General features: G+C 36.3%; 1 non-coding gene and 3 pseudogenes across 1 annotated transcript; 3 read left to right on the forward strand and 1 right to left on the reverse strand.

Moving 5' to 3' along the window:
* Positions 1-5,701: 5,701 nt before the first annotated feature.
* On the forward strand, positions 5,702-5,857 carry LOC120215684 (annotated as a pseudogene).
* Positions 5,858-6,084: 227 nt separating this feature from the next.
* Positions 6,085-9,348, forward strand: LOC120215682. The gene has a single exon (XR_005524987.1). It is a non-coding gene; the product is annotated as a 28S ribosomal RNA (ribosomal RNA).
* Positions 9,349-11,532: 2,184 nt separating this feature from the next.
* On the reverse strand, positions 11,533-15,262 carry LOC120215660 (annotated as a pseudogene).
* Positions 13,451-13,605, forward strand: LOC120215680 (annotated as a pseudogene).
* Positions 15,263-72,089: the final 56,827 nt, after the last annotated feature.

The following is a 72,089-nucleotide window of genomic DNA, read 5'->3' on the forward strand; positions in this document are numbered from 1 at the left end:
CTCAAGTCTGAAGATCATACATATAGTCATCAACATGAGCAATGTTATGACCGTTACATAATAATCTAAGAATATGGTCATGATAGGTCAATCCAATACATTGTTCTCTAACAATATAATCATGTATGAATTTTGACATCTGTATGTCAATGACAAATCCTTCTCATGAATCATAACATGTTAGCCTTAAGTGTATTATTATTGTCCATGCTCATAACAATACTTGACTATGGATCTTTTAATAATGTTATTATATGGACTTTATAATCTTTCAGCTTATGTTAAACACATACATATAACAGAAAATAATAGTGGCACTACCTTTATTCAATAAAATCGGTAAATAAATATATTATTACAATCATCATATGATTAGTCTTTTTGCATACTCTAACAGTCGTGTGGTATCCGGTGCGCTCCCGGAAACCCTTGAAAATCCAAAGGACCGAGTGTTGTCTGCGCCCGGTCGTATTCATATCCGCATTAGGTCTCCAAGGTGAACAGCCTCCGATCGATGGAATAATGTGGCCAAGGGAAGTCAGCAAAATTAATCCATAACCTCGGGAAAAGGATTGGCTCTAAGGGATGAGCAGGGGGTCTTAGTCTTGAACCCGTCAGTTTTCGGTGTACTTTTCAAGCTACTCCCACGGTGAAAGCGGATCACCACTTGTCGGCCGGGGGACGGACTGGGAACGGCTCCTTCGAGGGCCTTCATCGAGCGATGAATAGTCGACTCATAACTGGTATAGACAAGGGGAATCCAACTGTTTAATTAAAACAAAGCATTACGATGCTCCCTGTGATGCTCATGCAATGTGATTTCTACCCAGTGCTCTTAATAACAAAGTGAAGAAATTCAGCCAAACATGGGTAAACGGCGGGAGTAACTATGACACTCTTAAGGTATCCAAATGCCTTGTCATCTAATTAGTGACTCACATTAATGGATTAATGAAATTCCCACTGTCCATGTCTACTATCCAGTGAAACCACAACCAAGGGAACGAACTTGACAAAATCAGCGGGGAAAGAAGACCATGTTGAACTTGACTCTAGTCTGACTTTGTGAAATAACTTGAGAGGTGTATGATAAGTGGGAGCTCTCGGGCGAAATTGAAATACCACTAATTTTAAATATTACTTTACTTATTCCATGAATCGAAATCGGGCCAAGACCCCTCTTTTTGGACACAAGGTAGACTTCTATCGGTCGATCCAGGCGAAAAACATTGTCAGGTGGGGAGTTTGGCTTGGGTGACACAGGTGTCCTAAGATGAGCTCAACGAGAATATAAATCTCGTGTGGAACAAAAGGGTAAAAGCTCGTCTGATTCTGATTTCCAGTAAGAATACAATCCGTGAAAGCATGGCCTATCGATCCATTAGAACATAAATCGTTATATTATAACTGAACGTCTCTAAGTCAGAATTCGGCTAGAAGCGATGCATGCTCCCATCGCCCGATTTTCAACCTGCAGTAGGGCCCCCGGTCCCCAAGGGCATATGTCATGGGTGCAGCACGCGTGTCATACAAGTCGTGCGTGCCTCCATGGAACATAATTTTCACCGAGAGGCGGGTATAATCCTTTACAAACGACAAATATGTGACGGGGTATTGTAAGTGGAAAAGTGGTCTTTTCAGCCCTTTGTCACTTCGATTCAACCCTTTGTTACTTCGATTCGTCCTTCCCCCATCATTCGTATCCTCATTAAAAAGTTGTGAAAATCCAGGAGTTTGACGAGAGGGAACGGGGACCCTCCATCGTTCTTAAGGCATGAGGGTTCTAATCCAATACCATATCTACTTTATTCTTCTGCGATCTATAAGTTCCATGACATAGGAAAATTTAATCACAATACTTAAAGAAAACCCCATCGACAGTTCTATGTATGTTTGTGAGGTAGGCTCGCACAACATCGGGTAGTAAGCACACCCTTTGGTGCAGAGAGTTTATCACGATCAGGCCCCCATATGCATGAGGCTCGGTCACTATCGAAATCCCAAGCAGGTGGGCTCGGTAACAATCGCCAGGAGCAGGCTGCTGTTTCACCACTATCTGGTATCCCAGACGGGTGTCTCAATCACCATGGACAACCTAGACGGGTGCCTCGGAAACCATCTACAACCCCAGGCAATTGGTGTGGGATTTTCACAAAGAACTAAGTATTGGTACGGAAGACTTGGTCACCATCGACGGGTGCCTCGATAACCCCACGCCATTGGTGTGGGAGTACCGCACATGACCGAGCGTTGCTTGGGAGCCACGTTCATCATCGATAACCCCCAACGGGTGCCTCAACAACCATCAGCAACCCCAGACCATTGGCGTGAGATTATCGCATAGAATCTAGCATTGGGTATGGGATCCTCAGTGATAATCAACAACCACCTATTAGTGCCTCAACAACGATCGGTAACCACATGCCATTGGCGTGGGTATGCCATTCAGAACTGAACGCTCATACGGGAGCCTTGCACAACGTCGGGTAGGCTGCACGGCCCCCAGGTGCGTGGGGAAGGAAGTTTCTGCATTTCAGACCTACAATGTTTACTAGTAGAATTTTGCCTAAGTTTTTTTAGCTCTTTAGGGGGGATGGTACTTGAGGCCCCGACTGGGTCCCTTGGAGTTGCGACCACAACATGGCTCGACGCTACTCACAACCCAATACAGACCACTAGAGCCCCCACCACCGACAAGGTTCCCGGTAGTGCTTCGACGACGCTCCGGTGAGACACAATCAGAGCTCTGATATAGTCCAAACAATAGAAAATGCCCATCTCTTCCCCCATGGAAATGGAGAATTTGAAAAGCACTAGTGTCCCGAGAGTTTAAAGTGATGGATGGCCTTGATGAATAGTGAAAAATAATAGATATTAGTTACAGTCTCCAACTGAGATAAGGCTTCGACGATGAAAAATAACCCTCCCCTCCCCTATAGAAATGGGGAATTCTGAAGGCACTAATGCCGCGACCGAGGCTTCGATAGATGGCCAGGAAATAGGTCATTGGGTGGCCAGAATAAGGACGATGGAGGAAGTGTCATTGTTTCAAATATTTCAGTGTCTACTGGTAGTATTTTGCCTAATTTTTTTAATCTCTTTAGGAGGAAGTTTCCTCGTTTCCTCTGCCTCTAGGCTAAGTCATTTGTCATGTGTGTTGTGGACCAGAGGGTATGGATGCTACTACTCTTACGCAATGGACATGTGAGTGGTGATATGGTTATTTGCGTCGGTAGGCTCCGTTCTACATGCATCGAACTATCGAGCCACACTCCTCTTCGATATCTCCTCTTCCAGTCTTCAACCCAAGGGGTACGATTGGGATCCTGTGTTGTGTACCTAAATCAATGGAATTTTAGATGTTTTACCGTCCATTTTCCATCAGGTGACATTGTGCCTACGTGGTGGACTTAAGTCGTACCCAGTGTCCGTGTGTGCGTTTTGTGAATACTCGGCCACGTCGGTGCATGGTGCTTGATCGTTCTTTTAGATGCGAAACATTTTGTGAGCGCAGGGTCCCTCGGTCACATTGTTCGATGCCTACGCATTTTTGTCCCTCGATATGAATGATATTTGTGTCCTGTTATGGCATTGTCCTCCGCCAAGGCATTGGATTGAGGACCATACGGTACCCGTCGTCACAAAGGAATGCTTCTTGGTTGATCCTACCAGTAGACATATGCTTGTCTCAAATATTAAGCCATGCATGTGTAAGTATGAACTAATTCAGACTGTGAAACTGCGAATGGCTCATTAAATCAGTTATAATTTGTTTGATGGTATTTTCTACTCAAATAACTATAATTCTAGAGCTAATACATGCAACAAGCCCTGATTTTTGAAAGGGATGCATTTATTAGATAAATGGTCGAGCGGGTTTTGCCTTTTGCTATGATGATTCATGATAACTCGACGGATCGCTTGACCTTTCTGCCGGTGACGCATCATTCAAATTTCTACCCTATCAACTTTCGATGGTATGATAGTTCCATACTATGGTGGTGGTGGGTGACAGAGAATTAGGGTTCGATTCCGGAGAGGAAGCCTGAGAAATAACTACCATATCCAAGGAAGGTAGCAGGAGCGCAAATTACCCAATCCTGACACGGGGAGATAGTGACAATAAATAATAATACTAGGCTCTACTAGGATCAATTTGAGGGAAAGTTTGGTGCCAACAATTGTAATAATTCCATCTCTAAAAGTATATATTTAATTTATTGCAGTTAAAAAGCTCGTAGTTGTGACCTAGGGGTGGCTCGATCGGTCCGCCTCACGGTGAGCAACGGTCTGCTCATCCCTACTGTCGGCGATGCACTCTTGGCCTTAATTGGTCGGGTCGTTCCTTTGACGCAGTTACTTTGAAGAAATTAGAGTTCTCAAAGTAGGCCTACACTTGTATACATTAACATGGGATAATATCATAGGATTTCGATCCTATTGTGTTGGCCTTCGGGATCAGAGTAATGATTTACGGGGACAGTCAGGGGCTTTATTATTTCATAGTCAGAGGTGAAATTCTTTGATTTATGAAAGAAGGACAACTGCGAAAGCATTTTCCAATGATGTTTTCGTTAATCAAGAACAAAAGTTGGGGGCTAGAAGACGATCAAATATCGTCCTAGTCTTAACCATAAAAGATGCCGATAGGGATCACTGGATGTTTATTTTAGAACTCCGTCGATACCTTATGAGAAATCAAAGTCTTTGGGTTATAGAGGGAGTATGGTCGCAAGTATGAAACTTAAAGGAATTGACGGAAGGGAACCACCAAGAGTTGAGCCTGCAGCTTTATTTAACTTAACACGGGGAAGCTTATCAGGTCCAGATAATGTAAGGATTGACACACTAAGAGCTCTTTATTGATTCTATGGGTGGTAGTGCATAGTCGTTCTTAGTTTATGGAGTAATTTGTTTGGTTACTTCCATTAATGAACTAGACCACATCCTACTAACTACCTACACGGAGGTGATCCTTCATGGCTAGCTTTTTAGAGGGACTATGGCCGCTTAGGCCAAGGAAGTTTGAGGCAGTAACAGGTCTGTGATACCCTTAGATGTTCTGGGCCGCACGCACCCTATACTAATATATTCAACAAGTCTATAGCCTTGGTTGACAGGCCCACGTAATCTTTGAAATTTTATCATGTTGGGGATAGATCATTGCAATTGTTGGTCTTCAACGAGGAATTTATAGTAATCACGAGTTATCAACTCGCGTTGACTACGTCCCAGCCCTTTGTACGCATCGCCCTTCGCTCTACCGATTGAATGATCCTAGGAAGTGTGTGCATTGCGGCGACGTGGGTGGTTCGCTACCCACGACATTGCGAGAAGTCCATTGAACCTTAATATTTATAGGAGGAACAAGTCGTAACAAGGTTTCCATAGATGAACATGCAGAAGGATAATTGTCGAAGCCTAGCAAAATAACCCGTGAACACATTATCGAACAGCAAGTGGAGGGGGTCTTGTTGCGTCATTGCCCCTCGACCTCCCATGTCTTGGAGTACTGGGATCGCTTGCTCCGGCACGCACTTTGGGCTGTTGAACGGTATGACCCGGTGTCTCCTAGGCAAAACGAACAACCCCAGGCCTAAATCGCGCCAAGGAATTGGAATAAAAAGGTGATCATGTCTTGTCCTTGCCCCTTTGCTGTGTGCGTGCATTATATATACGATTGCTTTGTCGTGAAAAAAATGTTTCTCGGTAACGAATATCTCGGCTCTCGCATCGATGAAGAATGTAGCGAAATATGATACTTGGTGTGAATTGAATAAATCCCATGAACCATCGAGTCTTTGAATGCAAGTTACGTTCAAACCGTTAGGATGAGGACACATCTACCTGGGTGTCACGTATCGTTGCCCCCATCCTAACTTGAACCATAGGGTTCAGTCGAGGTGTGGGCATAAATTGGACTCCTGTGCGTAGACACCTCATAGTTGGCCTAAAATTGAGTACACGGCGTCATGGTGTCATGACGATCGGTGGTAATGCCTTGAGTAACCTCATTTTGTCATGCACGCTCATTAATTTGGACTCTCTGATCCTCTTGGTATCGTATTTGTGATGCTTGCATTATGACCCCAGGTCAGGCGGGATTACCCGCTGAATTTAAGCATATCAATAAGAAGAGGAAAACAAACTTACTAGGATTCTGTCAGTAACAGCGAGCAAACCGGGAAGAACCCAACTCTATAATCGGTCGCCCTCGGTGTCTGAATTATAGTCTGGAGAAGCATCCTTAGTGATAGAATGTGAAAGCCCCATCACGCCCGGACCCTGTCGCACCACGAGTCACTGTCTACGAGTCATTTTGTTTGGGAATGATGCCTTACTCAGGCGGTAAATTCGTCTAAGGCTAAATACGGGTGAGAGACCGATAACGAACAAGTACCGCGAGGAAAACATGAAAAGGACTTTGAAAAGAGAGTCAAAGAGTGCTTGAAATTATCAAAAGAGTGCTTGAAATTATAGTAGAGAAGCGGAAAAAAGCCGATGATGCACCCCGATCGGATGTAGAATGACGACAACCAGTCCGGAGATCAGCTCGAGACGTGGATTGACGTGGATCGTAGTGGCGGCATAAGAACGGGCCATTTATACGCTACAGAGAAGTCGTTACCTCGATTATGGAACCTAACACTCACCGTCTTGGCTCGTTTCGGCATAAGCCTACTCAGGGCTTCGCCTGCGAGCTCCCCATCCGACCCTTCTTGCAACACAAACCAAGGAGTCTAACATGTGTACGATTCAATAGGCAAAAACCCTGTAAGGCTCAAGGAAGCTAATTAGCAGAATCCGTCACGGGTGCACTGCCGACTGAAGTTGATATTCTCAGAAGGGCCGAGTGAGAACATGCCTATCGGGACCCGAAAGATGGTAAAATATGACTGAGTATGGCGAAGCCAGTGGAAACTGGTGAAGGCCCGCAACGATTCTGACGTGCAAATCATTCGTCTGACTTGGGTATAGGGGTGAAAGACTAATCAAACCATCTAGTAGCTAGTTCCCTCCAAAGTTTCCCTCAGGATAGTTATAGCCCTTTACGAGTTCTATCAGGTAAAGCCAATGATTAGAGGCAATGGGGGCCCAATGCCCTCGATCTATTCTCAAACTTTAAATAGATTGGATGGTACGACTGCTTCATTGAGCCATTTCATGGAATCGAGAGCTCCAAGTAGACCATTTTTGTAAGCAGAACTGGCGATACTAGATGAACCGAAAGCAAGGTTATTGAGCCCAACTACACGCTAACCTATAACCCCCAAAGGGTATTGGTCAATTAAGATAGCAGGAAGGTGGTCATGGAAGTTGAAATCCACTAAGGAGTGTGTAAAAACTCACCTACCGAATCAAGTAGCCCCAAAAATGGATAGCGCTTAAGCACGGGACTTATATCTGATCGTTGGGGTAAAGGGAAGGCCTTGATGAGTATGAGGGTGCAGCGGTCGCTGTAAAACCTGGTACGTGAGCCCTAGCAGAGCATCTGTCAGTACAGATCTCGGTGGTAGTACCAAATATTCAAATGAAAACTTTGAAGGCCAAAAAAGGGAAAGGTTCCATATGAACGACACTTGCACATGGGTTAGTCGATCCTAAGAGATGGGGGAAACACGTCCGATAGCACGTTCCGTGTGAGCTTCGAAAGAGGATCGAGTTAAAGTTCCTAAATCGGGACACGACGGCTGACAGTAACATTAAAGAGTCTGAAGATGTCGGAGGGGGCCTCGGGAAGAGTTATCTTTTCTGTTTAACTGCCTGTCCACCCTAGAAATGGCTCAATCGGAGGTAGGCTCCAGCGGTCGAAAGGCCGAGTATCATCCGCGCTCGATCATACTCATAACCGCATCAGGTCTCCACGGTGAACAACCTCTTGTCGATGGAACAATGTAGGCAAGGGAAGTCAGCAAAATGGATCCACATCCTGGGAAGAGGATTGGTTCTAAGGGTTGGGCACGGGGGTCCCAGTCCCGAACTCGTTGGCTGCCGGTGCATTGCTGAAACTATTCCCGCAGCGAAAGCGGGTCATCGCGTGCTGATCAGGGGACGGACTGGGAACGGCTCCTTCGGTGTTCTTCCTCGGGAAACGAATAGTCAACTCAGAATTGGTACGGACTAGGCTAATATAATTATTTAATTAAAACAAAGCATTGTGATGGTCTCTGCGGATGCTCACGCAATGTGATTCTGCCCAGTGCTATGAATGTCAAAGTGAAAAAATTCAACCAAGCGCAGGTAAAAGGCGGGAGTAACTATGACTCTCTTAAGGTAACCAAATGCCTTGTCATCTAATTAGTGGAATTCATTAAAGGATTAACGAGATTCCCACTGTCCCTGCCTATTATCCAGTGAAACCACATCCAAGGGAACGAGTTTGGCAGAATCAGCGGGGAAAGAAGACCCTGTTGAGCTTGACTTTAGTCTGACTTTGTGAAATGACTTGAGAGGTGTAGGATAAGTGGGAGCTCTAGGGATAAATTGAAATAACACTACTATTAATGTTATCTTACTTATTCAGTGAATTGGAAGTAAGGAACGACCCCTCTTTTTGGACCCAAGGCTGACTTTTGTTGGTCGATCTGGGCGAAGACATTATCAGGTGGGGAGTTTGGCTGGGGTGACACATCTGTTAAAAGATAATGCTGTTGTCCTAAGATAATCTCAAAGAGAACACAAATCTCATGTGGAAAAGGGTAAAAGCTCGTTTTATTCTGATTTCCAGTATAAATATGAACCATGAAAGCGTGACCTATTGATCCTTTGACCTTCAAAATTTGAAGCTAGAGGTGTCAGAAAAGTTAGCACATGGATAACTGGCTTGTGGTAGCCAAGCATTCATAGGGACATTGCTTTTTGATCCTTCGATGTCCGCTCTTCCTATCATTGTGAAGCACAATTACCAAGTGTTGGGTTTAGACCATCGTGAGACATGTTAGTTTTACCCTACTGATGGTCGTCATAATAGTAATTCAACATAGTATGAGAGGAACCATTGATTCGCACAATTGGTCATCGCCCTTGGTTGAAAAGCCAATGGTGCGAAGCTACCGTGCGATGGATTATGACAGAACGCTTCTAAGTCAGAATCTGAGCTAGAAGTGACTCATGTGCCCGTCGCCCGATTACCGACCCGTAGTAGGGGCGTTGACCCCCAAGGGCTCATGTCGTGGGTGCTGCACGCGTATCAGACAAGTCGCGGTGCCTCCCTGGAATGTAATTTCTACCAAGCGGCAGGTAGAATCCTTTACAGATGACTTAAATACGCGATGGGGTATTGTCAGTGGCAGAGTAGCCTTACTACCATGATCCACTGAGATTCGACTCTTTGTCGCTTCGATTTGTCCCTTCCCCCATCGTTCATATCCTCATTAAAAAGCCATGGAAATCCAGGGGTTCGACAAGAGGGAACGAGGACCCTCCATCATTTCTAAGGCACGAGGGTTCTAATCCAAAACCACATCTACTTTAATCTTCTTCCATCTATAAGTTCAATGAGTTAGGAAAATTTTGTCATGGTACTTGAAAAAACCCCATCGACGGTTCTAAGCATGTTTGTGTGGTAGGCTCGCACAACATCGGGTAAGAAGCACGTCCATGGGTCCTGGAGACTCGCACAACATCAGGCAATAAGCATGCCCTTTGGTGGGGAAGAGTCGATCACCATCACGCCCCAATCTGTGTGAGTCTCGGTCACCATCGACAATCTCAGGTGGGTGGCCCCCGTTACCATTGACAGGAGGAGGTTATTGTTTCGCCACCATCTGGTATCCCAGACGGGTGTCTTGGTCACCCATGGAAACCCCAGACGAGTATCTCAGAAACCATTGGCAACCCTAGACCATTGGTTTGGGAGTTCTGCACAGAACTGAGTGTTAGTGTGGGAGCCTCGATCACCATTGGCAACCCCATGATATTGGTGTGGGAGTGTCGCACATAATTGATCATTGGGTGAGAGATTATGGTTACCATCAGGAACCCCCAACGGATGCCTCGGTAACCATCGACAGTCATAGGCTATTAGTACGAGAGTTCCGCATAGAATTGAGCATTGGGTACGGGAGCCTCGGACATAATCGATAACCCCCGATGGGTGCCTCGGTAATCATTGTAACCCTATGCTATTGGTGCAAGAGTGTTGCACAGAATCGAGCGCTGGGTACGGGAGCCTCGCACAGCGTTGGCCAGGCCGTACGGCCCCCAGGTGTGGGAAAGGAAGTGTCCGCATTTCAGACATTATAATGTCTACTAGTAGCATTTGCCTAAGTTTTTTTAGCTCTTTTAGGGGGATGATTCTTGAGGCCCCGACAGGGTCTCTTGGGATTACGACCACAACATGACCCAACGTAACCTATTACCCCATACCGGCCATCGGTGCCCTTCACCACCGAAAAGGTTCCTGATGGTGCTACCGATGCTCTAGTGAGACACAATCGGAGCTCCGATAAGGCCCAAACAATGGAAAACGCCCCACCCCTCCCCCGTGGAAATGGATAATTCGAAAAGCACTACTGTCCCATGAGTTTAAATTTATGCATGGCCTCGATGAATAATAGTAAAAAATAGACATTAGTTGTGGTCTTCAATCAAGATAAGACTCCAATTATGGAAATTGACTTCCTCCCCCATGGAAATAGGGAATTCTGAAAGCGCTAATGCCGATTGGGACATCGATGATTGCCTCGATGAAGAGTAAAACCAACGAACAATACTTGTAGGTACGCACTTGGATTCAGGAGCCATGCACGTCATGGTCAGGAAACAAGCCATTGGGTGGCCACAAGAAGGGTGATGGAGGAAGTGTCCTTGTTTCAGACATTTCAATGTCTATTGGTAGTATTTTGCCTAATTTTTTAGCTCTTTAGAGGGTAATGTCCTGGTACCCCATCCCACCCCCGCACCCCATGGGGGCGAGGCAGTGCCTAGCACTAGCACATGTTTGCCCCCATCACTGGTGGGGCTATTCGAACATGGTTGCCGGAAGGACATGATCGTGTGAATGGTCGGTGCGTATCAACTCAAAGTGGTGTGGCACCTACATGCGCATTAGTCATTGTCCTTCCATGTCCGGCCAAACTCGATAACCGCTCATCACTTTTGTTTAGTTTGCGTGCTCTATTGGATATGTGTTACTTGCCGAGACATTTGTAACCCATTACCAAGTCTTTTAATGGCAACGACCTATTGGGGGAGAGAGATAATACATTCAGGGGTACGTATCAGACTAGATTGAAGCCCCAAGCGGGTTATGCTGCAAGCCCACCCCTCATCAAAGCAATAGGCCAGCCTTTCCCTCCACTCAAACTTAAAGAACTCCTTCAAAAAAACCCTTCTCTACTCCCAGGAAAAAGGACAACCCTTTCCCTTTAACTTAAAAAAGGCCATACCAAAAAAAAAAAGCTCCGCAAAAAGCCGTAAACTATTTGAACCAAAACATCTTATTACTATTGGTTGCCTACGAGATTGGAAATTGCTAGGTATACTTGCCTCTGTTAGTTTTCGTGCCAAGTGGTTTTGGTGTGCCCTAGTTCATTGTTTCCTCCGCTCCTCAGCCAAGTCATTGGTCGTGTGTATTGTGGATCGATGGTCATGGATGCTACTACTCTTACGTAATGGGCATATGTGTGGTGATATGGTTATGTGTGTCGACAGTATCCGTGCTACATAATTCAAATTTCTGTCGTATAAACTTTCGATGGTAGGATAGTGACCTACTATGGTGGTGAAAGGTGAGGGAGAATTAGGGTTCGATTCCAGACAGAGAGCCTGAAAATGGCTACCACATCCAAGGAAGGAAGCAGGCTGGCAAATTACCCAATCTTGAGACGAGGAGGTAGTGATAATAAATAACAATATCGGGCTCTACGAGTCTGATAATTGGAATCAGTACAATCTAAATCCCTTAACGAGGATCCATTGGAGGGCATGTCTGGTGCCAGTAGCCGCGGTAATTCCAGCTTCAATAGCGTATATTTAAGTTGTTGCAGTTAAAAAGCTCGTTGTTGGACGTAGGGTGGGTCGGTCGGTATGCCTCACGATGAGTATCGGTCTGTTCATCCCTACTGCCGGCGATGCGCTCTTGGCCTTGATTGGCCTGGTCATTCCTCCAGCGCTGTTACTTTGAAGAAATTAGAGTGCTCAAAACATGCTAACGCTTGTATACATTAGTATTTGATAACATCACAAGATTTCGATCCTATTGTGTTGGCCTTCAAGATCAGAGTAATGATTAACAGGGACAGTCGAGGGCATTCGTATTTCATAGTCATAATTAAAATTATTGGATTTATAAAAGACGAACAACTGCGAAAGCATTTTCCATTGATGTTTTCATTAACCAAGAATGAAAGTTGGGGGCTCGAACATGATCATATATCGTCATAGTCTCAACCATAAACGATGCCAACCAGGGATCGACAGATGTTGCTTTTAGGACTCCACCGACACCTTATGAAAAATCAAAGTCTTTGGGTTTCAGGGGGAGTATGGTCGCAAGGCTGAAACTTAAAGGAATTGATAGAAGCGCACCACCAGGAGTGGAGCCTTCTGGTTAATTTGAATCAACACGGGGAAACTTACTAGGTTCAGACATAGTAAGGATTCATATACTGAAAGCTCTTTCTTGATTCTATGGGTGGTGGTGCAAGGCCATTCTTAGTTAGTAGAGCGATTTGTCTAGTTAATTCCGTTAACGAACGAGACCTCATCCTGCTAACTAGTTATATGGAGGTGATCCTCCGTGGCTAGCTTCTTAGAGGGACTATGGCCACTTAGGCCAACAAAGTTTGAGGCAATAACAGGTCTGTGATGCCCTTAGATGTTCTGGGCTATACGCGCGCTGCACTGATGTATTCAACGAGTCTATAGCCTTAGCTGACAAGCCCAGGTAATCTTTGAAATCTCATCATGATGGGGATAGATCATTGCAATTGTTGGTCTTCAATGAGGAATTTATAGTAAGCACGAGTTATCAGCTTGTGTTGACTACGTCCCTGCCCTTTGTACACACCGCCCGTTGCTCCTACCAATTGAATGATCCGGTGAAGTGCTTGGATTGCGGCGACGTAGGTGGTTCGCTACCAGTGACATCGCGAGAATTCCATTGAACCTTATCATTTAGAGGAATAAGAAGTAGTAACAATGTTTCCGTAGTTGAACCTACCTAGCAGAACAACCCGCGAACACGTTATCAAACAACACCTGGAGGTGACTTGGTTGTGTCATTGCCCCTTGACCCCTCCATGTCTCGGAGCACTAGGATCGCTTGCTCCGGTATGCACTTTGAACTATTGGGTGGCACGACCCGGTGTCTCTGAGGTAAACTGAATAACCCTCATTTTGAATCGCACCTAGGAATTGGAATCAAACGGCGGTTGTATATTGTCCTCGCCCTGTTCTTGGTGTGTGTGCGACATAGATACAATAACTTTGTCATGAGAAAAAAAATGACTCTCAACAACAGATATCTCGTCTCTCGCATCAATGAAGAAAGTAGCGAAATACTATACTTGGTGTGAATTGTAGAATACCGAGAACCATCGAGTCTTTGAACGCATGTTTGTCCCAAGCCGTTAGGCTGAGGTCATGTCTCCCTAGGTGTCATGCATTGTTGCCCCATCCTAACCCAAATCATAGGGTATTGGTCAAGGTGTGGGCGTAAATTAGCCTCAAGTGCGCAAACTGCTCACGGTTTGACTATAATTGATTACACGACGTCATATGCCATGACGATCGGTGGTAATGCCTTGAGCAATCTCATTTTGAGTCATGCACTCTCGTCGATCTAGACTCTCTAAACCGAATAGCTTCGCACTTGTATTGCTCACATCGTGACCATAGGTCAGGCGGGAATACCCGTTGAATTTAAGCATATCAATAAGTGGAGGAAAACAAACTTACAAGGATTCCTTTAGTAATGCTGAGCGAACCGGGAAGAGCCCATCTTGATAATTTGTCACCATCGACATCTGAATTGCAGTTTGGAGAAGCGTCCTCAATGACGGACTGAGCCCAAGTCCCCTTAAAAGGGGCACCGTAGAGGGTGAGAGCCCGTCTTGCCTGACCCTGTAGTACCACGAGGCGTTATCTATGAGTAAGATTATTTAGGAATACAACCCTAATCGAGCGGTAAATTCTATCCAAAGCTAAATACGGTGAGAGACCGATAGCGAGCAAGAACAATGAGGGAAAGATGAAAAGGACTTTGAAAAGAGTGTCAAAGAGTGGTTGAAATTGTCAGGAGAGAAGTAGATGGGGGCCGGTGATGCGGCCCGGTTGGATGTGGAACAGCGATAACTAGTATGCCGATCTACTCGGGATGTGGATCGACGTGGATCGTAGTAGGGACCCAAGCACGGGCCTTTGATATGCCTGTGGAGACGTCGTCACCTCGATCTTGGAACCCGATACGTGTCGTCTCAGTGTGTTTCAGCATAAGTGTGCTCAGGGAGTCAACCTACGGGCTCTCCATCTAACCCATCTTAAAACACGGACCAAGGAGTCTGACATGTGTGCAAGTCAACGGGCAGAAAAAAACGTAAGGCATAATGAAGCTTATTAGCGAGATCCTTCATGGGTGCACCGCCAACCGACCTTGATCTTTTGAGAAGGGTTCGAGTGAGAGTATGCTTTTCGGGACTCAAAAGATGGTGAACTATGCTTGAGTGGGGCGAAGCCAGAGGAAACTTTGGTGGAGGCCCGCAGTGGTACTAATGTGCAAATCGTTCGTCTGACTTGGGTATAGAGGCGAAAGACTAATCAAACCGTCTAGTAGATAGTTCCCTCCGAAGTTTCCCTCAGGATAGTTGGATCCCTTAGCGAGTTCTATCAGGTAAAGGTAATGATTAGAGGTATCAGGGTTACAACGCCCTCGACCTATTCTTAAACTTTAAATAGGCAGGACGACACGACTGCTTCATTTAGCTGTGCCATAGAATTAAGAGCTCTAAGTGGGCAGAAATGATGATGCATGATGAACTGAAATCCAGGTTACGATGCCCAACTACGTGCTAACTAGAACCCACAAAGGGTGTTAGTCGATTAAGAGAGTAGGATGGTGGTCATGGAAGTCGAAATTCGCTTAGGAGAGTGTGACAACTCACCTACTGGATCAACTAGCCTAAAAAATGGATGACACTTAAGCGTGTGACCTGTACCCTGCCTTCGAGGCAAGGACCAGGCCCCTATGAGTATGAGGGCGCGGCGGTCGCCGTAAAACCTGGGGCGTGACACTGGGCAGAGCGGCCGTAGTACAGATCATGGTGGTAGTAGCAAATATTCAAATGAGAACTTTGAAGGCCAAATAGGGGAAAGGTTCAATTTGAACGACACTTGCAGATGGGTTAGTCGATCCTAAGAGACGGGCGAAGCCCGTCCGATAGTGTGTTCCACGCAAGCTTCGAAAGGGAATCAGATTAAAATTCTTGAACCTGAATATGACGGATGATGGTAACATTTGGGAGTCCAGAGACATTGTTGAGGGCCTCGCGAAGGAGTTATCTTTTCTGTTTAACGGCCTGCCTACCCTAGAAACAACTCAGACGGAGGTAGGGTCCAGTAGTTAGAAGAGCACCGCACCCACGACCCTTTAAAATCCAGAGGACCGAGTGTTATCCGCACCTGGTCGTACTCATAACCGCATCAGATCTCCAAGGTGAACAACATAGGCAAAGGAAGTTGGCAAAATGGATCCGCAACCTCGAGAAAAGGATTGGCTATGAGGGATGGACACGAGGGTCTCAGTCCTGAACCTGTCGGCTGTCGGTGCATTGCTCAAGCTGTTCCCACGGCGAGAGCGGGTTACTGCGTGCCAATCGGGGGATGGACTAGGAACGGCTCCTTCAGGGGCTTTCTCCGAGCGATGAACACTCTACTCAGAACTGGTACGGACAAGCGGAATCCGACTATTTAATTAAAACAGAGCATTGTGATGGTCCTGCGGATGCTCACTCAATGTGATTTCTTCCCAGTGCCCTGAATGTCAAAGTGAAGAAATTCAACCAAGCGCTGGTAAACGGAGGGAGTAACTATGACTCTCTTAAGGTAACAAAATGCCTCGTCATCTAATTAGTGACACACATGAATGGATTAACGAGATTCTCACTGTCCCTGTCTACTATCTAGCGAAACCACAACCAAGGGAACGGGCTTGGCAGAATCAGTGGGGAAAGACATAATTTGATGCAAAGAAAATAAGTTTTTACGTCCGATAAGGTGGAAAAAATTGGACCGAAAGATTTAAAATTATTAAAAAATATCAAAAAATTTAAAATTAAAAACTAAAATAAAGCGTTTCAGAACGAAAATTGAGATAAGGCGCCTTCGAATCCTTGCCAGTATGCAGATCTAAAAAAATACATAGATTCAAAAAACAATCAACTCAATCGGACCATCGTAGGCGAAGTTATGGCCATTCAAAGTTTTGAAACGCAGCGTTTGAATTTAAACCATTTAGTGCTAAACTCATTGTTTTGTAATAAACCAAAAAATGGTTTTATATTCCTCTCACTATATCCTCCCCGCGAAAAAATTCACCCTCATTGAACCAATGTTTGAAATTTGCAGTGAAGGTTTTCCGAGAATCTCCTATTCCGATGCAACCTTAAAGGAGTAAAACTATTGATTTGATTCGTTTTTGGGGGTTTTCCTGCAACTTCCGATTCTGTTTGTCAAAAGGTAAATTTATATTTCTTTATGTATTTGCTAAAACATGGGATTTCTATTTTCAATTTTCGCCTTTCAATCTACGCAGTTAATTTCCAGAACAACAAACAGATGGTTATATTTACACCAAATTCTTGCTCAAGTGGGAAGCGAAGCTGTTTACTGGTAGGTTCAAATGCGTTATAGTACTACTGTTATGTAACACTGTACGATCTTACTACACTTCATGAGTTAAATTGTTGTTCATTGTTAACTTGTTCCTAGAGTTGGAAAAACCTAAGGAATTTCTAGTATCTTAATGTTCAATTAGACGTGAAATCCCCCTTGTTCCATCAACTGATAGCACCCGGTTATCTTATGTACGGGGTTATATCATGTTTGTTAGATATGCCCTAATTGAATATATTGACAAGTAGGCAGTTTGTCAAGTAAAAATTATGCAAATTCTGGCTTTTGTGAATGTTAACTATTATTATGATTGTGTTTTTCCCCCCTTTGGGAGGTGGGGTTGGGGGGACTGCAATTTTAAGTTGAAGGCAGCATTAGTTGCACAGTTTATGTGTACAACTGTTAGAGTATGCCTAAAGACCATCATATGGATTGTAATAATACTTTTATTTATCGATTCTATTGAATAAAGGCATTGCCGCAATTATTTTCAGTTATATATGCGTTTAACATAAACTGTAAGATAATAAAGTTCATGTAATGACATAATTGTTATTATTAAAAGATCCCTAGTCAAGTATTATTATAGGCATGGACAATAATAATACGCTTAAGAGTAACATGTTATTGATTGATGACAACGAGTTGCCATTGACATAGAGATGTCAGAATTGATACATGATTATAATGTTAGAGAACAATGTATTGGATTGACCCACCATGAGCATATGTCTTGGATTATTATGTGACAGTCATAACATTGCTCATGGTGATAACTATATGTATGATCCTCATACTTAAGATCAATACTATCCCAACATATATTGTTGTATGTTTTGATGCAGTTAAACAAGCTCCGTAACTGGTTGCTCTATAAAGACTGCAATGATATATATCAATATATGTAGTGGTTGTGTGATTAAGATTGTATGTCCTTCCTACATAATAGGAAATATATCACAGGCCACTTGATTGAGTGAGACTAGAAACGCATGGCCATGCTCGAATAAGTGTATATGAGATATCACAAACTATTCGTTAATTAAAGTCTACTCTAGATATCAAGAAACAATAGATAGAATATACAAGTGTGAGTATTCTAGATAGAAATGACATAAGGATGTAATACATAAAAGAGTTAATCACCAAGATGATATGTCGAATCATATTTTCTTGAAACTTAGGTGACAATGATATATTGCTAGATGTCACTCATTGTATGTAATTTTAGAATTATTTTAATAATTACTACTAACGTTACAAGAACCTACAGGGTCACACCCTAGGATTGAAATGAGAAAAGATGTACAATTTGTTGTACGTTACTAAAATATATCTAAAGTTAAGATATGTATATTTGATATACATATGAATTTAATTATCCCAAATATATTAAGTAAGCATTAAAAGAATGTAATTTATATTACAACTCTTTTAATTGATATATATATAATTCGGAATAATTAAATAATATTTTAAGTAAACATTAAAGATTGTAATTCAGATTATATTTTAATGTATATTTAAGTTGAATTAATTAAATAATTTTATTTATTAATTCAAATAACTTTAAACCCTAAGATGTTAGGTAATTGATATAAAAGGGTGTGTTAGGTCTAGCAGTCCATTTTGCAACCACACACACAAAAACCTTCAGCGTTTTCTCTCAAAATAGTTTTTGGAAAACAAATACTGCTCTCAATCGGGTGAATGAGTAGAGGCCGACGTGATTTCGTGGAGGCTTTCGATTCGATTCGATCTACACCACCGTATTCACTGTTGTTCTTGTTGTTTTTCAAGGAACCCACTGTAAGTATTCGCATCTCTTTCTCCCGATTTCGGTTTTTCATACTTGGATCGCTGGTGAGACCGTCGAATTTTGTTTTCGTTGCACCATGGGGTGGCGCTGGTGAACAGTGGCATCAGAGCCACTTGTATGATCTGAAATTGGGTTAAATTTTGGCTGATGCGATATGTATGAGATGCATGTTCTAGTTTTATCAATTTCCGTAAATATGTTGATATCATTGTTCAAATCGATAACTGCAACGATTAATATGTTAATTTGTTAATTGTTTTTGAATCGATTGTTGCTGGATGATTGTGGGATTGCGATAGTGGATCGCGTTTGGTAGTGGAACAATGGTTGTTCGATGCAGAAAACCTTCGGGATTGAAAATCCCAAAGGAACGATTCTGTTGATAATTATTATCAAATCATGAAGTTTTTCCATGGAAACAGAAGTATTGTTTTTCAAATTGAAGGCCCATATTAATATTTTAACAAAGGGGTAACAACGTGTAATATATATATGTTTTGTTTTGCACGGTGTTTGATATGCATGGTTAGCCCTTGTTTAATTTACAATGGTTTATTTTGAAATACAGTCTACGAGCCGTGCCTTTCTATATCTCTGTTGTATTTCTCTTCTCATCTTACTCCCTCGTATGTTAAACGAGTTTCTTTTAAAATTATAAACATATGAAGATTCACAAGGAGCAGACGAATGGCGAGAAGATACCTAGAGAGCAGTCTTAAGCTTTAGGGTTCTGGTTCTCCCATTGCTTGGGATGGGCCACCTTAGTCATTGTTTGGGCTATAACCATTTCATCTTATTTATACTATATTTGTTATATATGCAATGCATCAAATGATAAAATAAGAATAAAATTGATGAGATCAATAAGGGCCTAATATTAAAATGAATAATGATGAGATAATTACGCAAATCCCTCTTTATAATCTAAGTTAACTTAACCGTCCGATATTTACCCTCGTTAAGGCTTGATCGATTTGTGTGGGCTTTGCCAAAGCATTGGCACATAAATCTATATTGGTTTAAACGAAGAATAAGCAAGTGATATTCAACGGTTGAAATATTGGTAATACTTAGCTAGGTTATTCTAATAGGATTAGAAGCCTAGAGGTTAATATTTGGATAAGTGATGACTTGAACAAAAGTTGTTCACCAAAATGAGGAGTTACATAAGATGTAACTAGTAAAGTGTTACTTACCTAAATAATCACTATTCTAAAAGAAAAGCCAAAGTTTTAGGAAATTGATGTATTGCGAACCCTCACCCACTAGAAAATTTTCGTTGAATTTTTCCGAAATTAAAACATAGAGGGTTTTTAATTTTGAATAAATAGTGGGAGTAATTTGTAAATAATTCTTATTTATAAATTTTAATTCGATAAATTCACTTACTTTAATATTTTCGTTGTTGTAGATTTAATGGAAAACAACACTTTATCACTGCGATCACTACTTGAGAAGGATAAACTTAATGGCATAAACTTCCTTGACTGGTTTCGTAATTTGAGAATGTTCTCAAACAGGAAAGGAAGGAATATGTCATTGAGAGCTGATAAAGACAAATTCAAGAAACATATGGATGATATGTTAGATGTTGGATGTCTAATGCTTGCCACCATGACTCATGAGCTTCAGAAGCAACATGAGGACATGGTTGCATATGAGATGATTCGAAATCTCAAAGAAATATATGAAGGGCAAGCATGTCAAGAGAGATATGAGACCTCTAAAGCTCTATTTCAATGTAAAATGATAGAGGGAACTCCTATAGGAGCTCATGTCATCAAGATGATGGGCTACATCCAAACGTTGGAAAAGCTGGGATTTCCTCTTAAAGACGAATTGGCTACAGATGTTATCCTGCAATCGTTGCCAGATAACTTTAGCCATTTTTCTTTATTTCAACATGAATGAAATTAACAAGACTTTGCCACAATTACTTGGCATGTTATGAATTGCTGAAAGTAACATGAAAAAGGTTGGACCTAAGCCCATTCTGATGGTCCATGAGGACAAAGGAAATGGAAAGAAAAAGGTAGTGGCAAAGTCAAAGGGTAATGGTAAGATCAAGCCAAAAGGGGAAAAATGCATTGAAACCCAAAGGGAGAGTTAGCAAAGAAGGAAAATGTTTCCATTGCGATAAGATCGGACACTAGAATAGAATTTGCCCTGTTTACCTTGAAGAGGTCAAGAAGGCAAAAGCAAACGGAATGTTTGTTTCAGGTACTTATGTTATTGATGTTAATTTGTCAACATCTACTTCTTGGGTATTATATACCGATTATGGTTCTCATATTTGTACTTCTATACAGGGACTGCAAAAGAGAAGGAATCTGGCTAAAGGAGACGTGGACCTACGAGTGGGAAATGGAGCAAGAGTTGTTGCATTAGCTATAGGGACATATGTTTTATCTTTACTTAGTGGACTTGATTTAAATTTAGAGGATTGTATTAGTGCCTAGTTGACTAAGAACATTATTTCTATTTCATGTTTGGACAAGATTGGTTTTTGAGATTATTATTAAGAATAATTGTTGTTCTTTTATCTCGATAGTGTTTTTATGGTTTGGCACAATTAATGGAGCAAGAGTTGTTGCATTAGCTATAGGGACATATGTTTTATCTTTACTTAGTGGACTTGATTTAAATTTAGAGGATTGTTATTATGTGCCTAGTTGACTAAGAACATTATTTCTATTTCATGTTTGGACAAGATTGGTTTTGAGATTATTATTAAGAATAATTGTTGTTCTTTTTATCTCGATAGTGTTTTTTATGGTTCGGCACAATTGGTTAATGGTCTCTATATTTTGGATCAAGAAAACACCATTTATAACATAAATACTAAGAGATCAAAAACAAATGACTCGAATCAAACTTATCTTTGGCATTGTCGTTTAGGCCATGTAAGTGAGAAACGCGTATCAAAACTCCATAAAGATGGATTCTTAGATTCATTTGTTTTCGAACAATATGATGTATGTGAATCTTGCTTGTTGGGAAAAATGACTAAATCTCCTTTTAATAGTAAAGGTGAGAGAGCAAGTGATTTATTAGGGTTAATACATAGTGATGTATGTGAACCAATGAATACAAAAGCCAGAGGTGGATTCCATTACTTCATTACTTTTACCGATGACTTCAATCGGTATGGGTATATTTATCTTATGCGCCATAAATCTGAAGCCCTTGAAAAGTTTAAGGAATTTAAAAATGAAGTACAAAATCAATTAGGCTAGAGTATTAAGGCACTTCGATCAGATCGAGGTAGAGAATACTTAAGCATAGAGTTTGGTGAACTCCTAAAAGAATGTGGGATTGTCTCACAACTTACACTACCTGGTATACCATAGTGGAATGGGGTTTTTGAAAGAAGGAATCAAACATTGTTAGACATGGTTCGATCGATGATGAGTCATAGTGATCTTCCAACTTCTTTTTGGGGACATGCACTTGAAACATCTACTTTCACACTAAATTGTGTTCCATCTAAATCGATTCAAAAGACACCATACGAGATATGGACTGGGAAACATCCTAGTATGTCTTTTATGAAGATTTGGGGTTGTGAAGCATATATAAAACATCAGATGTCCACAAAGCTTGAACCTAAATCTCATAAGTGTATATTTATTGGATATCCTAAAGAAACTAAGGGATATTATTTCTTCAACCCTAACGAGAACATAGTGTTTATTCCTCGAACAAGAGTTTTTCTCGAAAGAGAATTCTCTCAAAGAAAGGGAATGGTAGAAATATTGAACTTGGAGAAGTTCAAGAGAAACATATAAATGAACCTGAAGTTGAGCATGTTTCACAAGTTGTTGAGGAGCATTCAACAGATTTAGAAACACAATCACTGCGTAGATCCACAAGAGAACATCGTGCCCCTGAGAGATTTGGATTTCTCGTTACAACACGTGGAGATGTTCTTCTTATGGATCAAGATGAGCTTATGACTTATCAAGAGGTAGCATCTAGCCCAGACTATGAGAAATGGCTTGAAGCCATGAGATCTGAGATGGATTCCATGTCAGGAAACCAAGTATAGACTTTGGTTGAACCACCTGAAGGGGTCAAACCTATAGGGTGTAAATGGGTTTTCAAGAAGAAAACCGACATAGATGGTAATGTAAAACATACAAGGGGCGATTAGTTGCTAAAGGTTTTCGACAAGTTCATGGTGTAGACTATGACGAAACATTCTCCCTTGTAGCTATGTTTAAGTCCATCGGATCTTGCTTGCAATAGCCGCATTTCATGATTGAAATCTGGAAAATGGACGTTAAAACCGCCTTCCTTAATGGAAAACTTGAAGACGATGTGTATGACACAACCAGAAGGTTTTGTCTTTCCATGAAATACTGGAAAGGATTGTAAGCTACAGAGGTCTATTTATGGGCTAAAGCAAGCTTCTCGAAGCTGGAATCTTCGTTTCAATGATGCAATCAAAGAGTTTGATTTTATTATAAATGAAGATGAGCCTTGTGTTTATAAGAAGGTTAGTGGGAGCATTATTTTTCTTTCTAATCTTATATGTAGACGACATACTCATCATAGGAAATGATATACCTACCTTACAGTCTATTAAGACTTGGTTAAGTAGTTGTTTTTCTATGAAAGATTTGGGTGAGGCAGCGTATATCTTAGGAGTTAAGATCTATAGAGATAGATCAAGACGACTTTTAGGTCTAAGTCAAAGTACATATATAGACAAAGTGCTGAAAAGGTTCAGTATGGAAGAATCCAAGAAAGGATTTTTGCCTATGAGACATGGCATTTCTCTTTCGAATGAAATGTTTCCTTCAACTCCACAAGAAAGGGAATGAATAAATAAGATTTCATATGCTTCGGCTATTGGTTCTATCATGTATGCCATGATATGTACTCGACCAGATGTATCGTATGCTTTAAGCATGATGAGTAGGTATCAAGAGAACCCTAGTGAAAATCATTGGGTTGCGGTTAAAAATATCCTTAAGTACTTAAGAAGAACTAAGGATAAATTTCTTGTCTATGGAGGGGAGGAAGAGCTTTGTATAAAAGGTTATACTGATGCCAGTTTCCAAACTGACAAGGATGACTCATGATTGTAATCGGGTTTTGTGTTTTTTCCTAATGGAGGTGCTGTGAGCTGGAAAAGTTTGAAGCAAGACACATTAGCTGATTCTACAACAGAGGCTGAATACATTGCAGCCAGTGAAGCAGCAAAAGAGGTTGTATGGATCAAGAGATTTATAATGGAATTAGGGGTTGTTCCCAGCATATCAGATGTTGTAGAACTTTGTTGTGACAATAATAGCCACTGTACAAGCAAAGGAACCCATATCTCATTAATGATCCAAACTATTCTTAGGTGCTTTCATCTCATTTGAGAGATCATTGATCGAGGAGATGTGGAAATATGTAGAGTACACACAAATGACAACATTATTGATCGCTTGATGAAGCCTCTTACATAGCAGAGGCATGATCGTCACACTGAGCCACTCGGTATTAGATATGTGAGTGATTAGTCTTAGTGCTAGTGGGGAGATTGTAGAGTATGCCCAAAGACCAATCATATGATGATTGTAATATACTTTTATTTACCGATTTTATTCAATAAAAGCATTGCCGCTATTTTTCAGTTATATATGTGTTTAACATAAACTGGAAGATAATAAAGTCCATGTAATGACATAATTGTTATTATTAAAAGATCCCTAGTCAAGTATTATTATGGGCATGGACAATAATAATACGCTTAAGACTGACATGTTATTGATTGATGACAACGAGTTGTCATTGACATAGAGATGTCAGAATTGATATATGATTATATTGTTAGAGAATAATGTATTGGATTGACCCACATGAGCATATGTCTGGATTATTATGTGACAGTCATAACATTGCTCATGGTGATAACTATATGATTCTCAAACTTGAGATCAATACTATCCCAACATATATTGTTTTGTTTTGATGCAGTTAAACAAGCTCTGTAACTGGTTGCTCTATAAAGACTGTATTGAATATATATCAATATGTAGTGGGTGTGTATGATTAAGATAGGATATGTCCTTCCTACATAATAGGAAATATATCAGAGGCCACTTGATTGAATGAGACTAGAAACGCATGGCCATGCTTGAATAAGTTGATATGAGATATCACAAACTATTCGTTAATCAAAGTCTACTCTAGATATCAAGAAACAATAGATGGGCTATACAAGTGTGACTATTCCAAGACTTGTGCCTATTCTAGATATAAAGAACATAAGGATGTAATACATAAAAGAGTTAATCACCAAGATGATATGTCGAATCATATTTTCTTGTAACTTAGGTGACAAGATATATGCTAGATGTCACTCATTGCATGTAATTTTAGAATTGTTCTAATAATTACTATAATGTTAAGAACCTACAGGTCACACCCAGGATTGAAATGAGCAAAGATGTACAATTTGTGTACGTTACTAAATATATCTAAAGTTAATATATGTATATTTGATATACATATGAATTTAATTATCCGAATATATTAAGTAAGCATTAAAAGAATGTAATTTATATTACAACTCTTTTAATGATATATATAAATTCAGAATAATTAAATAAATATTTAAGTAAACATTAAAGATGTGTAATTTGATTATAAGTCTTTAATGTATATTTAAGTTGAATTAATTAATAATATTTATTTATTAATTTAAATAACTTTAAAAACCCTAAGATGTTAGGTAATGGATATAAAAGTGTGTGTTAGGTCTAGCAGCCATTTGCACACACAGAAAAACACTTCAGCGTTTTCTCTCAAAACAATTTTTGGGAAAACAAATATTCTCAATCGGTGAACTGAGTAGAGGCCGAGACGTGATTTCGGGAGGCTTTCGATCGAATCGATCTACACCACCGTATTCACTGTTGTTCTTGCTGTTTTTCAAGGAACCCACTGTATTCGCATCTATTCCTCCGATTTCGGTTTTTCGTACTTGGATCGCTGGTGAGACCGTCGAGTTTTGTTTCCGCTGCGCCATGGGGTGCGCCGACGGTCCTAACAACACTAACACTTTTCAACAGCCTTTTCTTTGTATGTTAACATATTCTCTTACTTAAACCAAATCTTCATGAACGTATGGGTAATTATGATATTTCTGTCATTGCTGGTAAGTATCTACCCTACACTGTTTTTTTTTAATGCTTTGTTCATTGAGTATCAGATTCTTTTCTGCAAAACACATGGGTATTTCCGCCTAATTTAATATCATGTTAGGGTAAAGAAAACCATATGTAGCAGGAGCTGCCAATTCTTGTATACAACAGTACGTATGATTTTTATGATTTGTATTATACTTATGTAAGCTACCTCAGTTAGATTGCAGCTATATTAGGTTATCTCATTAATTGATATATAGAATCATGAAATCTAGTTTCAATCATTACTTTTGGTTTAAGGTTTGCAAATATTTAGTAGTCGGTTTGACTTCAATCAAAGTGCTCTAGAAGCTACCCTGTTGAGCCAACCACACGAATCCATATGTCTCCAAATACTAAGTATGAATGTGCAAATTAAGTATTTGTTTATATTTTGTAATCTGAAATGACTTTCGAGTTTTAAGATCACAATTTCTAGAAAACTCATAAGTCAAGCCAGCATACATAAGTAAATATGTCTATAGCATGTAATTTGTGATATTTTATTTGTCTGACATCTATATCTGTCTCTTTAGTATACTTTATATGTAAATATTATGACCTTGGGTTTGATGCTAAACTATATCTTTTCTGTGAATAGGCACGTCAAAACTTAATGCTTGTTACGTTTTCATGTGGGTATCAATATAGTATGTACGGTAATATTGACATACTGCTAATATTGCATTTGGGTGTTGTACGTTCGGTAATATGATATATTATGAATGTCTACTGCTTTGTTGTATGGTAATATTGCATGTTCGACATGTGTTTCAAAACCCGAGGTATTAATATGAACACTAGGTAATATTGCCTGGACGATACTGCCGTTGCTTTTAGTGCCTTTTGCTGTTTGATGCTTTGTTTTTCATTGGTTCCTACTTTTTTCACACTTATTTTGCTTTTCTCTTCTTCTTGTCTGTATGGGTTTTGTAAGGAATTCCTTTTCTAGATGTGACAAATGTTGGAACCTTTTGTTCTGTTGATTGGTTAATAATATATGGGCACTCTTTCCTAGATGAGACACAAGTATTTTGCAACGCTAAGTTTTGGAAACTAAATATTATGAACATTTACACTTATTACAGAATTATGTTACAATACTTTACTAAACTTAAATAAGGACTATTTTTAGAGAGGACCAAAATTGAAATATTGTGTTTTCATTCATCTTTTTCGAGCAAGCTAATATGCATTTATTATGGGAATTGATTTTTTTTGTTTTGCATTTATCTAGAGATTTAGTCTAGAAATTATGGCTTTAAGATCTACATGATTTGATGCATGTTTTTGGATTCTATTGTGGTTTTCTTAATGTATTTCAGAAACTGAGTCTATATGCAATTAAAAACTTCATAATGTTTAATACGTTTTTGCTGCTACTGCTATGGCACATTTTTATTTCCGCTTTAAGGACTCATGTGTAAAGTATTAACACGTATGCTCCGTTGGTAGTGTACACTCCAAATTTCACCAGTATTGTACAACACAAATTCTTTCCCACTTTAGGGATCATTCAGTTTATCCACCATGACATAATCATGGTATTTTCATTGATCCAATTCGAATAATCTGCATCTGTAGCAGTTGAGAATCAACATTGGTTCCCAAAAGAATGTGTTGTTTGCGCCTGTTACTGATACAAAGTCAGACAGTATGGGACCATGGATTATAGTTGTTAACATTCAATCAGTGCAAGTTAAGTCAATGCTTTGATTCAATCAATGCCTTGTTTAAAGAATTTTATAGCCAGTGTGTACAGGATTATTGTTCCTCATAACTGTGTTATAGTTTATTTTCTGTAGGACAAGAAACCACTCGACTATAAATGAATATTACTGTGAAATAGGCTGATGGTAGTATTGAAATATAGAAAGCGACATTAGTGCCAAAAGGATTTAATCAGTTATGAAGTTGATTATCAAGAAGTTTGCTCTTGTGGCAAAATTAATATTGTGATATTGTTATTGCCATTAGTAGCCAATGAGAACTGGATGCTTCATCAGTTCTATATCAAAAATACCTTCCTAATAGGAATTTGGAAGAGGTATAGGGTGAGTTCCACTAGGTGTGCAGTATGGAAAGCGAATCATTAGCTAAGAAAGAAAAATTTGGGAAGTCTTGATATAGCTTTCCTTATTAGTATATGTAATACCCCAAATTTTGACCAGTGACTAAAATGTAAGTTTTGAAAGTATAATAGCTAAAGTATAAACTTTGAAAGTTTAGGACCCAAATTTGTAATTTTAAAAGTTATATATATTTATGCTTGTAAATGAAAAGTTTGGATTAAACAGAGAATTTAGTGGGGATCATATTTTTTGGTACGGGAATTGTGATAAAAGTTATAAAGCAGTAAATTTCGGTATTGAAATCAGATAATCGAACGAACCGGATTTTTACGAAAATTTGAAGGATATAAAATGGTTGGAAATATTATTTTCATTTTCGATCAGAGAAATTTGGCTCAGAACAGTGCAATGTTTCAGATTTACCGATAATGGAATTTTAGTGAATAAAATGCAATTTTGAAATTGCATGGTCAATTTCGAAGTCAAAGTCAAGTTGTATCATCTTTGACCAAGGAATATTTTAATAGAAGATAATACAATGGCATTTGGTAATTTTCAAGATTTATTAAGGGCAATTTTGGTATTTGGTCCAAAAAGGAATAAAAAATTCATTTAATTAGTTTTAAAGGTTAATAATTAGAGATTTTTTGAGAACCCGTGAAACTCTTCTCTCTTCTCCAGCTAGCTACTGAAACCCATAGACAAGGTGAGTCAATTTGTTCTTTCTTTTTGATCAAATTTGGTGAGTTTTGGGATTAAATTGTGAAATAGGAAATTGTTCTATCCTATTTTCTCTACAAGATGGTATAATTATTCTTGGTTTCATGCTTAATGTGAAAATGGGTATTTATGGTGGATGAAGGGGAAGTGTGATTTTTATGATTAAAGATCAATTCTTGATATTAGAAGTGTTGTAAGAATTGAAGAAGAACCAAGGATGCAAATTAATGAAAACATTTAGATTTTCGAATTTGGCAGTGAGTTTGAAAATTCACCATAATTCTATAAATATTATTTGGAGGTGATTTTATATATGTTCATATATCAATCTAGTTTTGTTTAAAACAAAGAATATCAATTTCAATATGTATAAAAAAAAGATATAAATTTTAACTGAGGAAAGGTCAGAAAAACGGGCAGTATATTCTGCACAAACAGATTCTGTTGGTCAACTTTGAAAATTCACCATAAATTGTACATATGAATTAGAAGAGTTCTTTTATGGTAGATTTGTATTCGAGTCTAGTTTCAATGGAAGAAGGGAATTAAATTCCAGTTTGTATATCAACACAGAATACTGATTCTTAAAGTAGTGCAAGTTGTTGAATATGGAAATTTTAGAATTTAAGTTGAAATGAAGTAGAAGATGAAGAGTAATGTTTAAATGTTGAGTATATTTTTATACTTGGAATTTAAGTTAAATGGCAAGAGACCATTTTGAATAAATTGGGAATGTTGAGAAGAATTCTAAAAGAATTCATTTTAATGATTAGATGGTGGAATTCGAAAGGTTCCAAAACTTTCGGGACTTGTTTGCAAGTTCTTAAATGAAGAAGTATTATTTGGTTATTTTATTCAAGTGATGGAACTTTAGTAATTAATGTACAATTATCATAATGGTGAAGGACCCATTATGAATTAAAGGAAAAGTTGAGTTGAATTGTAGGAAGAATTTAAAATATGTGGTTAGATTTTATAATTCGTAAAAGTTGAAGAATCATGTTAGAAATAATTATTTATGGAATTGAATAAGTGTTTCGATAAGTTTGAAGTTATAATGGAGTTATGAGTTGGTTGTTATCGATTAGTTATCGATTTTATTATATAGATTTTCAAATGTTAAAACGAGCTTATATTAGTACGATTTGAAGAATCATGTTAGAATAATTATTTATGGAATTGAATAAGTGTTTCGATAAGTTTGAAGTTCGAACAATTTTTGTATTATAATTTGGTATTGTCAGACTACGTTAAATCTAGCAATCCGAACGGTTCGAAAGGAAAAGACGAAGCTCGTGACTAGGATTATTATATACAAGTTCTGTAGTGAGGCAAAGGTGAGTGCAGTTATTTATTTAATTATTTTGATCGAGGACGACTTGCGATAAGTCAACCTCCTTCCAATTTACAGTATGATTTATAAAGTTTATAAAGTTATTTTTATAAATTTTATATCAGTTTTATGAATGATTTAGGGTATGAACTGCCCAAGCATGATATTTTGATTATGGATTTAATTATGATACATGAGCCCATTGTATAAGAGAATTATGGGTACACTTGACATGCCATTAGTTGAGTATTATCAGCTTTGGTACATTCATGTATCAATGTTATCATATCAGCTTTGGTACATTCGTGTATCAATGTTATCATATCAGCTTTGGTACATTCGTATATCAATGTTATCCTATCAGCTTTGGTATTCGTGTATCAATGTCCAGCACCGTTGGTGCTTATTCAGGTTATGATGGCACTGAAGTGCATCATATCTCAATATCAGTTATGATTTGCACCGTGTTGTGCATAGTGCGCACCTTACTAACGTATCTTATGTTCTTATAAATATGCATTGGGCTATGAAAATGAATATGCAAGTTGTGAATGATTTTCAGATAACAGAAAGCATGATGTGCTTATTTTATTATATAGATTTATTTTTCATGATTATAAAAAGAAATCTCAGGTCCCAGTGAAGAAATCGACTTGGATAAGTTGGTTTGCAAGTTTAATGTTTAAGTTGAATATTTTATTTATGTTTATGATATTTTCAAATTTTACTCACCCTAGATTATTAATGCCTCACTAAGTTATACTTAGCGCGTGATGGTTTTCATGCATAGGTTCTAATAAGGATAAATACGATCAGTAAGGAGCTATCGGAGCATCTTTCTGGAAAGACATACATATCATAAGTATCAGTAAGACATCTCTGATGTTTCTTTTGACTTATAGTGGCATGTATAATTATGTCAGAAGTTTCTAATTATCGTATTTATTTTAAATAATTTGTAATAATAAACTAGAACTATTTTAGTTTATTTTACTTAGTTTAGTTTTATCGATATCTATGCATGACAATAATTTACTACATTATTATGCTTTTAAAAGATTTTACGAAAAGACATGGTTTTGTAAAATTTCTGAATAAATAATGAATTTATTTTCCTGTAATAAAGAAATAAATTAGAAGCTGAACTATACTTTAAAATATATTTTTAAAGTTAGAACAAGAATGTTTTCAAAAGAAACAAAATTTTTACGGAAATTTTAGTTCAATAAATGTTTTCAAGTTGATGTGACTTCTTTGACTAGTATATTAAGACATATACGGGTTAAGGGTGTTACATTTATTGGTATCAGAGCTACAGATTTTGCCGATTCTCAGCCTAAACCGAGTCTATAATATGTCGGAAATATGTACATGCCACTAGGATGTCGAAATTACTGATATGGTATGGTCTTGTGATTTTATTTATGATGCTGCTCCTTACTAACGTAAATTTGTGTTGTTGTTTAGATGTCGGGTTCGGAAGGCATAAGATGGGCTACCGAACAAGAGGTTCCTGAGGGAACCGGTAGTGGGAGTAGTAACGAGGTAGAGCACGTACCCCAACGTCAGGGAGAGTAGGTACCTCATGAAGTACCCGCTCCAAATCATAGAATGTTCTTACAAGCTCTAGAGGCTATCTTCGCTCGATATCAGCCGGCAGCAGCACCTTCCCTTCCTCCGCCTCCACCTCCTCCTCCAGTTCCAAGAATATCGGTTCTGAAAGAATTAAAAAGTTTAGGAGCTGCAGAATTTAAAGGTGAAGCAAATGAAGGCCCAGTAGTGGCAGACATGTGGCTGAATGATGTAAAAATAATGTTGGACAATCTTCATTGTTCGGAGGATGAGAGATTGGGGGGAGTAGTTTCATTGTTACGAGGTCAGGCTCGTATATGGTGGACGAACGTGACGACACGTGTTCCTCCAAATAAGATCACATGGCAGTTTTTCTTAGAAGCATTTCAGAAGAAATATATCGGAGAACAATTTATTACTCAGATGAAGCATGATTTCTTTAATCTGATCCAGGGTGGTAAATCTGTTTAAAAGTATGAATGTGAGTTTAATAAACTTGGTCGATATGCCTCAGAGACGGTTCCCACCGAGAGAGATATATGTCAGAAATTTATTCGAGGTCTCCGTCCCAGACTTAGAGAACTTTTATTGGCTGTGAACTTAACCACTTTTCAGGAAGTGGTGAACAAAGCAAAAGATTTGGAAATGGCGCAAAATGAGAATTTTCTGATAGAGTGGAGACGACAATCTAAAAGATCAGGAGCATCATTCTCATTTCAATCTAAAAGAGGTCGAGGTTCAGGTTATCAGCACCAGAGTAAATCCGAAGTTGGTGCACCTAGTCGCAGAGGATCCGAGGCTAAGGAAAATGGGCGTCAGGTACAGACAATGACTACAGGAGCTGGCAGATCAGCTCAGTCTCAGGGACAACACCCATTATGTGCACGGTGTGGAAAGTATCATTCTAATGAATGTAGAGCGGGATCAGGAGTTTGTTTTCGTTGTGGAGACCTATGTCATTATATTAGAGACTGTCCAATGGAAGGAGAGAGATCTATTCAAACAGAGCGATCAGTGGCAATGCCTCAGAGAGGTGGTCGATGCAGAGGTAGAGGGAGGGGATATTCAGAGACAGCCTCTCAGTTTGATGTTCGTGCTCCAGCGAGAATTTACAACATCAAGACTAATGAAGATCGTGACGATCCAGAGATCATAGCAGGTACTTTCTATCTTTATGATGAGCCTGCATTTGTTTTGATTGATCCGGGTTCTATGCATTCCTATGTTAGTTCGGAATTAGTTAAAAATAAGAATATTCCGTTAGAACCCATCAATAGTGATATGATAGCTATAAATCCATTGGGTCATAGTGCTAGAGTCACGTGGATTAGTAGAAATTGTCCGATAAAGATTCAAGGGGTTATATTCCCGACGAATCTTTTGGAGTTACCGTTTGATGAGTTTGAAATTATATTGGGCATGGATTGGTTATCTAGGCATTATGGTTGGGTATATTGTCGCATGAAGCGATTATTTATAAAGGATGTAGAGGGTAACGAGATAATAGTAATTGGAGAAAAAGCGAAATCTTTGCCTAATGTAATATCAGCAGTGACGACAACGAAAATGATGGAAAAAGGTTGTACAGCTTTCTTAGTAAATGTGATTGATACATGGGAATCTAAAATTCAATTGGAGGATATTCCAACGGTACGAGAATTTCCAAATGTAGTTCCTAATGAATTACCTGGATTACCTCCTGATCGAGAAGTGGAGTTTAAAATTGATACTTTTCCGGGCACTGCGCTTATTTCAATGGCTCCATACAGGATGGCTCCAACGGAACTCAGAGAACTAAAGGCGCAATTACAGGAGCTATTAGATCAAGGTTTTATTAGACTGAGTGTATCTCCTTGGGGTGCACCAGTACTTTTTGTTAAAAGAAAGATGGCTCGATGCAATTATGTATAGATTATCGTAACTGAATAAGGTGACGGTGAAGAATAAATACCTTCTTCCGAGGATTGATGATCTGTTTGATCAGCTCAAGGGTGCTTCAGTATTTTCGAAAATTTATCTTTGATCAGGGTATCATCAGCTAAAGATAAAAGAGGAAGATATTCCAAAGACAGCTTCCAGAATTCGATATGGTCATTAAGAGTTTGTTGTGATGCCGTTTGGACTAACCAATGCTCCAGCAGCATTTATGGATTTGATGAATTGAGTTTTTCAGTCGTATTTGGATTAATTTGTGGTTGTTTTCATTGATGATATTTTGGTCTATTCTAAGACTATGGAAGAGCACGACACATATCTCCGTATCATACTACAGACGTTGCGAGATAAAAATTTATATGCTAAATTGTCAAAATGTGAATTTTGGCTGTTAGAGGTTGCCTTTCTGGGTTACATGATTTTAGCAGAAGGAATTAGAGTAGATCCCAAGAAGGTGCAAGCTATAGTGGAGTGGAAACCTCCGCAAAATGTTTTGGAAGTCCGAAGTTTCTTCGGGTTAGCTGGATATTATCGGAGATTTGTGAAGAATTTTTCAATAATTGCATCTCCACTTACCAAACTACTTCGAAAGGATGTACCATTCGTATGGAATGAAAAGTGTCAAGAAAGTTTTGAGAAGCTTAAAGAGATTCTGACTAAGGCACCTGTATTAATACAACCAGAGTTAGGAAAAGATTATGTAATATACAGTGATGCGTCCCATAATGGCTTGGGATGTGTTTTAATGCAAGAAGGTAAAGTGGTAGCCTATGCTTCAAGACAAATAAAGACGCACGAACGAAATTATCTGACACATGATTTGGAACTAGCAGTTGTAGTGTTTGCTCTGAAGATATGGCGCCACTATTTATATGGTGAGCGATGCTATATTTATACAGATCATAAGAGTTTAAAATATTTACTCACTCAGAAAGAGTTAAATCTAAGACAAAGGAGATGGGTTGAGCTTCTTAAAGACTATGATGTGATTATTGATTATCATCTTGGGAAGGCTAATGTGGTAGCTGACGCACTTAGCCGAAAAACCTTTGCTGCTATGAGAGCGTTAGATGCACAACTATCAATGGAAGATGATGGTGCATTAATTACAGAATTGAGATTGAGACCTGCCCTATTGGATTGTATCAAGGATCCTCAGAATAAAGATAAGAACTCTTTAGATAGAATGGAGCAAGTAAAGAAAGGAGAAATGACAGATTTTGAAATTAAGCCTGATGGATGTTTGTATTATCGGAATCAAATTTGCATACCCGATGACGAAGAATTGAAGAAAGATCTTCTTTCTGAAGCTCATTATAGTCCTTTAACTATGCATCCAGGAGGAAACAAAATGTATCAAGATTTAAATAGTCGGTATTGGTGGGCAGGTATGAAAAGAGCTATCACTGAGTTTGTTTCTAAATGTCTAACCTGTCAGCAGGTAAAAGCAGAACACCAAGTACCTTCGGGATTGTTGCAACCTATCTCAATTCCTCAATAGAAATGGGAACGAGTTACCATGGATTTTGTGACAGGTTTACCCTTGACACCCAGTAAGAAAAATTCTATCTAGGTGATAGTGGATAGATTGATAAAGACATCACACTTTATCCTAGTTCGAGAAGATTATTCTATGAACAAGTATGTTGAGTTATATATTAGAGAAATAGTACGACTTCATGGAGTACCCATTTCGATAGTTTTCGATAGAGATCCAAGATTCACTTCGAGATTTTGGAAGTCTTTGCATGAGGCATTGGGAACCGGACTAAATTTCAGCAAATCTTATCATCCTCAGATAGATGGTCAATCTGAAAGAACTATTCAGATACTTGAAGACATGTTAAGGGCGTGTGTTATTGATTTCAAAGGATCATGGGAAAAGTATTTGCCTTTAGCAGAGTTTGCTTATTATAACAGTTATCAATCAAGTATCAAAATGGCTCCTTTTGAAGCATTGTATGGAAGAAAATGTCGAACGCCATTGAATTGGTACGAATTAAAGGATCAAGATGTAATTGGTCCAGATCTAATTAAGGAGGTGGAAGACAAAGTGAAATTAATCCAAGATAATTTCAAAATAGTAGCAGATAGACAGAAATCTTATGCTGAATTAAAAAGAAAAAGAGATTGAATATCAAGTAGGTGATAAGGTATTTCTTAAGGTGTCACCTTGGAAAAAGATTTTAAGATTTGGACGAAAAGGGAAATTGAGTCCAAGATTTATCGGGCCATACGAGATTGTAAAGAGAGTTGGACCAGTAGCTTATCAGTTGGCGTTACCTCCAGAGATGGACAAGATTCATAATGTATTTCATGTATCGATGCTTCGAAGATATCGATCAGATCCTTCACATGTAGTTACACGAGAGGAAATTGAGATTCAGCCAGATTTATCATACGAAGAGGAGCCAGTAAAGATTTTAACACATGAAGTCAAAGAACTAAGAAATAAAAAACGATTCTATTAGTAAAAGTTATTTGGCGGAACCATAAAGTTGAGAAATCAACATGGGAACGAGAAGAAGACATGAAGAAAAAGTTTCCTCATCTATTTAATTCAGGTATGTAAATACATATGAAAAATTTGAAGACGACTTTTATTTAAGGGGGAGGAATTGTAATACCCCAAATTTTGACCAGTGACTAAAATGTAAGTTTTGAAAGTATAATAGCTAAAGTATAAACTTTGAAAAGTTTAGGACCCAAAATTTGTAATTTTTAAAAGTTATATATATTTTATGCCTGTAAATGAAAAGTTTGGATTAAAATAGAGATTTTAGTGGGGATCATATTTTTTGGTACGGGAATTGTGATAAAAGTTATAAAGCAGTAAATTTCGGTATTGAAATCAGATAATCGGAACGAACCGGATTTTTACGAAAATTTAAAGGATGTTATAAAATGGTTGGAAATATTATTTTCATATTTTCGATCAGAGAAATTTGGCTCAAAACAGTGCAATTTTTCAGATTTGACCGAATAATGAAATTTTAGTGACTAAAATGCAATTTTTAGTAATTTTCAAGATTTATTAAGGGCAATTTTAGTATTTGGTCCAAAAAGGAAAAAAAATCATTTAATTAGTTTTCAAGGTTAATAATTAGAGATATTTTTTTGAGAACCATCGTGAAACTCTTCTCTCTTCTCCAGCTAGCTGCTGAAACCCATAGACAATGTGAGTCAATTTGTTTTCTTCTATTTTTGATAAAATTTGGTGAGTTTTGGGATTAAATTGTGAAATAGGAAATTGTTCTATCCTATTTTCTCTACAAGATGGTATAATTATTCTTGGTTTCATGCTTAAATGTGAAAATGGGTATTTATGGTGGACGAAGGGGAAGTGTGATTTTTATGATTAAAGATCAATTCTTGATATTAGAAGTGTTGTAAGAATTGAAGAAGAACCAATGATGCAAATTAATGAAAACAGTTTAGATTTTCGAATTTGGAAGTGAGTTTGAAAATTCACCATAAATTCTATAAAACTTATTTGGAGGTGATTTTTATATATTATGTTAATATATCAATCTAGTTTTGTTTAAAACAAACGAAGATCAATTTCAATGTGTATAAAAAAGGATATGAATTTTTAACTGAGGAAAGGTCAGAAAAACGGGCAGTATATTCTGCACAAAACAGATTCTGTTGGTCAACTTTGAAAATTCACCATAAATTGTACATAATGAATTAGGAGTTATTTATATGGATAGATTCGTATTCGAGTCTAGTTTTCAAGGGAAGAAACGTAATTAAATTATATTGTGTATATCAACACAGAATACTGATTCTTTAAAGGCAGTGCAAGTTGTTTGAGTATGGAAATTTTAGAATTTAAGTTGAAATGAAGTAGAAGATGAAGAGTAATGTTTAAATGTTGAGTATATTTTTTTTATACTTGGAATTTAAGTTAAATGGAAAGAGACCATTTTGAATAAATTGGGAATGTTGAGAAGAATTCTAAAAGAATTCATTTTAATGGTTAGATGGTTGAATTCGAAAGGTTCCAAAACTTTGGGGACTTGTTTGCAAGTTCTTAAATGAAGAAGTATTATTTGGTTATTTTATTGAAGTGCTGGAACTTTAGTAATTAATGTACAATTATCATAATGGTGAAGGACCATTATGAATTAAAGGAAAAGTTGAGTTGAATTGTAGGAAGAATTTAAAATATGTGGTTAGATTTTATAATTCGTAAAAGTTGAAGAATCATGTTAGAAATAATTATTTATGGAATTGAATAAGTGTTTCGATAAGCTTGAAGTTATAATGGAGTTATGAGTTTGGTTGTTATCGATTTAGTTATCGATTTTATTATATAGATTTTCAAATGTTAAAACGAGCTTATATTAGTACGATACTAATATGTAGTTCGAACAATTTTTGTATTATAATTTGGTATTGTCAGACTACGTTAAATCTAGCAATCCGAACGGTTCGAAAGGAAAGGACAAAGCTCGTGACTAGGATTATTATATACAAGTTCTGTAGTGAGGCAAAGGTGAGTGCAGTTATTTATTTAATTATTTTGATCGAGGACGACTTGCGATAAGTCAACCTCATTCCAATTTACAATATGATTTATAAAGTTTATAAAGATTATTTTTATAATATTTTATATCAGTTTTATGAATGATTTAGGGTATGAACTGCCCAAGAATGATATTTTGATTATGGATTTAATTATGACACATGAGCCCATTATATGTATAATGAGAATTATAGGTACACTTGACATGCCATTAGTTGAGTATTATCAGCTTTGGTACATTCATGTATCAATGTTATCATATCAGCTTTGGTACATTCGTGTATCAATGTTATCATATCAACTTTGGTACATTCGTGTATCAATGTTATCCTATCAGCTTTGGTACATTCGTGTATCATTGTCCATCACCGTTGGTGCTTATTCAGGTTATGATGGCACTGAAGTGCATCATATCTCAATATCAGTTACGATTTGCACCGTGTTGTACATAGTGCGCACCTTACTCACGTATCTTATGTTCTTATAAATATGCATTGGGCTATGAAAATGAATATGCAAGTTGTGAATGATTTTCAGATAACAGAAAGCATGATGTGCTTATTTTATTAGATATGATTTATCAGAATTTTCATGAGTTCATGATTTAAAAACAAATTTCAGGTCTCAGTGAAGAAATCGACTTGGATAAGTTGGTTTGCCAGTTTAATGTTTTAAGTTGAATTATTTTATTTATGTTTATGATATTTTCAGATTTTACTCACCCTAGATTATTACTGCCTCACTAAGTTATACTTAGCGCGTGATGGTTTTCATGCGTAGGTTCTAATAAGGATAAATACGATTAGTAAGGAGCTATCGAAGCATCTTTCTGGAAAGACATACATATCATCAGTATCAGTAAGACATCTCTGATGTTTCTTCTGACTTATAGTGGCATGTATAATTATGTCGGTAGTTTCTAATTATCGTATTTATTTTAAATAATTTGTAATAATAAACTAGAACTATTTTAGTTTATTTTACTTAGTTTAGTTTTATCGATATCTATGCATGACAATAATTTATTACATTATTATGTTTTTAAAAGATTTTACAAAAAGACATGGTTTAGTAAAATTACTGAATAAATAATGAATTTATTTTCCTGTAATAAAGAAATAAATTATAAGCTGAAATATACTTTAAAATATATTTTTAAAGTTAAAACAAGAGTGTTTTCAAAAGAAACAAAATTTTTATGGAAATTTTATTTCAATAAATGTTTTCAAGTTGATGTGACATCTTTGACTAGTATATTAAGATATATACGGGTTAAGGGTGTTACAGTATAGTTAGTCAATATATGAATTATACGAGGAGTACAAGTGCTATCATCCACCTACAAGGAAACATTTTGTTTTTGCTGGTGTCACCTTTGCATAAAAATAAAACTATTTTACCTACCCTTATCTTCAAGGGGAGATTTCAATCAATGAAGATTAGGATAGAAATTGTTTCCAACTTCAATCACTTCTTGAGTTTCCTGCACTATCCCACCAATTAACTCTTGTCTACCACCCTATTCAACAACCTGATTCAGACCAATACACCTTACAATTTAATTCTAATACGACTCAAGACATTACTTGTCCTCTGCTGATCTATTCAAGGAGGAAGACACTAATGCAGGTTCAATCATCTTCTTCCTCTCCTATACAACTCGATGTAACTACTGAACCTGTTTCTGATCAAAATATCACTGAGAATTCTATTCCTATTTCTGATCACAAGGATTTTGACTTTCCAATTGCAATTAGAAAAGAAAAAAGAGCTTGTACAAAAAAACCTATTTATCTATTTATGTCCTACAAGAACTTGTCTCACAACCATAAAGCCTTCGTTACTAGCCTAAATGCCATTGCCATTCTTAAAAATGTATCTGAGGCATTACAAAAAGATGATAGGATGAATGCCATGCACGTTATGAAATAAGTATTTGAGAAGAACAAGACACGTGGCATCATAATCCATGGATCTTCGGGTCATACTAGATTATGGTGTTACATCTTTCCTCTTCAATTCCAGGTAAAACTTATGTCGTTCGAAAGCTATCTTAAGATTACCTTGAGTAATCTTTACCTTATCTTCCATTTATTTCATCAATTCAGGGCCAACAAAATCTAAGTCCTTTAACTTGAACCAATTTAATGGTGTTCGACACATTTTCCTAAATAAGGCTTCATACAGAGCCATCTTGATCTCGATTGATAGCTATTGTTATAGGCAAATTCTGTTAAAGGCAAATACATTTCCCATGATCTATTGAATTTAATTACACATGCCCTTAGAATATATTCAAATATATGAATAGTCAGCTCCAACTTACCTTCTGTATACGGATGAAAAGTTATCCTAAAATTCATTCGAGTACCCAAGAATTCATGCAAGGACTTCCAAAAGCTCAAAGTAAACCTTGGATCTCTGTCTGAAAATATCGATACAGACACTCCATGAAGCCGAACTATCACTTTTATATATAACTTAACATATTTATCCATCAAGTAATCTGTCTACACTAGAATGAAGTGAGTTGTCTTGGCTAATCTGCCAACAATCACCCATATTGAGTCTTTCTTGCTGGGGTTAAAGGTAGTCCTATTACAAAATCCATGGTGGCTCGTTCCCACTTCCATTTAGGAATAACTATCGGTTGCAATAATATTGGAGGCACTTGATTTTCACCTTTCACTTGTTGACATGTCAAGCACTTTGCAACAAACTCATAGATAGCTCTTTTCATACCATACCACTAATATCGACTCTTTAGATCCTGGTACAACTTTTTTATACCTGGTACATCTTCTTTATACCTGGATGCATAGTCAACAGACTAAAGTGTGCCTCTGAAAGGATATCTTCCTTTAATTCTTCATTATTAGGGATGCAAAGTCTCCCATGACAGTACAAACATCCATTAGTGCTAACTTCAAATAAAAAACCCTTAACCCGTATACGTGTACTATTACAAGTTAAAGATGTTAGATTAATTATTCAAAATGTTTCTTAACCCAAATTGGTAAAATTTTGTTTCTTTCATAAGTTTCCAAATTTTTACATTTATTATAAAATAGTTAATCAGAGAAAATCAAATTATAACATTTCAACTTCTATTTGAAATTCGATTTCTTACAATAATTGACAGTTCTATTCTTTATCATATAATAAATAAAATGTTTTAAAACTATAATTAATATTTAAAAAATAGTTTAAGATCATAATATTTATTCATACTATTAGTTATATTTAATATAACCATGCTTGTAGTTTGCAAAACCTTTTTACTCGTTTACATGCCACCTAGAAATTTAGAACACATAAGGATGTCAATACTGTAACCTGAAAATATTCCTTGGTGATTGATGCCAAGATCAACTCCTTAGCTCTTTCGCTTTAATTTACCTAAGTGTGAAAACCATCACACATTAAGCATACACTTAGTGAGGCAACCATAAAATATTAAAGGCAATGGAACACATAAATGTAAATGAGTAACAATATTCAATGCATTATGATCACTTTACCTGTAATTTCATCATGCTACTAATATTAACATGATATGAACCATATATATTGTTTCTTACCAATATACTTGCCATTTATTCTATAAGCAGTTATGCTTATTCACCTGTTGATAATTTATTAACCAATAAACCATAGCTCAAACATAAACATATGAAGACCCTGGGTACTAGAATCAAATATGTACCAAAGTGCTTGTACATAATGTCGTGCCCACCATATGCACTAAGTGTCCTTACAAGCTATACTAATATCCAAAATATGACACATAAGGTCATTCCCCACCACCTGCACTAAGTGTCCTTACACATTATAGTTTTATCCCGAGTATGCAGCATGGTGTTGGACTCTATGGCATGGCAACTATACCCTGTCCTTCAATGACTTACTTAGGCATATATAGTCATTTTTTATTCCGTCAATGGCAATATACATTAATTTAATTTAGCATTGGGCAGTTCATACCGAAATAACATTCGTTATAAACATCATATATATAATAACCAGTGATCAATGCATTTTATATCAAACCTTTGACATATTTAGAATATGTCAATCATATGATAACTGACATAAATATCATGTCAATATAAATAAGGTAGACTTATCGCAAATCCTACTCGATGATGTATGAAACATCCATGTATAATGTTATGCATGCATTGCACCCACTTTGACATTATATACAACTTAAAATATAAGACTCACTAAGATTTAACTTGATCCTTTGCTTTTGATTTGGTTCAAATCAAAAAAATTAGCAAAATTTCATCAAATACAAATTTCCCCTGATTTAAGGTTTAGGCCTAATACACATGAAGCACTTATAGGTGGTTTTAATCATCAAACAAGCTTGTAAATGATTATACAATGCCAATAACCTCTAAATCTATCATCAATACATAAACCCTAAAATTTAGGATCTTAGAATTCAAGTAAGATTATCATGCAATAATGGTACCAAATGATATAACTCTTCTAATAGAACAATTTTCTATTTCACAATTTAACCAAAAACCAAAAGAAATTGCTCAAAAATGAAAAATCAAAATTTCTCTTACCATGTGCATTTGTTATTTATGTGCATTTCTCTTCGAATAGAAATTTCAAATTAATTTCATGCATAATTGTTATTTATTAAGCTTAAATGAATTTAAAATTCATTTAATGGGAAATGACAATTTTACCATTAATGAAACTTGATAATTACATCCGTACCAAGCCATATGTTAATGATCATCTTTCCAAAGTCAAAGATGAACAAATTAATTCACCCTTTACAACTTTACCTATGCATTTTGCTAAAAACTTCAATCTTCCCACTTTTCATCTAACAATCCAAATTGAACATGGAAACAAATTCTCAAATACAATGATCCATATTATTTTCCATTATTTTAAAATGTGGAAATAATATTTCTAAACTTAATTTAATATCCTTCAATTTTCTCATAATTTTTGTTTGATTCGATTTACAAAATTTTTACTGGACTTTAATACTTTAAAGCTTTTAACACATATCCCGGATCAATAAAATAATTCCCACCAAAGCATCATTCTTAGAGGTGAACTATTCAAATACGGGGTCAAAATACATAACTTTTAGAAATTACATTTTTTGTCCCTTAACTAGTGAAAATTATCATTTTGGTCTCCAAGATTTCCAAACTTTATATTATGGCCACTAAACTTTCAAAATTTATATTTTGATCACTAAACAAAATTTTGGGGTATTAGGTCAAAGACCTTAGTGTCGCCTTTTTCCATTATTATTTCCAAGCATTTTTCATATTTCCCTTGTACCTCTTTGATTCGATCTAAAAGCATCAACTTTAATTTTAACTCAACAATCAAGGCGTCATCTTCCTTTAAAGATAAACGCGCATCCAAAGATCGTCAAGTTGCAAAAGTCTTTCGGGTAAGTGCATCAGCCACCATATTAGCCTTCCTAGATTATAATAAATTATAACATAATAATCCTTTAAGGGTTTTATCTATCTTCGTTGTGTCAAATTCAACTCTTTTGAGTCAACGAGTACTTTAGACTTCTATGATTGGTATAAATATAGCACCACAAACTATATAAGTAATGGTGACAAATCATTAGAGTAAACATGATTGCTGCCAACTCAAGAACATGTGTCAGATAATTTCTTTCATTAGTCTTTAACTGCCTCGAGGCATATACCACAACTTTACCTCCTTACATAAGCACATATCCGTAATAGTTATGAGATGCATCACTAAAAATCATCGCCCCACATTTCTTCCGTTATCTTCGTTCACCATGGTTCCAATGCGAAATCAAGGAAACTTCAGCATCAATCCGCACTCTGCCAGCTTCTGTTTTAGGCGATCGAATCCAACTGAGCATCATATCACAATGAACACACGGAGTTTTCTCTGTCCTTTCTCTTGTACTTTAAATTTTTTGTACTGAGGCAATACGACTTAAGTCAGGGGGTAGATAATTCATCAAATTTCACCTTGCTTATCTATATGCTTTGATCTTAGTACTCATTTGTTGAATTGGTTTTAAATTTCGTTGAAATTATTTGCCTTTGTCGAATGTTTTTATATGTCATGCTTGTTTGTGACTATACAATTGTTTGAAATTAGATATTAATGATAGCGGATGGCATGAAGTATGATTTGATTAAACTTTATTATGACTATCCATGACTTTGTTGATTGTAATTTGCCTAACCCGATGCATGTACACACTTTGGTGAGATTTGATCATTTCTGAATGTATCCTCATATTTTTGCTCTTATTCTTGTTCGATGAGTGTGTGGAACTAGGAATTGACAATCTATAACTTGTACTAAAATGCATGTGGAGACTACATAAGAACTTGATGATTTGAAATGATTTGGGCACATAGGATTTACCTGCTTTTTCCCCTAACTGTTTACCCTATTCTTTCACATTAGTTAACCATGTTTGAGTCTATTCTCGTTCTTTGTTTACACCACAGTTTTGAAATTCGAGCCTTTCCATTTATCCCTCTCTTCCACCCTTGTCAAGACAAAGAGTATGAGTTGAAGGTTGTATGATCATGTGAACACATAAAAAGGGGAAAAAGCAAAAAGAGTTCGAAAAAAGGGAAAAAAGAATTTATGAAAATAAGGTTTCGAAAAAGAGAATTTGAATAAAAATAAATAAATAGAAATAAGAAAAATAGATTTTATTTGTTGCTTTATCTCTTGTCTTGATTTTTAACCTTATTTTAGGCTTGCCCTCCACATTTACCTAAGCCGCATTAGACCCATTTTCAAGACCCGATGATTGATGTATCATGTTCTAATTAAGTAGTTGATGTTTGATTTTATAGCAAGTTTATGGAAATGTCATGTTTGGTTATGACTTTGAGCATTCTTGCACCAAAAAAAACACATTGATTGAATCTTTGTTAGGTGTTGAGTTAGGTTGAATTGAAATTAACGAATAATTGGATGTTATAATTTTGTTTAACTTGATAGACTCGCACTTTCCAATCGATTTAAAACTTAACTTGTTTAATTGAAGCGTACTTGAGGACAAGCATGAGATAAGTGATGGGGAATCTGATGAGTGTTATAAATTAACATTACTTACTTATTAGTTTTTCCTTATTATGAATTTATCGCTGCTGATTTGGTTCTGTTTTGCTTATTTTCACTCATATGTCTATTTTCCAGAATTAATAGTAAAAGGGTGATTTTTGCATTTTTTTATTATCTGATTGTGGTCGAAGTCATCGGCACGACATTGAGCATGGCACAGTCTGACATGGTAGCTTTTAGAAGATCCAGTCAGTATTGGGAAGGTTCTAGAAGTAGTCCAGCCAGCACGATTCGAGGATATCTTTTAAGAAATTTAGTTTTAAGTTTGAATTCAAAATACTTGGAATTATCTTTCAATTTTTATAATTATTTTGCATTTTAATTTTTCATATTATTTTTTGGACTTTGAAACCTACAAATACCCACATAAGGTATAACGTGAACATATCTTGAATTTTTATTTTGTTACTTTTTTTTTATAGTAGGTTTCCTTTTCTTTTTCATTTTCATTTTTTCTTACTTAGGCTTTTATTGTTTTCATAAAACATCCAAAGAAAAGGTAAAATAAAAAGGCATGTGAAAGTAGATTCAGATTGTACAAAACAAGATGTCATAATGAAATGATCCTTGGTTTGATCACCCTTAAACACTTGTTTGGCCCTATTTATACCATACTTTCATAACGGTGAGCCCCAACCTACGTCGCGTGCCTTAAAAGTCGTTTCTAGTCACACATGAACTTATAAGAGAAAGTCCATCTTCAAATTTCACTTCACACCTCAGGGTTAATCATTATAATTGTAAAATATTTTCTAAAATATTTAATGCATGATAAAATTTTAAAAAAGAGAAAAAAGGAAACAAAAGGGGGTTTAAGATAAAAACTTGTAAAAGGCATCTTGAAACCAAATGAAGAATCAAGTTGAAAGCCTGAAAAGACAGCTCAAATAAGAATATTGCACAACTATTGCATAAGAGATATTTTATATGCTTCTGGACAACATATAAATTTAGACAAATCGTCCATATATTTTATCCTTAACACTGTTTTGGCACACCGACAACAGTTAAAGAATATACTTGGAATACAACTGGTGGACTCGTTCGACCATTACCTTGGACTACCAATTATAATTAGCAAAAACAAAATGGCGGCGTTTGGCTTTTTAAAAGAGAGTTTGACAGCTCGGGTTATAGGATGGACGAAACGTCTCCTACCTATGGAGGGCGTGAGGTTTTTCTTAAATTGGTTGCCCAGGCACTACCACAATATGCGATGTCCTCTTATCTTTTTCCGGAAACTTTACTTAATGACATGAATTCTGCAATGCAACTGTATTGGTGGACTGGGAAGACCTCGACCCGTGGCTGGCTATTGATCGCTTGGTCGAAGATTTGTTAACCAAAAAGACAAGGGGGATTAGGTTTACGTGATCTGCATTCTTTTAATCTTGTATTATTAGAAAAACAGGTCTGGAGGTTAATTTGGTTCCCTAATAGTTTGTTATTCCGAGTCTTGTGGGCAAAATATTTCCCACATGGTGATATTCTGAATGTGAGACAAGGAGACAAAAAAAATTACGCATGAAAAGGCATTTTTAGGGCGCTTCAGTCGATGAAATGAGCCATTTATAGGTGCATTGGTATTAATAGTATGCTGAACCCGCAAACAAGGTTTCAGGCTACATTATTTTTGATGTCGGATTGTCCGACTTGGATTGAATCACTCGTTCGAGATGTGTTCAAAATGGCAGATGCCAGTGCGATCTTAGCTACCACTATTACTCTTTGTTCTTAGGAGGTTTTTAGTTGGGGCTATCATGATTCTAGTGTGTACTCGATTTGGTCAGGGTATTTATGACTACAATGCCAGAAACACTCACCGGGCCGCATATCTCCTAATTGGTAGGTCATTGTTAAATTACCAATTACTCCAAAAATATGTATATTTATCTGGCTTTTGGCGCATGATGGATTGCATGTTGGTAAATGTCTTTAGGAAGTAGGTTTAGGATCTGGACTGTGTCATATGTGCCAAGTTGATGAGGAAACAAATGCTCATCCTTTGCATGGTCGTCGGTATGCCAGACGACCATGCATAAGGTTGTTTTTATGAAGTACCGTGTTTTGCCCTCGAAAAATCTAGTTTAAGTTGGGTAGAAGCGTTATCACAATCGTTCGTTGTTCAATAGTTCGTTGACTTTACGGTTCTACTTCAGAATATATGGAATGAAAGGTATACACTAGTCCATGAGGATAAACTTCAACCTCCGTGGCTTATAGCTTTGAATGCGCAGGTGCTCCAGAATGCGTTTAACTCGGCTTGGAATTCCATTATTCACGGAGCAACACGCACAACTGCCGAAGTTCCACCACGACAGGCACTGACCAGTGTTACCCAACAAAAGTGTCGTCTGCCCGACCCTAGAGTTATACCAAATGATAGAGGATTTCCAGTAGATTAATTCTATATCTAATACCTTAATCCAAAAATTAATCGAATAAGCTTAAAAATAAAATTGAAAAGCTTCCCCTTACCTTGAATGGAGTTCATGGCTGAATAAGAGAGAAGAAGCTGATTTTTTCTTGAATTTTCTATTATTATCTCATCATACACTTGGCTTTAATCTAATATAATTGAATTTAAAATTCAATTAATGTGAAATTATCATTTTACCCTTAATAAAATATGATAATTACTAAATGACATCATAATATCTTCCATTTTAATATTCCAAATTCAAAGATGAACAAACAAAATTTGACTTTCCAACTTTGTCCTTGTAATTTCCAAAACTTGCAATTTAGTAACCAAATTTCACAATTTTGGCTTAACATGGAAAATCGATCTTAATTCCATTAATCCATGTTAAATTTCACAATTCTAAATTATGGAATTAATATTCGCAAACTTCTCCTATCATCCTTCATAATTTCTCGAAATTCATGTTTGCTTTGATTATCCGAATTCATATTCGACTTTACTACTTTTTTAGCTTTTAATACAAATCTCGAATTAAATTATGATTCCCACGAAAATTTAAATTTGGTAATAAACTATTTAATGTTGGACCAAAATGTTTATCTTTTGAAAATTACATTTTGGATCCTTAAACTTTTACAAAGTTTATACTTTGGCCACTAAACTTTCAAACCTTATATTAGGTCAGTAGCCAAAATTTAGGGTATTCCATTGTTCATATCTGAAATGCATGAGGCACACATATGATGCTCCAACAGTTTGCACATGCCTACATGCCTCACTGCAATGGTCCCCTCATTTCTCTCGAGTCAGATCGAATGCCAACAAGCTCTTCTTTTCACATTGAAAATTCCTCAACCGTCTTGATAGAGTGCTACAACCAACATCGCATGTAGCGGTCCCAACTTCTCTTACCTCGAGAACAAGAATGAAGGACAATAGAGGATGTTATGACCCATATGATAGGCCCTCTCCGTGTTTGACGATTATCTTGTTGATAATAAAGAAAAAAAAAGAAATATATATATTGATACTTCCCTTATAAAATTGTCAGCTTTTGGCGTTTCACGAAGAATAATATTGGTACTAGAAGAACAATACTGACACTGATAAACCAGAGTTCTTTATTTTGAGCACAAAATCACATCCAAGTCTCATCCATTCAGTCCCCTAAGACTATAAAATCATTTTAAAGTCTTATTTGAGGTCTTAGAGGTCAAAAGATTTAAATTTTCATGCTTACAAACAACAAATACGAATCTTGCATTGGGAATACTCTAGCATTCTCACATGAACCAACACATACCAAAATGTTCACACAATGACCTACATACAGTATGGTCAACATAGAAACGTGTTACCTTGAAGTTAGGTGACTAAAAAACGTTCTAAGTCACCCAAGAATAAAGTTTTCCTTGCTTTTAGCCTTTGAGCTCTCACCTTGCTCTTGCACTAATCAATCCATGGAAAATGATTTATCATCTCATTTTAAACCTTATAAGGGGGTAAACACGTTTTCCTATTTTAAAACCCATAAAACGAGCTAGAACCCAATATTTCATAAACCCCCACTAAAACCCATTTTTGGTTAACTTACCCAAACCTTGCAAAAGAGGACTTAAATGGAAGCTTGGGAGATGAAGATTGAAGTTTTTACATTGGAAGACTTAATGGATGATTAGAATTCTCAAAGTTCTAACCTTTAGCTTAATGTTTGAGAGAAAAGAATGAAGAATAAGGGAGGAAGAAGATAAGCTAGGTGAAGAAAAAGAGATATCAAACAGATGTGAGACCATCCCTATTAATGGGATTTTAGCTTTGTTTTAAATAAAAGGGTAAATTACTCACCTAGTCCCTCCACATCTTGGTCCAGATTAAAAACACCCTTTTTAAATCTTGTTGGGCTCATCTTAGGTCCAAATGAAATCCAATCGGGTCCAAGCCTTGGCATACTAAAGGAAATTTATCCAAAAACACAAATGAATAAACCCAAAACTCCTAACTCATGTTTCGAGGTGTTAAATTATCATTGTGTCGAATGTGATAAAGGATGCAATAGGATGGTTCATGTATCAAAGATGAAAAGGAAGAACGGCGTATGGCAATTGACAAGATTCAACAGTTCTCATACATGTTGTGCAAGAGGGATCAACTAGGACCATCCAAACTAGGACTCTAACATTATTTTCCAAATAATCATGCCAATGATCAAAGCAAGCTCACAAAGCTATTGTGGTGTTGATTTATAATATTCAATCTCAATATGGAAGGCAAAACAGAATGCCATTCTAAAACTACAGGGCGAGTAAGATCTTACAATGAACTACCCAGTTGGTTTAACGTAGTGCGAAGACTGAATCCTGGGACAAAAGTTGAGTTTGAAACTCAACATGCATACGAGATTGATCGAGTGCTTCAAAATCAATACCAATTCTACCATTTTTTGACTTACCCACAGTGCATTAATATTATGAAATACTGCAAACCCATAGTCCAAATTGATGTCACATTCTTGTATGGAAAATAAAAGAAAGTTTTATTATTGATAGTTGTCCAAGATGGTAATCACACCATTTTTCTCTTTGTTTTTACCCTTGTTGAAGGAGAAGATACATTCTTTGGCTTTTTTACTTCACACTAATTAATACAAACTACTATGGAAAATTTAAGAAGAATGATACACACCAATTATTTATAAGCATGGGTATGTCATTTTTTTTCAATTTCATTTCTCAATCATTTTCATTTTTTATTTCTACTTCACACTAAGTACTACATATGATGCCTAGGTTACGAACTACTACCTTAGAGGTTTAAGTTCATGCTTCAAGAGTTACAAGGAAAAAATTAGCAAGGATACAATTACATCAACTCCATCAACAAAGCAATATGGATAAACACATACGATGATGGATATCAATATGGACATATGATAACCAACTTGGCTAGGGCTATTAATTTAGCCTTAAAGGGGACACATCACTTACCGATAACTACTTTGGTTAAAACGACATATTTTTGTTTGGTAAGCTTTTTGCCAAGCTCAGGCGAGAAACACTTACTTTGATGCAAAACGACCATGTTTATCACCCAGGATTGGTAGCAAATACACAGAAAAAAGTTTTAGCGTCAAATGGAATGTTAGTAACAAACTTTTCTTGCATCCATGAATTATTTAGTGTCATAAAAATGCCGCAACCTTTTATAGGTATTGAATCTAACTCTTTCAGAATTAATTTACAAGAAAGGTAGTATGCCTATGGGTTTTTTCAAGCTCTGAAGTATATATGCTTCCATGACATAGCAACTTGCTAACATTCCCATTTTGACTACAAATGTTATGGGGATATCGTTTACCAACTTTCATAAGTTTTCAAGGTATATGAATTTGAGGTTCCCCATAGGTAATGAAAAAAGGCCCAAATGAGATTCATACTTGGCTCAATATTATACCAGATTTGGTCTTATTAAACGAGCCAAGTCATCCAAAATCCACTCGAATTCATTGTGATATGGATATTCGAGAGGCATCAAAAGAAAACAAAAGATATGGGCATTGGAGAAATCTAGGCCAAAATTGGAAAAAATGTCAACATCATTTGTCATCACTTAACCATTGACCACCACTCATGTAATTGCATTTTCTTTTAATTTCAATTAATGCCATTTGTGCTTGTTTATTTTACAAGATGTCTATTTCTTATATGTTATTTTTTTTTTTGCAATTTAATGTTCAAGATTCGTTATTTTCGGTTTAAGGTTTATTTCTTACAATCTAAATATTTTAATCTTAATCTATCTTACAATCCATATTTGATTTTGAATTTTAATTTATCTTACTACCAATATTTTAATTTAAATCTAATCCTAAACCATTATAACATAAAAACCCTAACCCTAACCCTAAACCACTATAACCCAAAAAACCTAACCCAAAAACCTAAATCGAATATGGATTTGAAAAGCACGTTCCTTGAATAACACTACTTCCATCGTGGCGCCAACGCAAGAAAAACTCATGGAAGGCAGCAACGCGCCTTCCTTCCACATCAAGAAATGTGCCTCCTTCTCTCTCTTCCAGAAAGGGTGTTAGATAGATATATATATATATATTGGGGAAAGAGTGTTAATATGGTGTTATTTTAATTTTAGGGCGATTTTGGATAAAATGGTCATAGAAAAGCCTTTTTTTAAGAGCGACACTTAAGTGAATATAGGTTCAAGAACCCTGTTTTCTAGCTTTTTATTTCTTAATGTGCGGTGCCATTTTTTTATAAGAAATCCACGGCTTAGATTTAGGGGTTATTTACTTGAGAAGGGTTCATCCTTAATAACACTTTCATATTGATAATCAAATGAAGTTTCGTTTCTCTTGTTTTGAGCTTTTAGCTTTTCAATGCTTTTATTTTAGTCCCTTGGTGTTTATTTGCCTATATTTTTCTATTATTTACATTTGGAACCTTATTTTTAATACGTTTCATTCCAGTCCTAAATATCATTTAGGGTTTCATTTCCAGCGACTGTTTTATCTGATGTTTGCATTTTTACCATTAACTTTGTTATGTTTTTTATTTTGCTTTTAAGGTTTCAGTTTTCATTATTTACTCACCCATTTGCATAATCTATTTGATTTTCTATTATTTACACTTTAATATCTGTTTTAGCTATGTTTACATTTTTGCCTATTTCTTTAATGTAACTTGCGCTTTAGCCTGTTGTTTTTTTTGTCTGCATTATGGTTCAACGGTATCCATCACATATTCATTCCCATTCGCATATGTGCATTACCTTATATGATTTTCGTTAACATATATATGAGTGTGGACTGTACGTTTATTCCCCAAATATAATATAATGTATTATATATTATATATATATAATATGTTGTCGTGTATACTTATATGTTATAATTTCAATTGGATTACTAAAGTTTGTGAATTCATTATTATTAAATAATTATGTCGTAACACTTTTTTTACGAACGAATAAGTTTTTAATGAAAACCTTAAATTACAATTTATTTGGGAAAAATTAATTTTTTGTGTTTATTTTGATTACATTGATTTGGGAGTTTGGTGCTGTCATCGACCTTTAGGTTAGGTAGGCCAAATATATAAAAATATCATTTAAAACAATTTTAAGAAAAAAATAATTTAAAGAAAAAATTGGATTGCGTTTACAAAAGATTTAATTTTATGAGTTCGAGAGTCTATTACGCATGGGGAAATGTAAGCACCCTCACAATGCTCAAAATCGGTACCTAATCGCTTATGCGTTGTCATAACAGTGAAAATCGTAATTTTGAGTAAAAAATTAAAGTATGATCATTTTTATTGAAATTTTTTAATTAAATTCAAGTTCACTTTTTGTTTGAATGTCATCGAATCACACTTCTCCTGTAGAGTGGTGCTTTTCACGCCCATTCTACGATGAGCATTCTTGAAAATGGATGCGAATGGAAACCATGATGTTTAGATAAGGTAAAATAAATAAGTAAAAATTGATAGCAAAACATTTTATACACTAAATAACATATTTTAGAATTATAACCGTAAAAAGACAATGATAACAAAATGAACAAAGTATATATATATCACAGCTACACGTATGAAACAAATATATAATATAGAGTATGACACTAAAATAATATATATATTACATACATATATACGTAACTCAGGATAAGAAATTATATTATATACCTACAAAGAATAAAACACATATATATTGGATAGAAACAAGTGATAGGACTAAAGTAATAAAAAATATAATCAGAGAAAAAAATTACTAAGCTAACAAATTTACCCAAGACACGACAATATATAGATGGTGATTAAAGAGAAAGCAAAGCAACATTCAAGGCCTATAATCTACAAACATAAAAATTATACTTTGTGAATGCAATGAGAATTTTAAAAGGATTAGGCCTTTCTCACGAAAATATCCCAAGCATACCATATTCTCATGAAAAGGCAAACACGGGGGATTAAAATGTAATAATCCAAGAAAAGAGGCCAACTCAATAATCATTCAAACTTAAGATGGCTACATGCACAATATGACCAGTGCATTAATACATGTGCACGTAAAGCATCAAAAATATTTGAAAGAGCTAATTTCTTCATTTAGTTAAGAAAACAGAGAGGAAGTAACCTACGACATTTCAGCAGGGAAGGGAGGACCACCGCCTGCCGTCGATATCTGGTGGCTGTTCGGTTCCAAACTTTAAGGGAAGGTTCATATCAACGCCAGGAGCTCGGATTTGGCCTTGGTTTTGCGAGAACTGGCCTTTAACTCCACGGAAAAAGCCAAAAACTTTTCAACTTTCCACTATTCCAATTTGATTCTTCCGCCGTTGGATCATTTATGTTTTGAGGTGTGTTGTTCTCGTCGGTCTTCTCCTTCAGTTTACCGTTCAGATCTATCGTTCGGTTACCAGAGATGTCGTTGTCAAAGACCCAAAGATAAGCTCTTCCATTCTTTTTTCCTTTTTTTTAAAATTTGGTTCTCATATATTTCTTTTTCAAGATGGTTCCCTTTTTCGTTATTCGAACTGATCTCCCCACCTAGGATTTTCTCTCTTCTTTCTTTTCTCTGATTTTCTTATTCTTTTTTCGAACTCACCCTTTCTATTTTATCTTGCTTGCATATTGATTTTATGGAGGTTTTGCTGAGAAACAATGGGATCCCGGTAGGGGGATGATTTCTCTACACTTAAGAAGATAAATATTTTTGAATTATTTGGGATTTCTTTTATATTTTAATGGGTTTTAGGTTTTGGTTGACTTTATGGACTGATTTGGTGTACATCTTCACTCTTTTGCATGAGTTGCTGACAACGGGAGCTTCTGGATTCATCGGCAGGAAAGCTAAAAGGTTGGTGCGTGCACCACTCACACTATCATATTATCCATCTTTTCTAGCGGTGTTGGTTGTTAACATGTTAAGGTAAAACCCTAATTTTAATGCATCTAGGCCATTGATCTTCATCAAGATCCGATGGTGGAGATTAGGTAGCTACCTCATAATATGATGAAACCCTAATTTATTTGGGTTTTCATCCTTGGGCCTACTAGGTCACATGCATTTTGACTCCTCTAGTGGACTTTGTAACCTATGTAAAAAACATTGATAAAATTGCATATATTATTTACTTTTATTTGTTATATATATATATATATATTATTTTTTATTAATTAACATTAACTAATAAACAGCTAAATTATTATTAATTAATAAACAATTAAATACATATATAATAAAATAAAATTAAAAAAATAGTGTCTACAACTACCCTTTTTTTCCATTGTCGTGTGATGAGTATAGTGCAAAGATTTCAAGATACTATTTTTTCTGGCCTTGGGTTTGCTAAGAATGGGGGATTGAATCCTTCATTCATGTATTTGAACTTTGAAGATGACAATGTTCCTTTATGTTGGGGATGTCTAGTTGCAATCAAATGGTGGCATATTTGGGACAATAATTTTCCTTCACGTTGAGGAAATATAACTGCCTCTAGGTATTTAATGTTGGAAATGACACTGCTCACCCACATTGAATAGATCTGGCAACTTTCGGGTAAATTATTTGTTGAAGATGACGTTGTTACTTCTCATTGAGGAAGTAGGGTCAATCTGGAAATAATTTGGTGTTGAAGACAACATTGCTCACCCATATTGAATAGATCTAGCCGCTTTTGGGTGAATTGAAGATGCCAATGTTCCTTCTCTCTGAGGACGTCTGGTCAATCTGCGAAATGACACTACTCATCTGCATTGAAGAGATCTAACCACTTTCGGTTAAATTGAAGATGGCATTGTTTCTTCTCTCTCAGGACGTCGAGTAAATCTTGGAAATGTCACTGCTCATCCGTATTGAAGATATCTATCCTCTTTCGGGTGATGACACTGTTCCTTCTCTCTGAGGATGTCAAGTCAATCTGGAGATAATTTTGATGACATTGTTCCTTCTCTCTGAGGAAATCGGGTAAATCTGGAGATGAAACTGCTCATCCGCATTGAAGAGATATGATCATCACAATTTTTCCTGAAAGACTTGTACAAAGATATGACTGCATAAAAACAACTATCTTAAGTGTTCTCATGGTTGTCAAGATGAAACTTGTTTATTTGGATTTCTTTGGAAATGAGTTTTTCAAAATTTTCTTATGAAATGAGAAGATGGTCTCATGAAAATCAAAAATTAAATTAAAGTTAGAAACATCCTTTGACAACGGAAATCAAAAGTTATCATGTTTGTATAAAATGATGAATGTATGATGCAGAGATGTAAATTCATGTAACATGTATGAATGCATGTTTTCTTGATCTGTGATGGGAATGGTTACATGAGCAATCTTTATTCTATCCCTAATTTAGTTGTCTTCACTCTATTTATGAACCAGCATGCATCCTTGCTAGTCTTGACTCCTGTCAATTTCTTCTTGCTCCAACAAATTTTTTCCCTGTAAATTTGGCTTCCCATGTCTAAACTTGTTTAGAAATACAACAGAGCTTTCATCCTTGATTTAAAAATAGAATCCACCATTTCATGCTTTGGAAACTATGACGTGTTTATACATTATGAAGGAAAATTAATAACTACTGTCTAGAGGTAGCCACTATAGTAATTGATAGGACATCCATGTCCTTGACAAGCCCCATGATACATCAAAGCCAATGATGGTAGTTGGATCCATAGAGGCAATCGAAATCGAAATTGAAATTGAAGGTGTTTTCTTAATTGCTAACATCGAATTCAATACACCATGCAACCATGCTAAACTCTATAGGGTTCTTAACTCTTCCATTGACCAAAAAATCATAATTTTGTCAGGCAAAAGACAAAGAAGTTCATGTTGGGTTTCCTTGATCATTTATTCAAATTCTTACAACATGATAGTAGTGTTTGCTCTGATTGGGCTCTTTACTCACCTTGAATAGAGGGTCTATTTGAATTGAATCCTGTATGAGGCTATTTGTATCACATCGTGTTGAAAAGTTAACGACAACTCATTGTTTAATTGGCTCCATTAGTTTATTGCTGTTAAAATATCATTGCACATTCTGTGGCAAGAAAACTTCATCGCTTTTAACCTTGACACAAGCATAACACGACTGTCCACTTGGATGGAATCATAATTTAGAAGCCCCATAAGATCGAGTCATTGGTTCAGTATCATAATTTTTTATATATGAAACATTCATCATTTCTCGTGGCTTTTGCCAACATTAATATACTATAAATCATCAGAGTGCCGCAATTTTACTTTACGATGGTTGAAAAAATAATCTTATATAGTAAGCCCCATTATCTGTGCTTCTATATTTTCAACCTTTACATCTTTCTGCCTCATTGAAAATAAATTTATGATCAATTCAATGATCTTATACTCGTGTATGAAACGGGTCTTTAATAATGCCACAAATTTTTCATTTCTTGCTCCAGTTTTAATTTTGAGCACGAGCTTCTATGTTTGGTAGACGTGTAAATTACCATGATCTACTTTAGAGAGATTGTATTGTTTGAAAAAAAAATTCTTCCTCTTTCTATTTTTCAAAAGGTTTGATAAATAAGTTTTGAAAAATGATGCCACTTACTTTGGGTTCACAATTGAGATAAATTATAAAACAAGATTTTATTAGATATCAAAGAATTAATTACACTTTTAATCCTTCAAAAATTATAGATATTTGACAAGTGTCAAGATTAATGCTAACTTTGAAGTAGGGTTAAGTCTGGAAAGATAAGGTGTCTCAAATTGGCTTCTTTGGTCAAGATCATACATTTTAACTTCTTTGGTGTCCATTAATTTGATGAAGTATCTATTATGCTAATCTTTTGGAAGTGTTCGTCGGTTCTCAGCTTTTGTGAGCGCATTTGGGTCGTGAAGTTCCATATCAAGAGATTCAAGATCACCTCTTATGCAACAACTCATAATCTACATATTCAACTCACCTTTTCAGGTTTTCAACTCGAATCCTGCTTTGGTTTCAAGACGTTATTCAAAATTTTACGTATTGAACTCTCCTTTGTCATTTTTCCTTATAATGCATTAAATATTTTAGAAAATACTTTGCAAATAAAAGATTAATCCTGAGAGATGGAATGAAATATTTTAGAAACTATTCTACTTAGAAGTTCATGTATGATTAAAAGTGACTTTGTAGGCATGTAATGTTGGCCATGATTTACAGTTATAAAAGAAAGGGATAAATAGGCCCGAACAAGTGTTTAAGGGTAATGGGACTAAGGATTAATCCGTTCTAATACCTCACTCTCGTATTGCTTAATTTGAATCTTCTTGCAATATGAATTTTATTTTTTCTTTATTCTATATCCCTCTAGACTGCCCATTTATGGTTTTTCACCTTAAAGTTCATTTTTCTTTGGTCTTCTTGTGAATTAATTTGAGATCTTTGAACCAATTATACTTGATCGATCTTATGGTTTGAGGCTTGATGAGTCATCTGACTTGAGGGACTATTTGCATGTGTTTCTTTTCCTCTTTATTTGATGAATTTTAGGACTTCAATTGACTTGTTACTTTATCGTACTCTTTATTTATTACATTTGGAACTTTTTTCGTTATTCTTGAATGGATTCGATCTTCGAACACATTGTATTTGGTCCACCTTGAAGTATCTTATTTTTACTCATTTTATTTCACAAAAACTTGCTTTTATAATAAAATATGGATTGGCAATCTTCACTCCTATTGAGTGTTCATAATCGTTAATCTTTGCTCATCATTTCTTCGGTTTTGAGGATTTATTACTGCTAAATTGGTCTTGTTATGTGTTTTTTCGTGCAGGTCCTTACTTTCTAGAATTAGTGACAAAAAGGGCGCATTTTGCATTTTTTTATTATTTGGTCACGGTTGGAGACATGGGCATGACGCGATCTGACGTGGCAGTTTCTAGAAGGTCCAGTCAGCGACGGTTTATAGAAGACTTCCTCCGCATGCCTTCTAGAAGATTGACGAGCAGAGTTGCATTAGGAGACTAGTTTAAGTTTGAATTTAAATTAAAAAACAATTATCTTTAGGATTATTTTATTTATTTTCTTTGTTTATCCTTTAGGCTTTTAGAGGCTACAAATACACACTTGGGGTAAGCCTAAACTCATCACTCAAATTACATTCTTCTTTTCTCTCTAGTTTTATTAAAGTTTTCTCTTTTTACTTTTCAAGTTCTTTTCATTTTTCTTTTATTTTCAAGCTTTATTTTTAATATGCTAAGTATGACTTTTGTCATGCTTAGCTAAACTTTTCATAAGCCGAGAGTTGTCGCGATGATTCAATTCAATTCAATCGGGAGAATTGAATCGGTCCCTTAATATCTTCGGAATATATCTCTCAATCTCTGTGCTTATTTTTTCAAAATCAAAATAGTTTTCAAAATCAAAGATTGACTTTGGTCAAGAGATTGTTGCGATTAAGCATGTGGGAGGAAGATTCGACCTATAGAAAGTAATTCGACTTCCTGGGAACACACTTAGCGAGATAGCTTCGCCAAGAGGGAATTGAGATAGAAATTGACGATTATCGAAGCAACAATCCGAGTCGGACTCCACGAACTTAAACGATAATTGATCTACGACAATTGATGTCGTTAGAATCAATTACCGAAGACAGAATCAAAGATTGCCTTGGGTATTCGGTATACAAGATAGAGTCACGGGGATAGCCTTTGTAGACAAAGTAACCAACCTGAATCCCGAATAGAAAATCTTATTCGATGATCATAAGGAAATTGAGTCAAAGCGAAGCTTGAGGCTACTTTTACCATATTTATTCACAGCCATCATCTTCTTATTTTTACTTTAATTACTTTTATTTATCTAATCGCTTTTATTATCTTTTACAAAAATTCCCCCCATTTTTACTGTTTCACGCTTGGCACAAAAATTTTCTAAGTCCCTATGGAATCGACCCTAACTTCTCTTTGCTATGTATTTCCTTTATTTATTAACTGAGAATAAGGAATTTATTTGACATCTAAAACGACAGTTGTCAAATTGGCAACATTGCTAGGGACTTCGCCAAAGTTATTAATTTTTGTTTGCATTTGATTTATAACCAGGACTAATCCGGGCGCATTAGTGGAGTACGACCCGGTGAACAATAGCCTTTTTGCTTTGATTTTCCTCAAGGCAAAACTCCGTAACAATTGAAAATCGGCCTTATTCATCTCCTCCATACATTCCGTGGACTACCAAACGAAGATCCACACAAACATCTCAAAGAATTTCATATGGTCTACTCCAGCATGAGACCAGAGGGAGTAACTGAGGACCAAATAAAACTTAGAGCTTTTCTTTTTTCCTTAGCCGATTCGGCTAATGAGTGGTTATTTTATCTTCCTCCTAATTCTATTACTACATGGGCTCAAATGACTCATCTTTTTCTTGACATGTTTTTTCATGCGACGAAAGTAAGTGAACTATGAAGGAGAATACTTGGAATCAAGCAGCTTGATGGAAAGTCACTTTACGACTACTGGGAGCGGTTTAAGAAGTTATGTTCTAGTTGCCCATAACATGGGTTAACTGAACAAACACTCCTTCAATACTTTTATGAAGGATTATTTCCCCTGGAAATGAAGATGATCAATGCTGCCAGCAGTGGAGCCTTGGAGAATATGACTCCTACTGAGGCTAGAGACTTTATCGACGATGACCGTAAATTCCCAACAATTTCTTACAAACAATGAACCTTCTCGAAGGGTTCATGAGATAAGTTCATATTCCTTGGAAAATAAAATAGATAAGTTAACTGAAGTCATAAACTCTCTTGTTGCAAGAAAAACAGGACAAAACCGATTATGTGGAATATGTGCATTACCTGATCATCCAACAGACGGTTGTCCACTAATTCAAGATGACGCAGCAGCTCAAGTAAACACAGTCGGAAACTTTCTGGGACCTCCCCAAAGAGCTTATAATCCTTACGGTAATACATACAACCTAGGATGGAGGGATCATCCGAGCTTCAGTTATGCTCAGAACCCGAGACCAAATCAAGGCTATCAAGTGAGACCTCCACCACCGTAACAACCGCAGAAGTCATCTTTAGAATCAATTGTCGAGAGGTTAGCACTTTCCCAAGAAAACCTACAGAATCATACTAAAGTCCGCTTACAATAGATAGAAAAGCATATGAGCCAACTGGCTCAAACCGTAGGTCGCTTGGAATCACAAGGTAAACTTCCATCTCAAACTGAAGTAAACCCGAGGGAGAACATCAGCGCCATCACTCTTCGGAGTGGTACAGTAATGGCGCCACCTGTTCCATCAGATGAAACAGTCCAAAAGGAGAAGACTGATGATTCAGGATCCTAGGAGGAGAATAACGAAGAACAAATAAACGACCCAACGCCATCTCCCTATGACGTGCCACCGCCTTTTTCGTCGAGGTTAGTCAAAAGCGATAAAAAACCAAGGAAGAGGAAATATTAGACGTACTTCGAAAGGTGGAAGTTAATATACCTCTCCTTGAGGTTATCCGAAAAGTTCCAAGGTATTGTCGATTTTTAAGGATCTTTGTACGACTAAAAGGAAACTTACTGGGGTCGAGAAAGTGGATCTAGGTGCGAACGTCTCAGCAGTTTTCCAACGACTGCTTCCACCGAAGTATAAAGACCAAGGAATGTTTTTAATACCTTGTAAAATTGGTGAGGTTAAAATCAAGCGAGCTGTGTGTGATCTAGGTGCCCCTATCAATGTAATGCCCATCTCCATCTATAATTTAATTTCAACCAAGGAAGGAGACGAGAGTTACACTTCAGCTAGCCGACAAATCAATTATTTATCCTGAAGGGCTCATAGAAAATGTTCTAGGGATCACGTCATCAAAATTGAGCCGCCTACTTCTTCGCCTTCCACCATGGTCATGGTCGACAGTAAATCCCGAGAGTATTCTATTCCTTCTTCTGCACTTTAGTTTTTTTTCATTTTGAGGCAAAACGCTTTAAGTGGGGGGGAGTAGAATGTATGATTGAATTTCCCTTTGCTTGCCTTTATGTTTCAATACTAGTATGTGTTGGTTGGATTTGTCAGAAATTTCATTGATTATCTTTGTCTTGTTGAAATTCTTTGGAATGCTATGCTTTGTTTGGGAACACATGATTGTTTAGGTTAGGATATTCTTGATAGTGAATAACATGGATTGTGATCAAGTTGGTGCTTTTGTGATATTCCATAACTTTGTTGGATGAAATGTGATTAGCTCAATTCATGAAACAATTTGTTGAGATTTGAGCCTTTAAGAACATATCATTTTCGCTCACATTTTGTTTTATTGAGTGTGTCGAATTTGGCATTGATATTCTAGAACTTGCATGTTAAATACTTTCGAGATTACACATGAACATGATGATTAAATATGATTTGGGCACCTTAGGATTAACCATCTCGTTTCCCCACTAAATAGGCTACCCATACATTTTTTCCCTTTAGTTAAACATTTTTTAGCCTATTCCTTTTTTTTTCACCACATTTATAAACCCGAGCCTTTTTGTTTTATCCCTCTTTTCTACCTTTTTCAGGGCAAGTGAATAATTTTACCATTGTATTTTTCATAAAAAAAACAGCAATTTGGAAAGAAAGAAGTTGTTCGAAAGAAAAAGAGAGAGAGAAAAAAAAAGAGACATGAAAGAAAAAATGGAAAACAAAACAACAAAAGTGTGAAAAAATGCATTTCGATAAGAAATTTGTTGTTTGATATGTTGTCTTTCTATCTTGTTGTGCTTAATGTTCCGACGGAGTTAAGATTATTATTTGTTAGTTCCTTGTTTGAATTTTTAGCCTTTTTCCCCACCTTTACCTAAGTCCTGTTACAACCAATAAAAGACCCTTTGATTTATGCATATTGTTCTTATTAGTAGTGGAGATTTGATTTACTTGTAGGCTTATGGTAATATCGTGTCGATTCTGACATTGAGCGTTTATTTACCCCAAACACATTGAGTGATTTGAGTGAATTCCAGTAAAGTGTTGAGTTATAAGCATCGAGATTAATGAATGAATAGATATTACAATTGCACTTGACTTGTTCCAATTGGTGATGTTCAATTGATTGATTTATTGACTTTAATAGTTATTGTGGTCTCTACCTTGCTTCCTTGAGAGTGAAACTTGACAAAGAACGGTAAATGAAATTTTTGACTAGTTTGATTAATCATACTTGAGGACAAGCATGAGATAAGTGAGGGGGAATTTGATGAGTGTTCATAATCGTTAATCTTTTCTCATTATTTCTTCGGTTTTAAGGATTTATTACTGCTAAATTGGTCGTGTTTTGTTTGTTTTCGTGCAGGTCCTTACTTTCTTGAATTAGTGACAAAACGAACGCATTATGCATTTTTTTTTATTTGGTCACGGCTGGAGACATGAGCATGACTCTGGGCATGACGCGGTCTGATATGGAAGTTTCTAGAAGGTCTAGTGAGCAACGGTTTCAAGAAGACTTCCTCTGCACGCCTTCTGGAAGATTGACGAGCAGAGTTGCATTAGGACACTAGTTTAAGTTTGAATTTAAATTAAAAAAACAATTATCTTTAAGATTATTTTATTTATTTTCTTTGTTTATCCTTTAGGCTTTGAGAGGCTATAAATACACACTTTGGGTAAGCCTAAACTCATCACTCAAATTACATTCTTCTTTTCTCTCTTGTTTTATTAAAGTTTTCTCTTTTTACTTTTCAAGTTATTTTCGTTTTCTTTTATTTTCAAGCTTTGTTTTTAATATGCTAAATATGTCTGTTGTCATGCTAAGCTAAACTTTTCATAAGCCGATAGCTATCGCGATGATTCAATTCCAACGGGAGAATTAAAACGGTTCCTTAATATCTTCAGAATATATCTATCAATCTCTGCGCTTATTTTTTGAAAATCAAAATAGGTTTCAAAAATCAAAGATTGACTTTGGTTAAGAGGTTGTTGCGATTAAACGTGTGGGAGGAAGATTCGACTTATAGAAAGTAATTCGACTTCCTAGGAACACACTTGGCGAGATAGCTTCGCCAAGAGGAAATTGAGATCGGAATTGACGGCACGAACTTAAACGGTAATTGATCTACGACAATTGATGTCGTTAGAATCAATTACCAAAGACTAAATCAAAGATTTCCTTGGGTATTCGGTATACAAGATAGAGTCACGGGGATAGACCTTGTAGACAAAGTAACCGACGTGAATCTCGAAGAGAAAATCTTATTCGATGATCATAAGGAAATTGAGTCAAAGCGAAGCTTAGGCTACTTTTACCATATTTATTCACAGTCTTCATCTTTTTATTAATACTTTAATTACTTTTATTTATCTAATTTTTTTTATTATATTTTACCAAAATTCCCCCAATTTTACTGTTTCACGTCTGGCATAAATAAATCAGACAGAAATTTATAATTTTCTAAGTCCATATGGAATCGACCCTTACTTATTTTTGCTACGTATTTCCTTTATTTATTAATTGAGAATAAGGAATTTATTTGACATCCAAAATGACAGTTGTCAAATTGGCGCCGTTGCTAGGAACTTCGCCAAAGTTATTAATTTTTTTTTGCTTTTGATTTATGACTAGGACTAATCCGGGCGCATTAGAGGAGTACGTCTCGGAAATCAAAGCAAGAGCTAGGAGACTCCACACACAGAAACTTCGGGAAAGAATGAGACAACAATCAAATCCAGAAGAAGAATCAAACTCCGGTGAGTCCATAAATACAATTCCGATGGCCGATCCTACTATCCGGGAGTTAGCCGCGGTACCCACTTACCAATAGCCTTTTTGCTTTGATTTTAATCAAGGTGAAACTCCGTAACAATTAAAATCCGACATTATTCATCTCCTCCCTACATTCCGCGGACTACCAAACGAAGATCCACACAATCATCTCAAGGAATTTCATATGGTCTGCTCCAGCATGAGACCACAGGGAGTAACCGAGGACCAAATAAAACTTAGAGCTTTTCTTTTTTCCTTAGCCGATTCTGCTATGGATTGGTTATTTTATCTTCCTCCTAATTCTGTTACTACATGGGCTCAAATGACTCGTCTTTTTCTTGATAGATTTTTTCCTGCAGTAAAAGTAAGTGAACTACGAAGGAGAATACTTGGAATCAAGGAGATTGATCGAAAGTCACTTTACGACTGCTGGAGCGGTTTAAGAAGTTATGTTCTAGTTGCCCACAACATGGGTTAACTAAACAAACACTCATTCAATACTTTTATGAAGGATTATCTCCCCTGGAAATGAAGATGATCGATGCTGCCAACGGTGGATCCTAGGTGAATATAACTCCTACTGAGGTTAGAGACTTAATATCGACGATGACCGCAAATTCCCAACAATTTCGTACAAACAATGAACCTTCTCGAAGGGTTCATGAGATAAGTTCATCTTCCTTGGAAAATAAAATAGATAAGTTAACTGAAGTCATAAACTCTCTTGTTGCAGGAAAAACAGGACAAAACCGATTATGTGGAATATGTGCATTACCTGATCATCCAACAGACGGTTGTCCACTAATTCAAGACGACGCAGCAGCTTAAGTCAACATAGTCAGAAACTTTTTGGGACCTCCCAAAAGAGCTTATAATCCCTACAGTAATACATACAACCTAGGATGGACGGATCATCCGAACTTCAGTTATGCTCAGAACCCGAGATCAAATCAAGGCTATCAAGCGATACCTCCACCATCGAAACAACCACATAAGTCATCATTAGAATCAAATTTTGAGAGGTTAGCACTTTCCCAGGAACAATTCCAGAATCATACTGAAGCCCGCTTACAAGAGATAGACAAGCAGATGAGCTAACTGGCTCAAATCGTAGGTCGCTTGGAATCACAAGGTAAGCTTCCATCTCAAACTGGAGTAAACCTGAGGGAGAACGTTAGCGCCATCACTCTTCGGAGTGGTACAGTAGCGGCGCCACCTGTTCCATCAGATGAAGTAGTCCAAAAAGAGAAGAAGACTGATGATTTAAGATCCTAGGAGGAGAATAACGAAGAACAAATAAACGACCCAACGCCATCTCCTATGACATGCCACCGCCTTTTCCGTTGAGGTTATTCAAAAGGAATAAACAACCAAGGAAAAGGAAATATTAGACGTACTTTGGAAGGTGGAAGTAAATATACCTCTCCTTGAGGTTATCCGGAAAGTTCCAAGGTATTGCCGATTTTTAAAGGATCTTTGTACGACTAAAAGGATACTTACCGGGGTCGAGAAAGTGGATTTAGGTGCGAATGTCTCAGCAGTTTTCCAATGACCACTTCCACCGAAGTATAAAGACCAATGAATATTTTCAATACCTTGTAAAATTGGTGAGGTTAAAATCAAGTGAGCTATGTGTGATCTAGGTGCCTCTATCAATGTAATGCCCCTATCCGTCTATAATTTAATTTCCACCAAGCCTTTGAAGGAAACGAGAGTTACACTTCAGCTAGCCGACAAATAAATTATTTATCCTGAAGGGCTCATAGAAAATGTTCTAGTGCTCACGTCATCAAAACCGAGCCGCCTACTTCTTCGCCTTCCACCATGGTCGTGGTCGACAGTAAATCCGGGGAGTATTCCATTCCTTCTTTTGCACTTTAGTTTTTTTTTTCATTTTGAGGCAAAACGCTTGAAGTCGGGGAGTAGAATATATGATTGAATTTCCCTTTGCTTGTCTTTATGTTTCAATACTAGTATGTGTTGGTTGGATTTGTCAGAAATTTCATTGATTATCTTTGTCTTGTTGAAATTCTTTGGAATGCTATGCTTTGTTTGGGAACACATGATTGTTTAGGTTAGGATATTCTTGATAGCGAATAACATGAATTGTGATCAAGTTGGTGCTTTTGTGAAATTCCATAACTTTGTTGGCTGAAATATGATTAGCTCAATGCATGAAACAATTTGGTGAGATTTGAGCCTTTACGAGCATATCATTTTTGCTCGCATTTTGTTTGATTAAGTGTGTCGAAATTGGCATTGAAATTCTAGAACCTGCATGTTGAATACTGTTGAGATTACACATGAACATGATACTTAAAAATGATTTGGGCACCTTAGGATTAACCATCCCGTTTCCCCACTAAATAGGCTACCCATACATTTTTTCCCTTTAGTTAAACACTTTTGAGCTTATTCCTGTTTTTTTTTTGTTTTCACCAGATTCATAAACCCAAGCCTTTTTTTATCCCTCTTTTCTACATTTTTCAGGGAAAGTGAATAATTTTACCATTGTATTCTCCATCGAAAAAAAGCAATTCGAAAAAAAAGAAGTTGTTCGAAAGAAAAAGAGAGAGAGAAAAAAGAGACATGAAAGAAAAAATGGAAAACAAAACAAAAAAAGTGTGAAAAAAATGCATTTCGATAAGAAATTTGTTGTTTGATATGTCGTCTTTTTATCTTGTTGTTTTTAATGTTCCGATGGAGTTGAGATTATTATTTGTTAGTTCCTTGCCATGAATTTTTAGCCATATTTTTAGCATTTTCCCCACCTTTACCTAATCCCCGTTACAACCAATAAAAGACCCTTTGATTTATGCATCTTGTTCTTATTAGTATTGGAGATTTGATTTACTTGCAGGCTTATGGTAATATCGTGTCTATTCTGACATTGAGCGTTTCTTTACACTAAACACATTGAGTGATTTGAGTGAATCCCGGTAAGGTGTTGAGTTATGAGCATTGAGATTAATTAATGAATAGATATTACAATTGTACTTGACTTATTCGAATTGGTGACGTTCAATTGATAGATTTATTGACTTTAATAGTTATTGTTTTCTCTACCTTGCTTCCTTGAATGTGAAACTTGACAAAGAATGGTAAATGAAATTTTTGACTAGTTTGATTAATCATACTCGAGGATAAGCATGAGATAAGTGAGGGAGAATTTGATGAGTGTTCAGAATCGTTAATCTTTGCTCATTATTTCTTCGGTTTTGAGGATTTATTACTGCTAAATTGGTCGTGTTATGTTTGTTTTCCTGCGGGTCCTTACTTTCCAGAATTAGTGACAAAACGAGTGCATTCTGCATTTTTTTTATTATTTGGTCATGGTTGGAGACATGGGAACGACTCTTGGCATGACGCGGTCTGACGTGGCAGTTTCTAGAAGGTCCAGTCAGCGACGATTTCTAGAAGACTTCCTCCGCACGCCTTCTGGAAGATTGACGAGCAGAGTTACATTAGGAGACTAGTTTAAGTTTGAATTTAAATTAAAAAACAATTATCTTTAGGATTATTTTATTTATTTTCTTTGTTTATCCTTTAGGCTTTGAGAGGCTATAAATACCCACTTGGGGTAAGATTAAACTCATCACTCAAATTACATTCTTCTTTTCTCTCTAGTTTTATTGAAGTTTTCTCTTTTTACTTTTCAAGTTCTTTTCGTTTTTCTTTTATTTTCAAGCTTTGTTTTTAATATGCTAAGTATGACTTTTGTCATGCTTAGCTAAACTTTTCATAAGCCTAGAGCTGTCGCGATGATTCAATTCCAATGGGAGAATTGAAACGGTCCCTTAATATCTTCGGAATATATCTCTCAATCTCTGCGCTTATTTTTTCAAAATTAAAACAGTTTTCAAAATCAAAGATTGACTTTGGTCAAGAGGTTGTTGTGATTAAAGGTGTAGGAGGAAAATTCGGCTTATAGAAAGCAATCAAACTTCCTGGGAACACACTTGGCGAGATAACTTCTCCAAGAGGGAATTGAGATCGAAATTGACGGTTATCAAAGCAACAATCTGAGTCGGATGCCATGAACTTAGACGGGAATTTATCTACGAAAATTGATGTCGTTAGAATCAATTAATGAAGCCGTAATCAAAGATTACCTTGGGTATTCGATATACAAGATAGAGTCACGGGGATAGCCCTTGTAGACAAAGTAACCGACGTGAATCCCAAAGAGAAAATCTTATTCGATGACCGTAAGGAAATTGAGTCAAAACGAAACTTGAGGCTACTTTTACCATATTTATTCAAAGTCTTCATCTTCTTATTTTTGCTTTAATTCCTTTTATTTATCTAATCGCTTTTATTATCTTTTTAAAAAAATCCCCCCATTTTTACTGTTTCACGCGTGGCATAAATAAATCAGACATAAATTTATAATTTTCTAAGTCCCTGTGGAATCGACCCTTACTGCTCTTTGCTACGTATTTCCTTTATTTATTAATTGAGAATAAAGAATTTATTTGACATCCAAAATGACAGTTGTCAACTCCTGTGAGTAAATTTCCTTCACCTTGCCCTCTGATATGGAGGGTGATCCTTGGTTATAGTTGAATCATAAGAAAAAAAAATTCAAGCTGAAATAGAGACAACAAGGGATATATATTTTCTTCTTTTGTGAAGGGATAGTGGAAGAATGTCGTTCATCATTTCATACACGAAAGTCTTTGCAGAAGAGGTATACCTAGAGGGATAGATTTTCAAGTTTAACTTTTATTGACATGAAAACAATGTAATTAATGCATGATAGAATTATTTCAAACCATTTCATTTATTTTTTCTTCTTACTTCTAAGATATCCTAATTGCTCAGGCTCATCTTTAGAGATTTGAGATGCTCCATTTTGTTTCCCATTTAGAACCATTCTCGTGCAAGTAAACATGTTGTACTAATTGATTTTTGGTTTTATTGGTAGAAAAATGTCATTTTTTGTACCAGAAGACGAGGGTGTGACTTTATTTTCTCAACGAAATGCAAGGGTATGACTTTTTGTGTCTAAAAACAGATAAAGGTAATATTTCAAAGTCTCAAAGAGAAATAATTTCAAAATTGGTCTTTTGGTAGTGACCATAAATTATTCTAGGTAAAGAATAGAGTGATATTATTTTTTGCTTTGGAGGGGATAAGAATGACTTAATCTTGTCAGATGTCAAAAATCTATAATTCCTGAAGAATTAAAATAATCTATATTTCCTTAAGAATTAAAAGAATCTATAATTCAATCGATATTCAAATAACTGCAATATTAAAACTTGTTTCATTGTTCATAGCCTTAGAAGGTAGCATAAGTTTAATCGTCAAACAATTTACAAAATATTTTAGCAAATATTAAAGAAAGAACAAAATCGAGTTCAAACAAAATAATGCTCTTAATGCAAGTGCAAGAAAGCTTCATGGTAGATGGAATGACTTCTCGATCCACGTCAAAATGCCCTATCATTCTTCGAATGTCCATTCCCCTAAATCAATCAGATTCTAGACTTTGTGCTTCAATGTCTTACAATTTTTAGTAGAATATCATGAACTTCCTATGTGATAGCTGCAAATGGCATCAACATCGTAGCCCTCAAGATATGGGGACTCTTTTGGCCTAGACTAAACTAGAGTAACAAGATTATTCTCAACCAATGTTGGAAGTAATTCCTCATAGGTCATTGGAATTGGATCAAATTAACTTTTTTCTCGGATTATCCGATAAGGCTCAGCCTTACGTCCAGCTGAATAAACTCCCACCATATTGATTTCATCTTCTTCGTTGGTGTTAGTTCTGCTTGCATTCCTCAGTTTACCATTCTTGATCGCCCTTTCAATCATCTCTCCACACATGATGACGTTAGAGAATTTCTTTGTTACAAACCCTAGCATATGGTTGATATAGGGAGGTTTAGTGTGTCGATGAACATAGTGATAAACTCATTTTCAGTTATTGTTGGATGCACTTGGGATGCGACATCCCTCCATTGCTCTTTATATTGTTGGAAAATCTTGTTATGTTTCATTTCCATGCTTTGCAATATTGTTCGATTAGGGACCATGTCTGTCATGTTCTTGAATTGATTTGAAAATACATGAGCCATATCCTTCCACAAGCGAATATGATCTTGGCTTAGCTGGTTGTACCACTTAGAAGCGGGTCTGACCAAACTATCTTGAGAATAATGGATTATCATTTAATCATTATTGGTGTATCCAGTCATCATTCAAATAAACATCGTGAGATGCGAAGAAGGGCACCTAGTTTCATCCTATTTTTCAAAATCGGTCATTTTGAATTTAGGTGGGAGAAGTAAGTCGGGAACCAAGGCTAACTCACTTGCATCCATTTCATCTTGGGAGTTTATTCCATTCATTCCTTTGAGGTAGTCGTTGCACCAGTCTTTTAAGTTCTCAGGTATCTTATTATCACCTTTTTGATTTTTGGGAAGCTTCTTAGGTGAAATAGTTAACTGTGGAGCATGTACCAACACACGTTCAGAGGTTTCCACATATGAAAAAGCATGATCTTTTCCTTTTTTCTTGATTGAGCTCTACTAATTTTTCTACAATATGGTCAACCATGCTGGCATGGTTTTGTAAGAGGCCAACTCGATATTCATTCAAACATAAGATGGCTTCATGCACAATATGACCAATGCATTCATACATGTGAATGTAAAGCATAAAAAATATTTGAAAGAGCTCATTTCTTCATCTAGTTAAGAAAACAGAGAGCAAGAAAGCTACAACATTTCAGCCAGGAAAGGAAGACCACCGCCCGTCGGCGGTATCGGGTGGTCGTTTGGTTACGAACTTTAAGGGAAGGTTCATCTCAACGCTAGGAGCTTGGATCTGACATTCGTTTTGCGAGAAGTGGCATTTAACTCCACGAAAAAGCCAAAAACTTTCCGAATTTCCACTATTCCGACTTGATTATTCCATCATTGGATCATCTCAAGTTTATTCGAATATAGTTTAATAATGCATGTGTTAAAACTAATCAAATTTCTATAATTGTTTTATTAATGTGCTCTCCATGAGTTAAAAAAAAAAAACTTATTATTGACACTAGTTTAAAAATTTGATCACCATCTAAGGACAAATTTTTAAATTTAAAATATTTTTTGGTTAATTTTGGACGATCCTTGTGTTTTATTTATGCGGTGATCTGATGTTTCTATGAGCAATTGGGTAAAATATTTTGTTTCAGATTTGTTTTTTAAGGACTGCATTTAACCTAATAGTTAAATATGGTCTCTTAATCTTTCTATCCCTCTATTTTTTTTACAAGTATTTGGATGGATCAAAATCTTGTGAGAATGTTAATTGTAATGGTACAAGTAGTAATTCGTTATTGTTTTATATGTGTTTTGCACTTATCCAATAGGAGTGCTAGTTAGAAACATGACACATTAGAGCTTGTATGTCATGTTAGCAAGCAGAACACATTATTCTTTTGTATGTCATGTACTTCATCATGTTAGATACATCCTTGCCACTTGGACACTCTTTAAAAGAAATGTTCGTGATTCATAAAGTATTAGCGATTTGAAGGGTGAACACATCTTAATTATATATTTAAAGCCTCAATTGTGCCAAAGGCCCAAAAACCGATTATTTTATTATATGCCAAAGAAACATTTTCAGGTTAATTACTCAATATTATTATCTTCTTATATTAATTATTTATGAAATTTGATACTTTTAAAAATATTTTATGGATATGATTTTATTACGAAAGAAAGGTTGAGTAAGCGTTTATGAGATTCTATACAATAACAACCATGATAATGATGACATTGTTAACAACCTTCAAGTACGCCTATGATAGTTTA

This window comes from Hibiscus syriacus, unplaced genomic scaffold, assembly GCF_006381635.1.
Source record: "Hibiscus syriacus cultivar Baekdansim isolate YM2019G1 unplaced genomic scaffold, ASM638163v2 tig00110151_pilon, whole genome shotgun sequence".
Lineage (NCBI taxonomy): Eukaryota > Viridiplantae > Streptophyta > Magnoliopsida > Malvales > Malvaceae > Hibiscus > Hibiscus syriacus.